The sequence below is a fragment of the Peromyscus californicus genome, unplaced genomic scaffold, assembly GCF_007827085.1.
Source record: "Peromyscus californicus insignis strain IS unplaced genomic scaffold, ASM782708v3 Scaffold_2__1_contigs__length_46816999, whole genome shotgun sequence".
In the NCBI taxonomy this organism is placed as follows: Eukaryota; Metazoa; Chordata; class Mammalia; order Rodentia; family Cricetidae; genus Peromyscus; species Peromyscus californicus.
In genome coordinates this window covers 39,281,148-39,353,236 of record NW_026294540.1, presented here as the reverse complement: position 1 = coordinate 39,353,236, position 72,089 = coordinate 39,281,148, and the positions used below count along the sequence as shown (strand labels likewise).

Genomic DNA, 72,089 nt, shown 5'->3' with positions numbered 1-72,089 from the left:
AACAACAAAAGCTATCAAAATAATGTCTTTAAAAACACATCTTCGGGGCTGGAGAGATGGCTCAGCAATTAAGGGCAGTTGCTGCTCTTGAAGAGGACCCAGGTTCAATTCTCTGCACTCACATGTCCCCACAACCATCTATAATTCCAGTTCTAGGGCATCTGATGCCATCTTTTGGCCTCTGTAGGCATCAGGCATGCAAGTACAACACTAACATTCACATTCATGCAGGCAAACACTCATATACATAAGATAAAAATAATAATTTCTTAAAATTAAAAAATGTATATCTTTAGTAGGGTGTGGTTGTGTATATAGTTTACATCTTTTTTTTGTTTGTTTTGTTTTTGGAGACAGGGTTTCTCTGTGTAGTTTTTGGTATCTGTCCTGGATCTTGCTTTGTAGACCAGACTGGCCTTGAACTCACAGAGATCCACCTGGCTCTGCCTCCTGAGTGCTGGGATTAAAGGTGTGTGCCATTGCCACCTGACTTACAGTCTACATCTTTAATCAGTACTCAGGAGGCACAGGAAGTGGATGTGTATGAGTTCAAGGCCAGCCTGGTTTACATAGTGAGTTTTAGACCAACCAGAGTTACAGAGTAAGACTTTGTCTCAAAAAGTGCATATATATTTGCATATAAAAAGTGCACATATATTTACATATTATATATATTTATAGCATGTTTCAAGAGAGATTTTGAATGTTCCAACATAGAAATTTAAAATATTTTAATAGATGAGTTTACCCTAGTCAAACATACTGAAAGATCATATGGAGCACTATAAATATACATAATTTTATGTTTCGTGTGTTAGAATACAATTTAAATATATTAAAATTTTGTGTGTATATCTATACACACCCATTGGTGGCGGTGTACATCTTTAATCCCAGCACTTGGGAGGCTGAGGCAGGCAGATCTTTTGCGTTTGAGGCCAGCCTGGTGTACATAGCAAGTTCTAGGACAGCCAGGGCTACATGTAACAGGCCTTCAGACCTTAGCACAGCTGACTCCATGATGGAAGTGCCATTCAGGCTGTAAAATTTAGCACATAGACAGTACTACCTGACAAAATGAAAATAAAGACCTGATCCACCAAAGTCCATATAGTTCTGGAAAAGTCTCAAAATGTGCTAACCTTGCTTTTAGCTTTTTTAGCTTCTATAGTTCTGCTTCTGGCTAACTGTTCTTATTAACTGAAGTATGCCAACCCAGTACATGGTTTTTGTGCTTAAAAGCTCATCCTGAGAAAGGCTTGGTCGTCACCAACTGGCTAATAAAGACTTTCTATTGGCTTAAATCCATGTCTGAGCCGTCTTCTGTGGTGAATACACGGTGAGATCCTGTCTCAATATATATCTATATATATCTATATCTATATATGTATGTATATATATTATTATATAATATGCATGTATCTTTAATTTTCTGTTCTTATTTATGTTCCTTTCCTTAAAAGTATGACAATAGCCCAGTGGGAGTTTGTATCTCAAGCCCACCTGCCTTACTTTTTTTTTTTTTTTTTTTTTTTTGGTTTTTCGAGACAGGGTTTCTCTGTGTAGCTTTGCGCCTTTCCTGGAACTCACTTGGTAGCCCAGGCTGGCCTCGAACTCACAGAGATCCGCCTGACTCTGCCTCCCGAGTGCTGGGATTAAAGGCGTGCGCCACCACCGCCCGGCTCCACCTGCCTTACTTATGAAAATGATCTAATTAATTGCAATCTAAACTGTCTTTGATTGAGTAGCACAAAGCACCCACTATCCTAAGTTCTGGGGATACGAGAGTGGACATGGTAGCATGTCAGCCTTCTTGAGAGCTCACCATCCAGAGCAGGCAACACATCCCCTCTGGGGCCTGATGTACTTCCAGCTGCTCCAGCTGTTGGCCACCAGTAACCCTACTTAAATCCCTGTCTGGGTGCCTTCTCCAGGGATGGGGTAGGAGAAGCACATCCAAAAGTTGGTGGGTAGGAAATGGGATGCCAAACCCTGGTCTTCTTGCCTCAGTTTAGAGCCTAAACAACCCCAGAACTTCCCAGGGAGTGGCAGGAGCTTTAAAACTACCAGCCCTCAGCTGGCCTCCTCCTCTGGCTGGTGGTGCCTCTCTAGGCCCTCACAGGTGTGGGTTCCACTTAGTACCCCCACACAAAGCCCTGTGTGGAGCTCACCCCAGACTGTGACTCTGCCTACAGCAACCTGCATAGCTTCCACTACTATACATACAGCCAGCAGGGAGGGCGTTTCCTGCTGGAATGTGAATTCTCTACGTTTTGTAACCAGAGAGTGTGGTGTTCTCAGCCAAAGGGCCTTAGCATCCTGCTCTAGCGGGCAGCCAGTGAATTTAGGTCATCTTGTTCGTGTGGCAAGCACTTCGCCAGCTGAACTATTGCCTCAGTCCTGCATCTGTTAATTTCATCTCCAATTGCATCTTGTGAAGCTGGTGCCGTCTACGCATCTGTTTCTCCGGTCACAGATGGAGGGTGAGAGCCTGGGGCCGTCACTTCCTCCATGCCTGTGGTCACTTTACAGTTGTGGATGAGAGCTTGGTGTTGAATGGGTCTTATCTAGTGAGACCAAGACGGGCCTCCCTCGGAGCTTCTCTGAGGACTGGGTAAATATATGAGGGAAGGCTGTGAATTCATTTGAGCTAATTCAAGTTTTATGCCACTTAATTTTAATCGGAGATGATTAGCTCATAAATAATACTTTTAACGAGTTGGAGTGCAGATGTGTGAGAGCCAACATTGAGCTGAAGACGTTATTTCAACACCATTTAATCTGATTCATCTCAGGGAGAATAGAGAAGGCATTTTTAGTGACCAAGGAGGCAGCTGATTGAAATTCTAATAAATCCGGGTGTCTTAATCAGTGTTCCCCTGCTGTGAAGAGACACCATGAACAAGGCAACTCTTCTTTTCTTTTATTTTTTATTTTATGTGCACTGGTGTTTTGTCTACATGTATCTGTGTGAGAATGCTGGATTTCCTGGAACTGGAGTTATAGACAGCTGTGAGCTGCCATATGGGTGCTGGGAATTGAATCTGGGTCCTCTGGAAGAGCAGCCAGCACTCCAAACCTCTGAGCCATCTCTTCAGCCCCAAGGCAACTCCCATAACAGAAAGCATTTAGCTAGGGCTTGCTTACAGTTTCAGAGGGTTAGTCCATTACTATGGAGGGAAGCATGGAGGCACACAGGCAGGCAGGCGCTGGAGCAGTGGTGGAGAGTGTTACATCCTGTTCCACAGAGGGTGGGGGGTGGGAGAGAGATAGACGGAGAAAGAGACCAAGACACACACACCACAGAGAGAGACAGAGACAGAGGGACAGAAACAGAATCAGAGAGAGAGAGAGAGAGAGAGAGAGAGAGACAGAGACAGAGACAGAGACAGAGACAGAGACTGGGCCTGGTGTGGGCTTTTAAAACCTCAAAGCCTACCACTAGTGACACACCTCCTCCAATGATATAGCCACTCCAACAAGGCCACACCTCCTAATCCTTTCAAATGGTCCATCAACTGGGGACCAAGCACTCAACTCCATGAGTTGAGTAACTGGCGGCCATAAGGTCAGCATCTCCGAGGCAGCCGAAGGTTCTTCCATCACAGGTGTTAATGCTGTTATCCATCATTAATGTCCCAGGAGACAGAAGCAGATAGTACGATGCGGGCCACACAAGGACTGCCCCTCTGTGATTCCTGCTACTTCACTTCATCCCTCATCAGCTCCTGGGCTCCGGAGGCAGGAGCTGTGCTCCCTGGGGCTTTTGTCACTCCATCTGGCTCAACGTGTTTGAATTACAAAGGAATTTAAGACATACACACTTCACGGCATGATGTTAGTGGCTCCCCCTTCGGCATCAGGACGCGGCACTTGAAGACGGAAGAACACGGAAGTGAGAAGGGGTTACTTCAAACCGGGTGCCACCAACCCTTTGTCTGACTCTGATGTGGAGTCCTCAGGCACCTGCTCAAGGTCAGCGGGGTCAGGCCCAGGCTCTCATGACTACCAGATACTGGGAGCACCAGGTTCCCTGAAAGCCTGGTTCTGTTAAGAAGCCTGCTTCACATAGCTCAGTTCTGTCTTCTACACGGCAGCCAGTGTCCTGGGGCTCTGGGGTGAAAGTTACCACGAAACAAGGGCTCCTGCTTTTGTTGGGCTCCACGCTGGTGGGCGGGAAGACAAAGTGAAGGAATGCTACGGAGAACTGTGGAGAAGGGCAGAGTGGAGACAAGGTTTGTGTGTGTTGGGGACACACTAGCAGCCATGATAAGACTCCCTAGGACAGTGATTCTCAACCTTCCTATTGCTGCGACCCTTATAATTCATATCCTCATGTTGTGGTGACTCCCAATCATAAAGTTATTACGTTGCTACTTCATAGCTGTAATTTAGCTACTGTTATGAATTGTAATGTAAATATCTGTGTTTTCCAATGGTCGTAGGTGACCCCGTGAAAGGGTCATTGCAACCCACAAGTGGAGAACTGCTGCCCTAGGAGAAAGCAGACTTTTGGAGAAAGACCAGAGGAAGGCAGGTACCAGTGGTGGGACAGGCATGTTTGGTCTTTCAGAAGAGACGACCAGGATAAGGGCTGACTCAAGGAAGAAGGCACACAGGGAGGAGAGAAGGAGAGCCAGGGGCCCAGATGGCTAAAGATGGCGTGAGGAGTTGGGCTTTCCTCTGTGGGGATTAGGACCCTATCAAGTGGCTTTAGCCAACTGAAATCATGTGGTTTACATGTATGAAGAATAAGCTGAAGGTAGCTAAACCAGTTGGAGAGAGCCAGCAGGAAAGACCATGGAGTGAGACAAGTGAGCAGTGTGTGTGTGTGTGTGTGTGTGTGTGTGTGTGTGTGTGTGTGAGTTGGACCAAGACGGCAGAGTGGACAGACTGAGAAGCAGGGGAATCCGGAAGCAGTGTTTTCCTTTTAAAGATTTTTCTTGTTAATGTTTGTATTTGAGCATTTAGTAGTTGATTGTTTGAAGTTATTTCCTATGCTGTTCCTCTGTTAGTCTTTATTTAATAGACTAATTTTAGAGCAATTTCAGATTCGCAGCAAAGTTGAGCAGAAGGGTACAAAGCGTTCCCATCAGCCCCCTGCACCAAGGCATGCACAGCCTCCCAGACTGTCACCATCCGCCACCAGAGTGGTGCATTTGTTATACTTGATGAAGTTGCCTTGACAGGTCCTTATCACTCTAAGTCCACAGCTCACACCTCAGTGGGTTTGGAGCAATGCATCCCGACCTGTGTCCACCTTTAGAATGCCATTGCACCAAAATCCTCTTTCTAGCCCCCGGAAGCCTTCAGTCATTTTACTACACGCCTGCTACAGTTTGGACTTTTCCAAAATGTCAAATAGTTGGAGTTCCATAATATATGGCCTTTTTAGATTGGTTTCATATAAGATTCCCATGTGCTTGTTTGTGTATTCATAGTTCATTTCTTTTTCAGCTAAGTAATATTCTACTGCCTGTACACGCTATGACTTATCTACCCATCCCTGTACTGACGGATATCTCAGGAGCTTTGATGTTTGGGCAAATTTGGCTTCTGGATAGTCTTTGAAGGTAAAAGTTGATAGTTTGCCCCCAATTTGAGTGTTTTCTTAGCAGTCCCTCCAAGGAGGATACCCAGGTATTTAGTCATTGCAACTGAAGAGTGGAATTCTCATTTCTTCTTGCACGGGTGCAGTGGAGAGGAAGCACAGGCTAGTGGCAATGGCCATCATCGTAAGAGCCTCAGCTGTGTGTCAGGCTGGGTACATGTGCGGTCGGTGCTGTGAACATTCTCATTTTACAATCAGAGAACAAGGTGAGCCTGCTTGTTCAAGGCCATGTGGATCTGTTCATACCTGGCTCCTGAGAGCGTAAATATTACACACGGATCAACTCCTCAAACGTGAGGCACCCACCATGCTGGCAGAACTGATGTTTGAAGGTATATATGGCCTGAAATCAGGCTCCAAACTAAGCCACAGTTAAGGATGAATTAATATCCCCCATGAGGCTACAGTCAGCTGGCCATCCAGGTGGTGCTGTCAACAGCGTATGTGTGCTCTTATTCCCACGAAGTGAGCCCAGCACACAGTAGGTGTTCCAACCACACAGCCACTAGTCTGGAAAGTGCCTAACACTCTTGAATTGTTTAGAGAAAAACTGCCTAGAACCTGAAATCTCCTGAACAGCTTCCCTACTGGTTCAACTGCAAGAAATTCTCCTGTGAGTCCTTTGAATATATATAAAGACCACATCACTACATCCATCAGTGACCCTCAGGAGACATGGCATTTTCTCTCTGATTGAGGGACATAAGAAAAATCAGCAATGTCACAAGTTTTCATGGAACCAGATGTGTTTAACTCAATGCGTCTTCTTGTCTGAGGTCTGTGTGTGTTTTTGTATGTATATGATAAAAAAAAAAAATTTACCTTACGAGGCTGGAAAGATAGCTTAGCAGTTAAGAGCACTTGCTGGACTTGCAGAAGACCTGGGTTTGGGTCCCAGAACCCACATGGTAGTTCACAACCATCTGTAAACCCCGCTCCAAAGGGGATCTGATGCCCTCCTCTGGGTGGCACCTCCTCTGCGGGCACCAGGTACGCACGTGGTGCACATATATACATACAGGCAAAACACTCACACATATAAAAAAAAATAAATATAGTAGTTTTTAAAATTAGCTTTTACTATGAGCTGATTATAAAAATCTCTAGATACAAGATGGTCTAAATGAGCATATTTGGCAAAATGATACATGGAGAATCCATTTTAGCGTCTCCTTTTCTTGACTGTTACTGACAGTAAAATGTAGCAGAGTATGAATCCCACATTTCTTGGTATCGTGAATGTCCCGTGACCAGTGTGAACTCAGATATCTGTAAGACTCACACGTGGGCAGGATGCACACATGTGAAATAGCCCAGTATTAAACTGGGCCATTCTTCTTACCAAGAAGGCATGCACCAATCGCCAAGCCATGGACTGCGCTGGTGGCATCTTCCAGACACAAAACCACGGCCCTCAGCAGCTTCCTTCACCGCTGGCAGGAACACAGCTGGAGTTCTTCCAGCTGCACTCTGCAGAAGTGGGGTGTAAATTTAACATGCCAGACTTCTTTGCATTGCTGAAGGAATTAAATAGAAGGAATGGTGCCTTCGCTGCCCCGTCTCTTCCTGCTCCGGCTTCACTGTCAACACTTCAAGTCTGGCAAGTGTCACAGGACCTGCTAACCCACGCTTTGGCTGACATACATGGAGTACGGCTGGCTTCTGAAGCCCCCGAATGAAAGCCAAACATCGCATGCACAGAACGCTCCATTTCCTCATGTCAAGCTGTCCCTGTGCTTTCCGTTTTTTGATTGCAAAATTAAAGAAAGACACAGCTAATGTGAAGGCACCAACACTTACCAACCTCAGGAGAAAGGGCGACTCTTGGCTCACAGCATCTGCTTCCCTCAAACCACGCAGAGGAGGCCACGGGTGCTATTTAACATGGGGCGCAAGGAAAGAGAGTGCTGGCAAACACCTTTGGGTGCCTTAAGGACGGGTCTCCTGGGAAGCCTGCTCCACTGCAGAAGCCATGTCAGGCCAGGCTGCAACGATTTTAACTCCTTGTTGCAGACACCAAGCCTCACAGGAGGGCTCCTGATTGATTCGTCATGTAAGAATCAATATCACCCTGATTAAAGTGGACACCGAACCTTCCTCATGTGAGATGGGAATTTGGGTGTGGGCTGTAACCAGAATGGAAGATTTCAAATTTCTTGCCACTGTTATAAGGTAAGTGGTCAAAAGCCAAATAATGAAGAGGCAATAAATGTCCCACACAGAAGGCATCACACAGTGTCCTATAATGCGTGGAGAATAAATCAATTCTCTATGACCCTCATTACTGAAGGCTGTGCAAAACTCCCCAATCTGCCCATCCACCCCAAGTTATAGAAAGCACTCACACCTCTCCACCTCCCCACTTCTCTGGGAAAGTGTCCATTTGGGGAAGTTTGGGTAGGACATTATATTAGTCAGCTTTTTGTCCTCATAACAAAATACCTGACACAATCAAGTTACAAAGAAAAAAGGTTTACTTGGGGCTGCAGTTTTGGAAGCTCAGACCCCACTGATTTGAGCCTGAGATGTGGTAACACATTAAGGTGGATGTGTGGGGCAAAAGCAAAGACAGAGGATGGACCCTAATCGCCTAAGCATCTCCCACAAGGCCCTCCCTCCTGCAGGCTATACTACCTCCCAATAGCCATCACCTCGGGAATTAAGCCTTTACAATCTCTCCCTCCCCCGCTTCCTCTCTCTTCTCTTTTTATTCTTGTTATTTTTTTCTCAGACAGTCTCATGTAGCCCAGCCAAGCTGGCTTTAAGCTTTTTACATAGCTAACTGTGGTGGTCTGAGTGAGGATGGGCCCCACAAAAGGCTCAAATGCTTGAATGCTTGGTTCCCACTACCCACCCCCAGTGGTGAACTGTCTGGGAAGGATCAGGAGGTGTGGCCTTGTTGGAAAAGTGTGTCACTAGGGGTGGGCTTTGAGGTTTCAAAAGCCTCTCACCATCCCCGGTGTCCTGCCTCCTGCTGGCTGATCTGTGAGATGTGTGAACTCTCAGCTGTTCCTGCCACCACGCCTTTGCTCCACCGTCATGGATTCTAACCCTCTGTAACTGCGATCCTAACTAAATGCTTTCTTTTATAAGTCACCTGGTCATGGTGCTTTGTTACAGCAATAGAAATCTTAACTGATAAACCAAAGATGACCTTGAGCCCCTGATGATTCCCCTGCATCCATTTCCTAGGTGCTGGGGGCATATCAGTACACCCTATCATTCACAGCTTAACACATCTATCCTTGGGGGATGTTCATAATCCAAAGTACAGCAGACATTTGCCTTAGACTCTATGCATGCTGGCCTGAGCAATGGATGCATTTTGTTCCTTAGCCACAGTTTCACACACACACACACACACACACACACACACACACACACACACACGCACACTTACAGACTCCCCATGGAATTCCCCTCTGCATGCTAAGAAGATGGCCTCAGGGTGCAAGCTGATGGGTGCCTAGGGCCACTGGCACCTACACGAGAAAGAAACCAGCCTGAGGTCGAAAAGCAAGATGCTGGTAAGCAGAGAAGCAAGACAAGCAGAAATAAATCAGCGAGGAGCCGACTGCCCATTGCCAGGCAAACGCCTCTTGTAGCTTCGACCTCTTCCCCATGAGTTACTCTAGAGTCTTCTCAGCCAGACAGTAAAAGGCATTAATCTAGTTTGAACTGGATTTCTGCCTTGTGGTAACAAAACTCTTAAGCACACCAACAAATAGGGAATCTGAAGTCAAGTTAAGTTACAACAATCATTTGAGGGATGAGGAGTCCTCTTTTCTTCAGCTTATACTGTATTACATAAAATATTTCGACTATATTAAATATATGTACCTTTAGAAAAGCTAAGCGTAAGGGGACAAGGAAGGACTGCGTGTAATGGACACAGTTACGAAAGAGGATGTACAGCTAATTGTTTTTCTACTTCTAATTCTTTGTGGACTCTGCTGGTGGATAAGTGCATAAAACACATTCAAGATTGAATGTGTAAAACTTAATTTGAAGCTCCACAGCTTCCATTTTGAATGCCAATTCTAACCATATAGATGTTCTCTTAATTGTATGACTTAGAGTCTGGTTAATTTTGGTATGTGATGCTTTTATCTGGAAGTTTTTTTTTAAATAATAAAATGTATTTTTAAAAGGGGGTGGGGATGGCTGGGAGTATGGCAGGTACCAGCCACCTGGAGTCACCGAGCAGACACAGCTGTTCGCTCTCAGCTCCTGGGTTCCTCCACATGACAGTACTCAGCTCCAGGTGTGTGTCTGCTCGGTTCCCTCCCACAACTCTTCTCGGGGTTCCGTGAGAGACCCTGCCTGCCTCTGCCTGCCTCTGCCATCACTCAGCACTTCACACTTGGTTTCTTGTCCATATTTCCTGTACATGCCACAGAGAGTGAATTCTAGGCCTGAGGAACAGCTCAGTGGCAGGGCACTCTCGCATCAGTGCGAGACTGTGGATTCAGATTCGATTCTTAGCTCTGGAGTAAATGTGAGCAAATTCCACTGCTGAGTAAATGGAGTGAGCATGGTAAAGTCCACATTGTTGCTATTGGCTTGAAGAACATCCAGCTAGTCTTCTGAATTCATTTTTCCTGAACTGCCCAAGCAATGGGAAGCTCCTAAAATTTGACCAGGTGGCTTGAATTGTCTTTTTTTTAAAACTGCTTTTCATGTATGAAACCATTGTTCATTTTTAAAATGAAAACGATTATTTTATGTGTATAAGTGTTTGTCTACATGTAGAATGTGTACCTTGTGTATGCAATGCTCGAGAAGGCCAGAAGAGGGAGTCATATCTCCTGGAACTGGAGTTTCAGATGGTTAAAAGCCATCTTATACATGCCTGGAACTGAATCCTGGACCTCTGGAAGAGCAGCCAGTGCACTTAACCCCTGAGCCATCTCTCCAGCCCTACATTGCTCTGTTTTAAAAATGCTTCTGCTCATGACACAGAGATTAAAGGGGAGATGAACATCCCTTTACTGCAGCACTTGCTCCCTGGGATAGTGTTGTTTTTATCTCACCACGGGACTGTGGTGTGCCCTTGAGTGCAACGACCACGTCTTACTGAATCCGTCCACGCAGGCTTTAACACAGACCTTGGGGCGACAGGCACCCGATGTGTCCTGATCATACAAATGACTATTTAAACTCCACAGCACCTCACTTCTCAAGGTGTGATGCCAGGGGCAGCAACATCGGGGACTGATGCGGGGACCCCTCCCCAGAACTGCTGCTCTTGAAGTTTCAAAAGTGTTGCTGTAGAGAATATAGGACCCAGAAAGAGTCCTGGAGCCTTCTGGAGGACATGCCAAGACACAGCACAACACAAAACAGCTCCATTGTGGCCCAAAGCAGAATCTGTCCAGGCCTGGAGAGAGTTCAGAAGCAGTGTGAGGTCTCAGACTGGACGGAACAGATCTGCTGAATCAAGGCAGTGCCGCACCTTGGCAGTGTGTTGCCTTCGTGAGAAAGAGGGAAGGGGGGTAGGTACCAGCAGTGCGGGTGAGAGATGAAGAGGGCTGAAACCATGGAGGTGAAGTGGAGGGTCTTGTTGGCAGGAGGGCTGGCAGGGCGCTACCTGGTAGAGCCAGCAGCTGATGGGGGGTAAGAAAGAGTTTAGAGGAAAAGAGGGCTAAGGCTAGGAGCTTGCTGGGCTGGAGCAGGAGTTGCGGTGAGAATCAGGGGAGGCAGAGGCACCAGATGATGCCCAAAGGATTCTCAGGATCCTTTGCCCTGCACAACATTTAGGTCACACGGAAATTCGACTTTTCTTCTCCCACCTTTAAGCTGGAGATCATGTTTAAATTTAAGATCTGATCCGGTTCCGGGATGAGAGACACAGGCTCATCCTTTTAAGGCAGACAATTTTCAGGATCTTAGTCCTAGACTCCACGGATGTGGTAATGGAAATAATAAATTAACAGTGTCACTTTGGTACTTAAATGAATTGGGTTTGGGCCAGTGCCTGCAGGAAGCTTTTGCAAGAATGCCCTAAATGATTTCCACTCGCAAACGACTCCAGGAGTCCTTAATAAGTAAACTGGGCGAAGATAACAGCGATCCAAGTAGCGAACGTCCCCAAGGGAACAATAATAGCGAGTTTGCAGAGTGGCCAGCTGCAGCTTGCTACTGTAAGGCTCCTCCGCCCCAGTTAGCTCACCCTGCATCCCTCCTGCACGTTCCGAAAACCCTATCGTCGCTTTGCAATTCTTTTGGTCCTGAACTTGGCAGTTTAGGGCAAAGCATGACGAAGCCGAGCCCCTGGGGGCTGAGACTCCTCAGGGAAGTCACAGGAACCAAGAAGGAGGCCAGGCTCTCCTCCAGGACAGGGTGCAGCGCGGGTCTCCGCACGACTGCGGCAGGCGGGCGTCCACGGTGTCGGGCTCCCGCCCCGCGCGCAGCTGCGACCTGTGGGGGCGCGCGCGGCCTCATGGGGTTCCCGCGGGCGCGCGCCGGGCGGGGAGCGCGCAGGGCGGAGAGCCGAGCGCGAGCGCCGCCGCTCACCTGCCGCGGGCGCCACCGCGGACGTGCCACGCGGGTGGCCCGCGCTCTTCAGCAGCACCGGAGGAGCCCCCCTCGGCCTGGGCGTGCCAAGGTGACCCCCGATGACCCCCCTGCCCCGCAGGCTGCGCGCCCCCGCCGCTAGGGGAGCGGCCAAATGCATGCACATCCTTCTCTCTGTCTGTCTGTCTGTCTGGGCACCTCGGTGGTACACACCTACCTTTTGTGGCCCTTGCTCTCTGATCCGTGCACACGGGGAGAGGCTGGGACACCCCACCTCTTTGTTTGGGTCCGGAGGTGTGTTTGGGGGTGTGCACGCGCGTGGGGGATGTTTGGGAAGGGTGGGAGTTCGAGGTCCTTAAAATATTCCACCCTCCTGCAGACTTGTAGCTGCTGGGCGGTGCTCTCAGCTGCCCAGATGTCAAACAGTTGTTGCTTTTTGGCACCCGAGATGCAATTAGCCAATGTCGGTTCCCAGCGCTTTGGCGAGCGCTCTCGTGCCGCCTCGGGAGTCCTGTCCTGTGCTTCCCTTGGTGACAAACGGCATTTCAGTTGTGGGGTTTAATCCATGCAGACTTCAGCTTTTGTTTCTAATTCCTGAAGCTCTTGGCGTTTTTGATACTGGTATTTGAGCCCAGGGCTGTCTGTCTGTCTCTGTGTGTCTTGCATGATCTTGGATTGGCACTCTACCGTACCCAAACATTAAAAAGCCTGTCTTTCCGTTGAAGAGGACAGGGGTTAAAATGAACGAAGACCTGAAGGTCAATTTAAGCGGGCTGCCTCGGGATTGTATAGATGCCAGTGCTCCGGAGAACATCTCAGCCGCTGTCCCCTCCCAGGGCCCTGTTGTGGAGTCAGAACCTGAGCTTGTTGTCAACCCCTGGGACATTGTCTTGTGCAGCTCAGGAACCCTCATCTGCTGTGAAAATGCCGTTGTCGTCCTTATCATCTTCCACAGCCCTAGCCTGCGAGCACCCATGTTCTTGCTGATAGGCAGCCTGGCTCTTGCGGACTTGCTGGCTGGCCTGGGACTCATCATCAATTTTGTTTTTGCTTACCTGCTTCAGTCAGAAGCCACCAAGCTGGTCACAATCGGACTCATTGTCGCCTCTTTCTCTGCCTCTGTCTGCAGTTTGCTGGCTATCACTGTGGACCGCTACCTCTCACTGTATTATGCCCTGACATACCACTCTGAGAGGACCGTCACATTTACCTATGTCATGCTGGTTATGCTCTGGGGGACCTCCATCTGCCTGGGGCTGCTGCCTGTCATGGGCTGGAACTGCCTGAGGGATGAGTCCACCTGCAGCGTGGTCCGACCTCTCACGAAGAACAACGCTGCCATCCTCTCCATCTCCTTCCTCTTCATGTTTGCACTGATGCTTCAGCTCTACATCCAGATCTGTAAGATTGTGATGAGGCATGCCCATCAGATAGCCCTGCAGCACCACTTCCTGGCCACATCACACTATGTGACTACCCGGAAAGGGGTCTCGACCCTAGCTCTCATCCTGGGGACCTTCGCTGCGTGTTGGATGCCTTTCACGCTCTATTCCTTGATCGCCGATTACACCTACCCCTCCATCTATACCTACGCCACCCTCCTGCCCGCCACCTACAATTCCATCATCAACCCTGTCATATACGCTTTTAGAAACCAAGAGATCCAGAAAGCCCTCTGCCTCATTTGCTGTGGGTGCGTCCCTTCCACGCTGTCCCAGAGAGCGCGGTCTCCCAGCGACGTGTAACAGCCTCGTGCCTGCAGGACACTGCCTCTACCAAGCACCCCCACTGCCCAGGATAGCCAGTGCTGTCCTCGCTGGAATTCTTTGCACTGGATTATCCCAAGCAGAAGCAATGACATCAGATAAGCGAGGACAGTGGAAAAAATCACGTCACCAGTGTTAAAAAAAAAACAAAACGACTTCTCTGCTCAGCATTATGTTGTTGGATTTGGAAGTTAGGTTTTATTATTATTTTAAAAAATATTTTATTTAAGAGGTTTTTGTTTGTTTGTTTGGAAGGTGTAGTGGGACCCCATGTGGCCATGAAATTCTGCACAAGTCCCAGGCTTTTAAACCTAGACTTGAAAATAAATCAGTTTTTAAGGAAACTGGAGAAGGAATTTTTCTGGATTTTTTTTTTTAAATCAAGGTAGATCTTCCATTCTGTATGTATCTAACAGGATATGAGTTTTTCCATATGACCAAAATAGTTCACATAATTATGTTTGGAAAGACTTGTTTTCAGTAACACGAACTCAGTAATAAGTTACCAATAACAAAACCACACACTCCTTTGTTCTTTCTCTACTTCAGCAGTCACTGTTCGTGAGAATTACTTTGCAGTTTCTCCGTGTTACAGTTTGGTATGCATGGTTACCTGTGGTAGTTAGACCACTAGTTGCAATATTGCCACGTTAAACCCAGAATTAAAAATCAAAAATCATTTTTCAATACAGTTTTAATATAGTCTTTCCAAAATGAGTCATGAAAAAAACGTTTTGAATTACATATGAAGCAGCACTGATTTGCCATAGATTTGCCATTGTGATTTTTAAAACTTCAGTCTGGTGGTCTTCAGAAAACAAAAGAGAAAATATTAATAGTATCTATTGAAAGTAGATTATATTTATTTTAATATATTCTGAAAAATAAATGAGTATGGCACTATTAAGAAATCTACAAACATCACTTCTTACATCTCTGTCTATGAATCTATTAATTGTTTTTCTTGCTTAAAATGAATAGAATTAAGTATTATAAACCAATTTTTTTTCTGGTTCATATTGTTGGTAGTGCAAAATGCATCTGAAGCAGGTGGTCTCCTATCTTAATGACCAGGTCTGTGAAATGCCCAGCTAACGACTGGCATGTGCTGTCTGTGTCCTGTGGGCTCACAGCTCACAGGAAGAGCGACCACGTGTTTGTTGGTGAAAAGTTTAATTTATTTTCATCAAAAGATACCCTACAAGGACTCTGTTACCTGCCTTCAGAGAGCAAAGGTTTAGCTGGGAAATGAGGACAAGAAGTGACTTGAAACACTCAGCAAGGTCCTTGTGCCTCAATGTCACTTTCTGTGAGAGCAGACAGATGTACAGACAGCATCCTTCTGTTTGTAGTGGGCTCATTGCTATGTCTCTACGGGAAGCAGAAAAATTCCTGGCTGGTGCATCAAGACCAGTATCCTTGGGGGGATCATTTGTAATAGGTCCCCCTCAAAGATTTGTCCCAATCAGTATGCCCAGGGTGGTTTTAGGACCAATCTCCAAAGCCTGCATGCCAAAGCCATTCCTCCAAAGCTGCTTCTCACGTAGTGCAAGTGAGAATAAATCCTCTACTTGAATCTGCATCTCCTCTCTGAGGTTATTTGTGGAAGCACGTGATTTTTAAGAAGTGGGAAAGGATTGTCAGCATTATATGATACCCCCAACCCAGTTGACAGTTTTAAAACATTTCTTTTGAATATCAGATGGGCTTGGTAGAATGAATAAGTTGAGTCTGTTTATTTATTTATTTAAATATTTTATTTTACTTACATATATGTACATGTGTGTGCATCTCTCTCTCTCTCTCTCTCTCTCTCTCTCTCTCTCTCTCTCTCTCTGAGTGTGTGTGTGTGTGTGTGTGTGTGTGTGTGTGTGTGTGTGTGTGTGTGTGTGTGCAGGTGCCCTGAGAGGCCAGACATACCCAACTGGCCTGGAGCTGGAGTTACAAATGGTTGTGAGCCACATGTGGATGGTGGGAATAGAACCAGGGTCCTCTGCAAGAGCAGCCAGTGCTCTTAACCACTGAGCTACCTCTCCAGCCCTAGTAAGTTAGTTTAGACATGGGCAGGGAAATATTCATAATGAGTTCTTAAAGCAACAGATGATGTTTTATGGAAATGGAAGTTCTCATATGCATATCTCTGGTAGCAATTACAGGAGAACAGTAAGTTTCGACTGGACCACATGTGTTCTCAGCTCCATACTTGGTGTTTTACCAACTTTTAAAAAACTGTAGCTGTGAAAACACACGTTTGTGGTGAGAAAACCGCAACTGCAGAGAGAGGCAAAGAAACAGACTGAGGCTGCAGTGCAGTGTAGGGCCTTCCACAGCCTAGAGCGAGTTCCTTCCTTGCATAATGCTGTCTTTGATCCCTCACTCCAAAGAAAACTGCCTTTTAACATATCGCTGTCACGGAATCTGGGTTCTATGATTAAAAGAAAGCTTCCAATTTAAAATTACGTGTGGACCAATAACCAGTGTTTGTGTACATGTTCAGCTGTGTGAAATGGTCTTATAAATATTTATTCAGTGGTTGTTGAAAAGTTTTTACGTTCATTTGTTTGTGTATGAGTGTATGTACATGTGTGTATGGTGTGTGTGTGTGTGTGTGTGTGTGTGTGTGTGTGTGTGTGTGTGTACCATGGTACAAGTACAGAGTTCTGAGAACAATCTGTGAGAGTCAGTTCTCAGTTTTCTCTTTCTACATGTGGGCTCTGGGTCCTTAGGCTTGGTGACAAGGGCCTTTTACCTGATGAGCCATCTCGCTGGCTCAGTGGTTGTTTTTGGCCCATGTTTTTAGAAAAACACCTAATTTTACTGGGAAGGTTTTTCTTCAGTCCTTACTGTTTAAATTTTAAGAGTTTTGAACATTTAAGTTATTTCCTACAAGGTTTCTCTGTTTTGAATAAGGATAACCACTAAGAAATGGGCACCCATCTCAATATATGTCTATGTGTACAAGGCTATGAGTATATATATTAGCCACATTTTCGGCTACTTTAGGACAGCAGAGACTCTTTTATTCCATATGATTACAATTACTACGCACCAAGGAATGTATTGTCTTGTCAGTAGAAACAGTTGTATCTGTTAGACAATTTAATTATTTTAGCAGACTCCTTAGTCCAGACTATTTACCCAGGTGGTGGCTATTTGAGTTTTATCTCATTTTAGTCCTGGATGTTCTTTATTTCAGTCAAGTCCCCTTGGTGCTCCCTGGCAAGCAGTGCTCAGTCACCCAGCTACACACCCAGTTCCAGTCAAGCTGCTAGTGGTGGAGCGGCCCTAATCTCTTCCTGGGAGCTGAGATGGGGCCAGGGCCTTCCTCATTTAAATGCTGAAATCCAAGAGTCAAGTTGTGGAGCAGAAACAGCCATAAATTTCCCCAGGATTTAGAACAGGATGGAAACACGATGAAGACAGGGAATCATACCCAAAAAAGGACAACAGAGATTCCTTAAACTTAAAAAAAAATATTCATCAGCTACTAAAGTATTGGTTGCCTTCAATTCACGGTCCCAGTAAGTATCACGTGAAGGTGAGCAGGGTGCCATTTCACACTGGAATCTTACGCCACATCAGTGACTCCTCTGGTGTGATTTCGAGCCAGGTTTATATTCATTCCCACCTTGCTGATTCTCGCACTGTAATACTGGAACACATTACTTTCTTGTCCCATCTGAAAGTGGTAATGCTTCTTGGGATGGTTTTGGTGTCCACTTAGGACCTTTAGATCTCGCTCGAACTTTTAAGAATCATTTGACTTGGGGCTGGAGAGATGGCTCAGTGGTTAAGAGCACTGGCTGTTCTTCCAGAGGACCCAGGTTCAATTTCCAGCACCCACAGGACAGTTCAAAACTGTCTGTAACTCCAGTTCCTGGGGATTTGACACCTCACACAGACATACATGCAGGCGAAACAGCAATGCACATAAAATAAATAAGTTATTAAAAAGAATCATTCAACTAAGGATTTTGTATAGTTTTATATATTGTGATTAAATTAGGAGACATATCTGCCTTCTAGAAAACAATGATTGAAAAGATTATGATCACTTTCATGAAGGCATCTAGAATGTTCTGTCTTTAAGAGGCATAGCATATGAATCCCCCAAGAATTTTGTTAAAAATTCAGATTCTGAGCTGGGCGGTGGTGGCGCACGCCTTTAATCCCAGCACTCGGGAGGCAGAGCCAGGCGGATTTCTGTGAGTTCAAGGCCAGCCTGGGCTACCAAGTGAGTTCCAGGAAAGGCGCAAAGCTACACAGAGAAACCCTGTCTCGAAAAACCAAAAAAAAAAAAAAAAAAAAAAAAAAAAAAATTCAGATTCTGGCCCCTGTATCCTGGGCGTGGCTGAGTGTTTTACTAACTCCCGAGGGATTCTGGTATTGAACGTCTATGAGTGACACTGTGAAGCCTCACAAAGAAAATGTCAAATTTTCAGCATTTGCAAAATATAACTATTACACAGAAATATCAATCAACAAATACATGTGTTTAAAGTGTTTATTCTCATGAGTGTTAGTGAATTAACAGAGTGTGTCTAAAGGACACGAACTTTAACCCTTTTCTGGAGTTTCCCAATATGTAGCTATGAAAAGTGGAACTGTGTGAGTTCCATGTCAGTATCTTGCTGTTTAAGCTCTAATTGGCATGGTCTGAAGGTAGTAATTTCTAGAAACTCCATGTAGTGTTCCCACCCGCAGATGCCCCTCCCTTCCATTTTTCCAGGGCAGTTCTCTTATGATGTGAGTGGTTTGTGTGTGTACGCATGGATTCATCTTGGGGGAACTCAGATGAAAACCTTTGCCCTCTGGGCTCAGCACTCTGACTGAATTCCCCACAAAGCAATCTTTCTCGATAGGGACATCAAAGGCATGTGGAACGATCTCACTTCCATTTGACATTTATCTGTAACCTTTTCTGTTGCAGCATTAGAAATTCTATTAACCTTAACCCAAAACATTTCATCTCCCGTGCTTTCTTCCTGTCCGAAGAGATGAGAATTTTACATTTTATTTTCTCAGACAGAAATAGGTTAGAGTAAGTCGTTGAGGTGAATGCCAGCACACAACTGAAATATCTCCTTTGTAGAAAATATTTTAAAAAGTGATTTAGGTTTGTTTTTGTTTCTGACACAGCATCTTGCTATGTAGCCCAGGCTGGAATCTGATCAATTTTTTCTAGATTCCAAGTCCAGTATGAAAGCACAGGCCTGGGACACTGAAGCAGGGTCTGGAGTCTAAAGCTAGCCTGGGCTATATAGCAAGACTCTTTTCTTCTTCTTCTCCTCCTCTCCCCCTCCCCCTTTCCCTTCCCCCTCCCCTCTCCTCCTCCCCTCCTCCTCCTCCTCCTCCTCCTCCTCCTCCTCCTCCTCCTCCTCCTCCTCCTCCTCCTCTCTCTCAATCAGATTCTAAAGTTGGTCACCAATGAAAGACTTTTCACTTGAAAATAAGTTTAGAGGAGAAATGAAAATATGTACTTGGGCACAGATTATTTTGGCATTTGACTCTTTGGACAGATAATTTTAAGTAGAATATTTTAAACACTAAACCAAAGAACAAAAAGAGTACAGAAATTTCAGTAAGGCTTGGAGTTGCATTTCTCAACCAAACATGTTTTGAGTCTAGGGAAGTCTTACGTGAGTGGCTGAAATGTAAACTTTTCCCACAGGGAGGGACTGTGGCCATTCTTCTATAGATGTCATGAAGTCATTGGGGTAGACCCTGAGACAGTTGCTTCTGACCAACCTGTGTCCTCCTTCTAGGGCCATTTGAACCACAATAAATTTATTCTTGAATTTCATATCATCTAGTACTTGGAAAGAAACCAATAAAGTCGACTTTTCTAAATCAAACATGAATCATCTCAGTCAAGGTATTTTTTTAAACAGAAGCTGTGAACTCTCCTATAATAATGAGTAGCAATATTTTAATAACCTCAAGCCCAGGTTTTTCTCATTGCATTAGAATTCTATTTCGTTTGAACCTAGCATCTGGAGGTACAGAGACACCTCTGAATCCCAGGAGTTATGATCACATTTTTGTGTTAGAAAAAGATGTGTTGAGGTTGGCTGGGGAGATGGCTCAGTGGTTAAGGTCATATACTGCTCTTCCAAAGGACCGGAGTTCATTCCCAGAGTCTGTCAGTTGGCTCACAATCACCTATAACTCCAGCTCCAGGGGTTGGGTGCCCTCTTCTGGTCTCTGTAGGCATTGCACTCATGTTCACATACCCACACAGAGACCTCACACATACACAAAATTAAAAATAAAACAAATCTTTGAAAAAAAATTGTTGGCTATGATTGCTTTCACCTTCAAGTAAAACAACCCCAATTACCTAAATCATTTATTTCGGATTTTATTTTATGTATTTCTGGTTATTTTCACCAATTCATTGTTCCTTGCCATTTTTTTTTCTTCATCTAAACATTTCCTGACACCAAGTCATCAAAATGGGAACCATCATTCACTAACAGAATACTTACTGGGTAGAGAGAACTGCTGGTTACTCTCTGTTCTGCAGAATAGTGGGTTTTAGAGAGTGGTCCATCACCATCACCACCAACAGCATATCATGGGAACAGACTCCAGTAGATTCTCCAGCCTGCTTTGGGACTACTGCTGAGAACTCGGAGTGGGGCCCCACGATCCAGGGCTAGCACTCCAGGTGTTTCTGATGGGCACTAATTTGCTGAATTCCAGCATCACATAAGGTTACTAGTGACGTTGATGTCTCTGCATCATTGGGACCCTTTGGAGTCATTATGCCACCTCAGTGCCAAGCAGCCCATAGAGATGACTGTCAAAATCAGCTTGTAGATTTCTGCCTCACACTGGTTACTGTTTTCAAGGCATTGCTATTTGTCAAGCTCAACTGAACTCCAGCTGCCATGAGTTCTGTGTCACTGTTACCCTCTATCTGATGTCCCTCAGATAGAAAGCAACTTGGCAATGAGAGCCTCAGACATTGCAGAGAGTAGTCTTCTTCTGTCCCTGCTCACGAGCAGTCTGTGAGTAGCTGAATATTCTAGTTGGGCACCATCTATCCAGCTATCCTCTGTCCATCCACACCTGGCTTCTCTAGTCCTGCAATGGTGTACACAGGAGTTCACATACATGCATGGGTATGCACACACACACACACACACACACACACACACACACACACACACACACACACACTTTGCCTTCAGTCTAGCTTGGTAGTGATTTTTGGGGGACACCTTGGTAAGCCTGTGTCAGAAGACCACCTCTGGTGTTTTACACTGAATCCTGGAGGGTCTGGGACTGTGCCATCTCACCCACCTTCACACCAGCCTCACGGCCCTGTGACTTAGAGTTCAGAAAGAGCAGTGAGTCGACCCCGGGGGAACTTTTCTGGGTTGTGCCTGCTGCCACTCAGCTTTGAAGCCTGGTGTTTTCAGGAGGCCTCTTTAGCCTTCAGATCCTGACACTGTTTCAGGCAGTGTCCTTTCGAAATGCTTGATGCCAGAGACCACGTTCCAAGTACTCAAAATGGCTCTTATTGGAGCTGCTCTCTTTTTGTGAGGTTCTGGTCCCAACCACAGTCGGTGGTGTGACTCTCCCTGCCCACCTAATGTGTGCAGATAAGACGTGCACCCCATCTCTCTGGGATGAGGTAGGATGGGAGCCCAGGACCTAAACACACTGCTGTCGTGTCGCCTCGTGCTCAACTGGCCTTTTCCTCTCTGAGCCTGCAAGTTCTGATTTGCTAAACTGAGCATGCTCCAAGAACCCATCTCAATAGCAGGTGAGACAAGGCATGATAAATATTTAAGATGCACGGCGCAGACAGGAACACCGGAACGGACACATATCTGCCTGGACGCCACATTCCGTGATTGATCTTACCATTGGATGCCACATTCCGTGGCTGGTCTTACCATTGGATGCCACATTCCGTGGCTGGTCTTACCATTGGATGCCACATTCTGTGGCTGGTCTTACCATTGGATGCCACATTCTGTGGCTGGTCTTACCGTTGGATGCCACATTCCGTGGCTGGTCTTACCATTGGATGCCACATTTCTGTGGTTGGTCTTACCATTGGATGCCACATTCCTTGGTTGGTCTTACCACTGCTGCATTGGCATTGTCCACGCTGCTGCTTCCCCAGGGCTTGTCAGTTGCCAATTCGTCCATGAGTGAAGTGCCCATATCTCAGGTAATCATTTCAGCAATGCCATGAGGGATGTACTGATATGCTCTCCCATCACAGATAAGGAAACGGATGCACAGAGAGGTGAAGCAACTTGCCCAAAGCTGCGCAGTCTTTTGTATTATACATTACTGTTAATACTTAGGTTTAAGTAGTACATACTAGGAAAGGCCAAGTGAGGCCACCCAAAGATGGATGTGGAAGGATGGGGAGCCTCTCCAAAGACAGTCCCAGCTCAGGGACAGAGGTGTGGTGCAGGAGCAGTGGGCTATAGAGTGCAGGCAGGCTCCATGAATACAGTGTGTGCACACACACGTGTGTATACGTGTATGCATGTATGTGTATATGTATGTATGCCTGTGTCTGCATATATGTATATATGTGTGTATGTGTAAATGTGTATCTGTGTGTGCATGTGTCTGTATATATTGTATATATTTGTATGTATATGTGTGTCTGTATGCGCATGCATGTGTGCATGTGTGTGCATTCTCATTAGGTTTCGGTAATGAAAAACTATTGAGGATGTGTAGAATAAAGATTGCTTTTTTTCTGCAAGAAAAATGAAATATGGCAAGGAGGGTATTGTCAGACTACAGCGTTCCGGCAGCACGCTCTTAGTTTTTCCAAGCTTGCATTTTAAATTCTATATTTTTCAAAATAGACCACTTAACAATTAGTGATTTTTTTCATGATACTGCGCCATGCTTATTTTGGATCTATAACTTTAGCTAGAAAATGTTTAGTCTAGAGTGGCCAGATGACTTGTTTGAAGAGCTGGACCAGGAGGCGGGGGAAAGACACCCACGGGGCAGCCTGGGTCCACATGGTCAGACCTGTCTAAAGCATCCAGAAGGCTCCTGATGGATGGGTGCCATTATGATGAGCAAGTGTATGGTGGAGGAATGGAGAGAAAGAGAGGCGGAATGGTTCATGTGCTGTGGTAAGAGGTGGTTCCGAAGAAGCGAGTGTGGTGAGGAATGGGCTGATGTTGGTGGCCTGCTTGCCACCTGGGACCAGAGTGGTGTCAGGACACGGGCTTCTGCCTAGGGCCGTGTCTGGGTCTGTGTTGATGTCCATGACCCATGTTGCCACCAAGGCCAAGGGGATGCCAGGCCGCCACCTGTGGCCATTTTGGGTGTCCAAAGGCCATGCTGACACTGGGGCCATGGTGACATCCAAGCCCAGGCTGCTACCAAGGACCATGTCTGGATCCATGATCCTACCACAGCCGGGTTCTATGTTGATGTCCATGCCCTGTGATACCACCAAAGGCCACATGGATGGCTGGAGTCTGGGCTGCAACCTGTGGCTATGTTGGTGTCTGATGGTTGTGCCGCCACCAGTACCATGACGATCTGGGTGGCCTGCACTGCCACACAGGGCCGTGGTGTCCTCCAGGCCCTGGCTGCTACCATGGGTCACATTTGGGTCCATGGCCCAGCAGCAGCCAGGGTCTGGGTTGATGTCCATGACTCCTGTTGCCGTGACAGGGGGTGGGAGGTTGGGGGTGGGTGAAGGGCTTGGCTCTGAGTGGATGCCCAGAGTCTGAACAGCCACCTGAGACCATGTTGGTGTCCGAGGGCCTTGCTGCCGCCAGGGCCATACTGATCTGAGTGGCCTGTGCTGCCACCGGAGCCATGGTAACCGAGCTGTTGCCAAGGGCATGTCTAGGTTCATGTTCCTGCTGCAGCTGGGGTCTGTGATAATGTCCATGGCCTGTGTTACCACAGGGGGTAACAGGAACCAATCAGTGTTGAAATCCGAGGGCCATGCTAAGCCAGTCCCACCCCTCACTGGCCCTGGGATAGCTGGCCCTGCCCCTCTCTGGACACTGAAGCTGGGGAGCTGGCCCCTACACTTGGGAGAGATGGCCCCAATAGAATGGGCATAGGGGATCTGGATCTGCCCCTCGTCTGAGGGGGCAAGCCCAGTGGTCCAGGCCAACCAACTCAGCTACCACCCAGACCCGCATCCTATCATCTACCCCATCTACGACCTGCTGGAGTGTGTGAAGGGACTGATCTTGCCAAACATAACCACAGGATCTCCACTACTCCTGGCCACAGCAGGACATCCGAGAGGAGTTTCAGTGAGGGTCCAGTGATGATGGTGTGCCAGAGGCCTTGAACCAGACCAATGACTCACTGCAGTGAGCATTTGCAGCCGGCACTGGTCGGACAACAGGGTGTACTGCGTGACACACTGTAGTTCCTGATGCCACTGGGGTGAATGAAGAGGGGCTGGAAAGGAGGAGGAGCAAGGTGGGTGTTTTTGTTGTTGTTGTTGGTTTTGTTTTTAATTAATTTGGGGGGACTGTAGGGGGAGATGAGTGGGATTGGGGTGCATGATGTGAATTTATTCCCAAAGAATAAAGAATTATGTAAAAAAAAAAAGAAGAAGAAAGAAAAGAAAAGCTTGATCAGCTTTAGTTTCTGCTTATTGATCACTGAGGAAACAGAAAACTTCCTGATGGAAGTTTCTGGTTTGAAACTTGCCCGTGTCCTTACACTTCAGCTTCTGTGACTGCTGAGCATTTGAAGGTTGAGTACAGTTGGGAAACTTAACCTTTAGCTGTACTTAATTTTAACCCACTTATATTTAAAAGCCACACCCAACTGCTGTGGGATGTTCTGTATGGCAAATGTGTTGCTGATTAGTCAATAAATAAATCACTGATTGGCCATTGGCTAGGCAGGAAGTGTAGGCGGGAAAAGGAGGAGAATAAAGCTGGGAAGTGGAAGGCTGAGTCAGAGAGACACTGCCAGCTGCCACGATGACAAACAGCATGTGAAGATGCCGGTAAGCCACGAGCCACGTGGCAAGGTATAGATTAATGGAAACAGATTAATTTAAGCTGTAAGAACAGTTAGCAAGAAGCCTGCCACGGTCATACAGTTTGTAAGCAATATAAGTCTCTGTGTTTACTTGGTCGGGTCTGAGCGGCTGTGGGACTGGCAGGTGAGAGAGATTTGTCCTGACTGTGGGCCAGGCAGGAAAACTCTAGCTACACCCAGCTGCTAGCTGCCATGCTGGGCAGAACATATCCAGGTATAAACTAAATGAGATTCAAGAGATTTTTCTTAAAACAATATGTTATATGTATGAGTGGTTTATCTGTATGTATGTCTGTGTACCATGTGTGTGCAGTACCCAAGGAGATCAGAAGAGGGTGTCAGAGCCTCTGGAACTCAAGTTACAAACGGTTGTGAGACACCTTGTGGGTGCTGGGAACTGAACCCAGGTCCTTGGGAAGAACAGCCAGTGCTGTTATCTTCTGAGCAATTTCTCAATTCCCAAAAGATTTTTTCCCCTTGTGTTTTCAAGACAGGGTTTCCCTGTGTCCTGGAACTCACTCTGTAGACCAGGCTGGCCTCAAACTCACAGAGATCCGCTGCCTCTGCCTCCCGAGTGCTGGGATTAAAGGTGTGCGCCACCACCACTGCTGGGATTATTTTTACGTAAACACAGTAATAATATTTTTGGAAGCATGGTTTCTGCCTCTTGGTCTCTCTCCCTTATCATTCTGCCAGCTTGAAATTAGACACTCTGCCTGGTTTAAGAAAATTTAACACACAGAGATATCAAATCAACAAAACAGTAAAGTCTGGAGCGATTGCCACTTGGGATGATAATTGTAACCCTGGAGATTCGCTGTGGCCCTTTAAAAATAATAGCCTTTCTCCTCCATTCTTCCTTTAAAGTGAATTGATCTTTCGAAAGCAAACTACAACCGTTCCTGGACACATTCCTGGTGACAATTCTGGGCTGAGGGCCAGGGCCACTTGTTCCTGCTTCAGGTTAGGCATCCATCTTTGTCAAGCTGTGTTTGGAGCTGCTTATTCAGGCATGTGGGATGTGGAACAGAACTAGGCACATCCTGGCTCCACAGAGAGACTCCGGGGTCCCTTCTCCTCTGTCAGTCAACCTCTGGACAAGTCCATTCCTGTGTTTAAGGTTTTCCTCAGCCCTCTTTAAATTCCAATAGGCTTCTGGCAGTGTTTACTGCAAACACACGCCCGTTATGAGCTTTGTAGAGATTCGTAAGTGGATTAAATCCTTTACCACCTGGGCCAGGTGTCCTAGGCAGCTTCTCATTTACCACCTGATTCCAGGAAAGAAGAGGCCAAGGACTCATGAGGGTTAGATGACAGGGAGCCTGTGGGACAGGGCAGGAGGGACACCTGGTAGGCTAGAATTTGAAGCGGTGCTGTTAGCCCCGAGCCACCTGCATCCTGGGATTGGTGGCTGAGGTGGCACCAGACCGGGAGGGCCTTAGGAAAAGTGAGGAGAGTTGGGGACATAACTCAGCAGTTAAGGGGTCTCCTATTGTGAACAGGACGCCGAGTTCAGACTCCGGTAACAAGGAAAAGTCAAAAAGTGAGATTTCTGCCTTAACAGCAGAGAGAAAGCATCATTGAAACTGGGAAGAGTTAGGTTCCTGCCTCCCGGGGCTCATTCCTGGGAAAGAGCAACAGTTTTCAGACAGTCACCTTCTCCTCACTCTTCTGATGGTCCGCAGAGGGCAACGCATCCTTTGGACTCTCACAAGTCTTATATTTGAAGTTGTGCAGGTGCGACATTCCTTGTGGCTCCTAGCAACTTCTGAGTAATGTGCTTGATAGTAGCCTCCTTTTCTGTGGTTTTTCAGAAAACACTTCGCTCAGGGAACTTACTGGCTTAATCTCTGTAACATGGTTGCAGTAGGACACACACATAGTAGGAGCCCTGGCCCTGCTGACGAAAACAGCCCTAATTGGTGATCTGACTGTGTGCACTCCAAGAGGGCACTTGTGCACAGTGGTGTCTGTCACCTGGTTGTCTAGTTCATTCTCACACTGCCTCCTAAAAAATATTTCTATGGCCAGGCATGGTGGTGCACGCCTTTAATCCCAGCTCCTCGGGAGGCAGAGGCAGGCTGATCTCTGTGAGTTCGAGGCCAGCCTGGTCTACAGAGCAAGTTCCAGGACAGCCAGGGCCACACAGAAAAACCCTGTCTTGAAAGACCAAAAGAAAAAAACAAGACAAAACTACTACCACCAACAAAAACAAAACCCAAAACCAACCAACCAAATAAACAAACAAAATTCCTGTGATTCTTTGAACCTTAATCTTTAAATGTTCAGTGTAAGAAATAAATTCTTTTGACAAAGTCCTCGGAGACTGTCTACTGTGGAAGAAAATCCACTCGTGGGACCTGAGTGATAGTGACCTGTGCTTTGTTTCAGTTTTAGAAATAGAGCTAGCCATTGTCTTGGAAATTATTCAAAGTCACAGTTGTACTATGCTGTAAGTCGCTGGAACTATTCCTCTCTCGAAACTTCAGAGCTTAACTCTGGAACTTTTGGTTTTTTAAAAACAAAAACAAAAACAAAAACAAAAACAAAGCTATAAAAAGGCAGTGTACTTTTTTGTTACATTGTTATAAGAACCTGGTTAGAATGATTTTGTATAAACAGTTGTATTTTAATTTATTGTTATACTTATGCTGTGTGTTATTACGTGTGTGTGCGTGCACGTGCGCTGTCTGTCTCTTTTCAGCATTTGAGCTCTGGGGATCACACTCATACCATCCGGCCACTCTCCAGCCACCTCACCAGCCTGAAACACATTTTATATGTTCGTTTTTAGGTTACTTAGTTTTCTTGCAACACATTTTATATGTTACTTAGTTTTCTTGCTTTCCTGTTCTGGGGACCCAGACTGGGACTTCGAGCCAAGCCCGATGGGCTCTGTACCACTAAGCCACATCCCCAGCCCCAGAAAGCAATGCCATCAATGTAAAAATAAGCAAAGATTTATGTGAGTCGTTCCACAAATGAAGCAGCAAATGAAAGCTATTTTTATGGACTCCAGGAGATGAATTCTGATTTTTCCCTCTGAGAATTTGTCTTGCTTCAAGAATGTTTCAGTCCGGTGGGATGCTTCAGCAGGTAAGAACACTTGTTGCCAAACACGGCAGCCAGTCTGAGTTTGATTCTGGGACCCACATGTTGACTCCCGTAAACTGTTCACTGACCCCGACATGTGCACCACAGCATGGATGTCTCCCCACCACAGCATGGATGTCTCCCCACCGCAGCATGGTTGTCTGTCTCCCCACCACAGCATGGTTGTCTCCCCACCACAGCATGGATGTCTCCCCACCACAGCATGGATGTCTCCCCACCGCAGCATGGATGTCTCCCCACCGCAGCATGGATGTCTCCCCACCGCAGCATGGATGTCTCCCCACCGCAGCATGGATGTCTCCCCACCGCAGCATGGATGTCTCCCCACCGCAGCATGGATGTCTCCCCACCGCAGCATGGATGTCTCCCCACCGCAGCATGGATGTCTCCCCACCGCAGCATGGATGTCTCCCCACCGCAGCATGGATGTCTCCCCACCACAGCATGGATGTCTCCCCACAAGTAATAAGCAAATGAATAGATGTAATATGAACATCTGGGGTCTGGAGAGAGGGCTCAGTCATTTAGAGCACTTGCTGCTCTTCCAGAGGATCCAAGTTCAGTCCCCGGCACCCACATCAGACAGCTCACAACCACCTGTCACCTTCTTCTAGAGTCCTTGGGCACCTGGATGCATGTGGCAGACATACACAAGTAAAGGAATAACAAAAGAAAAAATAATATTTCTGGAGTTAGTTGTATTTTTTTTGTTGTATTTTTTTAGTTGTATTTGTTGTTTTTATTCAGAACTGGGGTGAGCTGATGAGGTTTAATGCCCCGAAGCAAGCAGGTGCCTACCTATGGGCTCTGGGAAGGAAGTCACCATGCCCCTTTGCTTTCGCTCTGGTCCATTCCCACAGTTCATATTGACATCACTTGATTTGGATAGAAGCAGGGCCCAGGATACGGTGGAGGAGGGCTTATAAAAAGACCAAATCTCAACTCAAGCCACACCTCTCCCGTGGGTGGGGATTTGACGCCCAGCGCATCTGTATCTTCTGAGATTCCTTCCAGGAACTTCCACCATCATGGGCCTGCACTTCTGCCTCCAGGGCGGGGAATCCAGGAAGGATGACCCTGAACTCCCACAGTGGTCTGCAGGTTGTGAAGTCTACCAACCAAAGGCTGAGAATGGCACCTGATACCTTATGAAGCCTGTGGCAGCGCACCCCCACCCTGGGGCACCCCCACCTTGCTGCTGCCCAGCAAGTGGTGTTCCTACCAGTGTGTCATCCAAGTGTCTTGTTTAATTGCTTTCTTTGATGTTACTATAAGAACATCACCAAGTGTTACAACACTGTGACCTGGTATTTGTAGTAACCTATTGTGTGTTCCCGGGCCCTGGCTACTCATATTTGGCTCTCGAACAAGTGATCTTTGCGGCTGTCTTCACAGCTCATGGAGGTGGCGGGGGATTGGCCCCAGCAGCAGTTAGCAGCGTGTGTAGGCAGCATCTCCCGCTGGGTCAACAGGAGGAGAGAAAGGAACACAGAGGCCAGCTTCCCACAAAGCCACAAGCGTTGCTTCTGACTTGGCCTAAAATGACTTTGTTTATATTCACAATGGAACAGTGCTTCAAAATATATAAAGAAAATTCCCATGGAACAGAAAGGAGGAAGAGGCGAATTTGCTGTTACTGCGGGACAGTTCTGCCACGTTCTCCTCTCAGACATTAGGGAGACAAATGCCACCTGATGGACATAACTATAACGATCACTCTAAGGCCTGCTGATGTATTTGTAATCTGCTCATGTCTCAAAAGTTTCCAAGGATGAAACCATACAGATGGTTTGTCTCACTAAAGGACATCAGTGACAAAAAGCAGCCAGCACATTCTTGCTTGCTTAGAAGTGAAGCATTGGTTTCCTAGAGAGACGCTAGAAAAATAGAATCATCCTCATGGAAGTCAGAAAATAATTTAAATAAACTATAGTTAAATGTGATGTGTAAGAGATGGCTCAGTGGTTAAGAGCCAAATTCTTTCTATGAGCCCACAGTCAACCTTATACACAAACCACACAAGGACTCAACAAAGAAACTCATAAATATTGATGCAAAAAATACTCAAGAAAATACTAGCAAACCAAATCCAAGAATACATCAAAAAGAATGTCCACCATGACTAAGTAGGCTTCATCCCAGATGGTTCAACATATGAAAATTTGTCAATGTAATCCATCATATAAATATACTGAAAGAAAAAAAAACCACACGACAGTCTCCTTAGATGTTGAAAAGGCCTTTGACAAAATCCAATACCCCTTCATGATAAAGGTCTTGGAGAGATCAGGAATACAAGGAACATTCCTAAACATAATAAAGGCAATTTACAGCAAGCTGACAGTCACCATCAAATTAATGGAGAGAAACTCAAAGCAATATCACTAAAATCAGGAACAAGACAAGACTGTCCACTCTCCCCATATCTATTCAATATAGTACTTGAAGTTCTAGCTAGAGCAATAAGACAACAAAAGGAGATCAAGGGGATAGAAATTGGAAAAGAAGAAGTCAAAGTATCATTCTTCACAGACAATACGATACTATACATAAGTGACCCCCAAAACTCTACCAGGCGCTGGGCGGTGGTGGCACATGTCTTTAATTCCAGCATTTGGGAGGCAGAGGCAAGTGAATCTCTGTGAGTTCGAGGCCAGCCTGGTCTACAAAGTGAGTTCCAGGTCAGCCAGGACTGTTACACAGAGAAACCCTGTCTTGAAAAATCCAAAAACCAAAAACCAACCAACCAACCAACCAACCAACCAACCAACCAAACAAACAAACAAACAAAAACCCCCAAAACCAAAAAAACTCTACCAGGGAACTCCTACAGCTGATAAACACCTTTAGTCAAGTGGCTGGATACAAGATTAACTAAAAAAAATTCAGTAGCCCTCCTATATACAGGGAAAGGACTCCTCAGAAAACTTACAGAACCAACTAACCTGGGCCCATAGGAGCTCACAGAGACTGAACCGACAACCCGGAAGCCTGCCTGGAACTGACCAAGGTCCTCTGCATGTATGGTACAGTGGTGTGGCTTGGTCTTCTTGTGGGACTTCTAACAGCAGGAACCGGGGCTGTCTCTGACTCTTACCGGCTTTTGAGACCCTACTCCCCATGCTGGGTCACCTTGCCATACGTGGGGAGGTGCTTAGTCTCACTGCAACTTGATAAGCCTTGTTTGGTTGATACCCATGGAAGACCTACCCTTTCCTAAACAGAAATGGAGGAGGAATGGATTGAGGGGTGGGACTAGAGAGGAAGTAGGGCAGGGAGGGGGACTGGGAGGAGAGGAGGGAGGGAAAGCTGTGGCTGGGATGTTAAATAAATAAATAAATAAATAAATAAATAAATAAATAAATAAATGTATTAAAAAAAAAAGAAGAAGAATTCTGACCAAAGACAACTTTGGAAAAGCAGGCATTTATTTCATCTACAGGTTACAGTCCATCATGAAGGGAAGTCAGGGCAGGAGCTGAAGGCAGGAACCTGGAGGCAGGAACTGAAGCAGAGGCCATGGAGGAACACTGCTCACCGGCTTGCTCCTCATGGCTTGCCCAGCTTACTTTCTTATATCACCCAAAATGACCAGCACAAGGGTGGCACCACCCACAGAGGACTGTCCCTCCCAAATCAAGCATTAATCAAGAAAATGCCCCCACAGACTTGCCTACAGGCCAATCTGATGGAGGCATTTTCTCAACTAAGGTTCCCTCTTCCCGACTGACCCTACCTTGTATCGAGTTGAAAACAACAACCTTCCAGCATATAGGGTAAGAGATGCACACAAGCACGCCATTTTTTAAAAATATGAATGCTGGATTCCACATCAGGCCCCTATGCTTTCTCAACAGCCATCTATCTCCTTGTCACTGATCTGTATTGTTTTCGGGGTACATCAGACCTGCACAGGGACACCGACATATACGTCCCCACTGCTGCCCATAGTGTTTGCAGGGCATGTGCAGATTGCTTCCAACATCGCCAATTTAAAAAGGTATGGTTCTTGGACCCATGAAACTGCTGTGTCTGCATCTGTCGACTTAACTTGTCTTTTTAGCTACATGCTATAATTTCTTACCCATTGTTTACATTTCTTTCAGTATTTCTGGATAGAACATTAGGTTCACTGTGGAGAGCAGGGGACAAAGCAGTAACAGAGTCGATGGCTGTCTGAATGGCCACATCTGCTTATTTTCCTCCCTGCGTATGGCTGGTGTGAAGCTGGATGGCAAGTCCATTTCATGGGATGTGTGTTGGTGTTTCCTTAGTGTCTTTGTTGAATTCACTTACTAGCTCTAATAGTGTTCTGTGGATTCTTCAAGATTTGCTACACATACTGCTAATGGACTAGTTCCCTTTCCCCTTCTGTAGGGACGGCAGCCAGAGCACTGCTGCCATTACTTCTGGCTGCTGTCCCTCTCTGTTCTCTGTGCTGCTCAGACCTCCATTGTTCAACAAGGAAGCCTGTCCCCAGCCTGCAGCCTGGGGGGGGTGGGGGTGGTTCTCTCAGCCTAGCTAGTGGGTCTTCAGTCCCCAGAGACATTGAACACCCAGCTCTGGTAACCAGATGACATGTACAGCTAACTTCTTCTTGGTGAGGTGTGGACTAGCCTGAAATATATAACCTTTTCCCAAGCCTGGGTGGCCATTGATTTGTGTGTGTGTGTGTGTGTGTGTGTGTGTGTGTGTGTGTGTGTGTGTCCTCCCTCATCAGAGCCCAAATGAGCTGCCCTACACCCTGAAAGGCCCCTGACTCCACTCAGTGTCTCTAAATGGTAGAAAGGTCTCATATGCCCAGGATGAGGACTACACGGAGCCATTTTTGATGGTGATCTCTGGCTTTATCCTGTGGGTGGTGGGCTGTACACAGTGAACAGTAAGACTGCATCCAATCCATTCCCCAAAGACAAATGTGTAAATTTTTCATAAGCTCAACCTTGTCATTTGTCAGTCACCCCCAGAATTTGGGGAAAGCCTGGCAATTCTTTGTGAAAATGACCTATTTATGGGCTGTGGAGATGGCTCAGAGGTTAAGAGCACTGGCTGCTCTTCCAGAGGTCCTGAGTTCAGTTCTCAGCAACCACATGGTGGCTCACAACCATCTGTAATGAGATCTGGTGCCCTCTTCTGGCATAAAGGCATACATGCAGACAGAACACTGTAGACACAATAAATAAATAAATCTTACAAAGAAAATGATCTGTTTAAACAATTTCAGTGGGGTGGGACAAAGTGTCACAAGGTGCAGTGAGTGTGTCCACACGGCTCTGGGCTAAGGGCTGGTGAGAAAGGGGAGCACCATTACAGTTAAGCTGACTTCATCCTTCTCTGCACGGCCCAGCTGTCCAGTTGGACAGAGCAGAAGCCCGGGGAGAAAGTGGAGACCTCTGAGTTTGAGCCCTGCTCTATCTGAGCTCAGAATCGATGTCCCTAAGTGTTAGGGGAACCACTGAGCACAAGACTGACAGTTCATGGTCACATATTCCTGGCCACTGTTGGCATTTGCCCATTTTCTGCCGCATTGGTGGATTGACTTCCCTGCTTCCTAGATGGTCTGCAAGGGTCCTCCTTCCATGATCCACATGTTTGTCTCTGAGCTGCCATCCACATGCTGACATGAGTAGATTGTATCACATAGGGAATAGACACGATGTCCCTGAACCATATATTTAAAAATGAGTAAACAATAAATTTTATTAATATCAAAACCTAAATAATAACCCAACAAAGAAAACAACAAAAAAGAATCAAAACAAAAGGAAATGTTTTCTCAAAGATATAAAACACAACTTAGGCATTGAGCTGGTGCTGGGTGGAACTCAGCAGGTAATTCCACTACCTAACTATATGTCAACCTTGGGCAGAGGGGAAATGGGCTCTGGTGCACCTCACTGCCTGGCAGCTGGAACATCTGCAGCCACACCTAGAGGTGACTGCACACCAGCTGCTGTGGGCAGAGGCTGATCTAAAGTCAGAAGCTGCACTGGTCCAGCTTCTGGCACAGTTGGTTCCCTAACTGCTAGGTCCATGAGCTCAGTGTCCTCTCGGGGTTTGAGATCTCCCCGTGGCCCTGCCACAGAAGTTGGTCCCAGATGCAGTCTCTGCCATCCCTGAGGCATCCTGCATGGGTGCCTCTGGATCTATTTCCCTGAGGAGTCCATTGTCTAAGGCAGAAAGAGATGGACCATTAGTGGAAATGCCCTAGAAATTTCCATGATGGGGTGAGCTTCCCAGAGATGGCCTTGCTGGTCACCCAAAGTCTATTCATGCCAGAGAACCCCTACTCCCCTCTCCCCACAACAGGACATCTCACCTGACTGGTGTCCTGTAGTTGGTTTTTTTTACTCTTTGGGGGCCCGCCACGCAGCTCTCAAATAAATACATGGAGTCTTATTTTTACTTATGAATGCCTGGCCTTAGTGTGGCTTGTTTCTAGCCAGATTTTCTGACTTAAATTATCCCATTTCTCTTTAACTACATTTTGCTTCTGGGCTTTTTACCTTTCTTTATGCTGTATATCTTTCTTTCCTTCTTACTCTGTGGCTGACTGTGTGGCTGTGTGGCTGTGTGGCTGTGTGGCTGGCCCCTGGGATCCTCCTCTCCTTTTCCTTTTCTTGCTCCTTGCTCTCTTCCCTAGATCTCTTATTTATTCTCTCTGCCCACCAGTCCCACCTATTTCTCTCTCCTGCCTACCCATTGGCTGTTCAGTTCTTTAGGAGACCAATCAGGTGTTTTAGACAGCAAAGTAACACACCTTCACAGAGTTAAATGCAACATAAAAGAATGCAACACATCATTGCATCATTAAAAATTATTCCACAGCAAAAACGAATGTAACACACCTTAAACTAATATTCCACAACAGTGCCCAACTCTGGTTCCAGGTCAAAGATTCTGGAGAGTTCCCTGGTGGAACCCATCACTGAAGCCACCTCCTCCCTTCCCAGGCACCTACCCCAGGCCTCCTCATCTGCTTCAGGCATTGTGTTCTTGGACTCCTGCTCTTCCAGCTCTGATACAAGTTTCTGGATGTAGATGGCTAGGTTTGTCAAAGGTATGTTGAGTCTCAGGTAGTCCAACAGCTGGTTCAGGCTGACCTAGTCTGGAGACTCATAAAAATCCTGGGGCACTTTTTCCATCTACAGCTCCAGAAAAAAGTGTATGGTGCTGAGGGCGGAGCAGGTTGGCGGGAAGTAGAGTCAGAAGCCTGGCCTCACTTCACCAGCACAGCAGTGTCCCTTAGATGAGGAAAAGGCTGCCCAGCCCACGTGCTGCTGGCTATGGTGGTCAGGACTGTAGAGCTGTATGGACAGGGCTCGAGACACTTTCTGTCCCTTGGAGGAGGGACTGGGCAGACTGGGCTGGGCTGTAGTGGGGATGGATTCCCCTAGGGCCCTTCAGCTTCCATCAATCCCTGTGCTCCTCAGGACCAAGGAGACCAATGGAGATTTCTGTTTTTCTCTACCTGCACGTGAAGTCTCTGGTACCATCCCTCTAGCAGGTATCCCAAGAGCAGGGTGACTGGTAACAGCTCAGTCCTCAACCCTAGCCACCCCAGACATCCCACTGTGTAGAGGGGCTCTTACCTCCCTCGTCACCCAAGCCAACTCACCTCTTTTTTTCCTGATCCCCCACACAGTCTGGCTGCTACACAGGTTCGCAAAGGTACATACTTGTGGCATTCCATGAGGGTGTCACTGCTAGGGCTATGTGTCCCCAACCCACCAAGAGATCTAGAGAGAGCTGCTTGAATCTGGTTCAAGAATAGAAGCCAGGGAGGAGGTGTGGGTGCTGAGGGCTCTTTGCACTGTTCTAACGTCCATGCTGAGGGCCTGGGAATGAGCCCCTGTTCCAGCTCTGCAAGGATCTTCGTGCAATGGATCGAACCTAAGCTGCTCCTTGATAGGTTTCTTCGATGTACAGCACTTGCTGGGGCTCTGCAGGGATCCTTGTGTGACTCTATTGAATCCATACAACCCAGATAGGATCTAGAACCTTCTTTACAAATGGGAACAAGGCTTTGCTCAAGGCATAAGAAAGAGTAGTGTTTGACACTTCATGGGCAAAGCAAATGTCACAAATTCATCTCCTTGCCCTTAATCTCTGGCCATGTCACTTGGAAGGGGCAGGCCCCAGAACAACGCTGCCAGGGTGCAACCATACTTGTGCCATGAGAGCACACAGCCCCGGGGAAGAGCAGAGTCCTCCTCAAACCAAACCAGGAGGTTCGAGGGCCTGAATTCAGGTATAGCCTGCTCCCTGAGGATCATTCCAGCATCAATTTCCTACTCTGTCACGTGTATATGATCCCAGATTCCCTATACCTGGGAAACCCCATACCTCTGTCACCAGAGGTGAAGGCACAAATAGGGACATGTGCCCATGTCCTCACACCCACACAAGGGCACACAGAGGACCCACTTACAAGTGCCTAGGAACATGTCAGTATAGAAAGGGCCATGCTTAGGTGGCCTTACCTTAGGGATATTTAGATTGAGGTTAGTGTCAGGGTAACAGACAGTGGCAAACTGTATGTGTTTGTGTTTAATTGTGCCTTTCACTTGGAGGACAAGGCTGGGCTCCTCTCCTTCTATGCATGCTAGTGTTTATTCCCTTTGGGCTTCCACAGGAAATGGTGTGCCTCTTCTGCATCTCCAGAGATTGCAGGCTGGGTTCTGGTTTGGGGTGTGAACATCTCTCACAACATTCCTTACCCCAAGGGAAAAGAACGCACTAACTTTAAGACTTTGGTAAAAGTTTGCATATCTTCATTTAAAATTCATTCATAATTAAGTTTCAGGCTTGTTGAAGAAAAAATGAGAATCTTAAAAATTCAATTCAAAACCAGAAGGAGGGAGAAGAATGGAGTAAGTTTGTGGCTCTGAGGTTTTATAGAAATACAAAAATTCCTATTGATATATATGGTGTAAACTGTCTAGGGAGTTAAAAGTGACCATTGAGTTAAAAGGGACTTATGGGGATAGAAGGATGTATGGGAGGGGGTGTGCTTAATGTAAATATGTATTTATATAGCAATAAATTCTTGTTACACATCACATAGTTAAGAACTGTGATCATTTACATAATTAAAAATGTTTTAGTTCTTAAAAAATTTATCTTATTTTTCATGCATGAATGCATGTGTTTCTATGCAGTGCGTATGTGCAGTGCCCATGGAAGCCAGAAGAGGGTGTTGGATCCCTGGAACTGGGGTTATGGATGGTTGTGAACTGCTGTGTCAGTGCTGGGAATTGAACCTGGTCCTCTACAAGAGCAGCCAGTGCTCTTAACCACTGAGACATCTCTCCAGCCCATTTTTGTTCTCTTTGTGGTCACAGAGTGGCCCCTTGTAGAAACCACGATCAGCGTCCAGTGTGACCAGCTGGGTTATTCTGTACAACTTGGTGGTGAGTATCATTACATCTGTCCTGTTAATTAAACTATTGTGCCAAGAACGTTAGCAACCTCAGGTGATGGCCACGCTTATTTTGGCTACAGCTGTGCAATTATGGAGACAGGTCAGGGGGGATGGGCAGATGGGTGGAGCTGTATTCCAGGATGCAGATGGGCTGCCCACCAGATGGGTTCTCCAGGGTCTGAACCTTGCTGACTCAGGTCTGCCAAGGGATGCTCTGCTGGCTGCCGGCTGGGACAGCTGGGGTCTGGTTCCCACAGTATGGTGGTGGTGACCCAGCAGAAGGCCTCTCAGAGCCTGGCCTTTGAAGTCAGCCATGCAGCAGGGCAGTGCCAAAAGCCCAATAGCTTCAGGAGAGGGCAGCACAGTCCACCTGTCCGTAGACTAGAGGATTCTAGAAGAAACACTCCTGTCCCCAGATTTGGAAAACTCCAGCCTCTTTGAATATACTTCTAGAATATGAGTTGCTTTGCATGGGGCTCACATGTTTTTATTTTTTAATTGAGATTTGATAATTCCTGAGAAATTGCACAAATTCTCTCCCAGCATCATATGGAGGAATATATATATGTATATATATATATGTTATACACACACATATACACATAAAGATTAATTGACATAAAGTTGAGTGATTGTCTTTCCCCATGGATAGTATTCTTCATCATGTGGCCACTAGAGGACAGTGGTTCTCCATGGAAACACAAGGAGGCCCTCCCTGACCTGTTTGATGGAATCTCAGTGACATTTCAAATAGGGATGGGAATGGGGTAGCTCCTGAGGTGAACTCAATACAACAGGATTGGACAGAGCTTCACTCCTCACATGGATGTCCTTGATAGGCTGTTGAGATAAAATCAGAGGTTGTAGCTTTCCATTGATTTCATTCTCTGCAGAGCAGGTGCCCATGTCTGTGTGAAAGGAGCCCCCCTCCTGCAGAAGCATGGGCCACATCAGGACTGACAGTTGCTTTTCTGGGGCTCAGAGGGTGGTGGGGTAATTGATGGAAGTTCTTCAAAGGCAGATTTCCAGATAGCTTTACCTTTACCTCGGAATGCTGAGATTTGTCCCATGTTCAAGGAGAACCAAGCCTCTTGTGTAGTCTGGGTGGCCCTGCATGTCAGCCCCATCCAAATCTGTGTTCACATGGAGATGATGTTCACTTAAAAAAGGGTGGGTCTGAGACTTCAGCCCAGATCATGATCTGATCGCTCCTCTTTTGTCCAGGTATCCAGGGGAGCCTGGTGTGCATCTCAGGGGTAATGTTGGGAGCTTCTTGGCCCAGGAATCCACCAGTCAGACCCAGTTGTGTCCTGAAACCTCATGTAGCTGGAGAATTTTTCTCCAGCTCCCACCACCAAGTCCTGCCAGTCCCAGAGTCCACTTATAAAATAAACACACAGACTCTTACATTATTTAAACTGCTTGGCCATTAGCTCAGGCCTATCATTGTCTAGCTCTCACTCTTATATTCAGCCCATTTCTATTAATCTTTACTTTGCCACGCAGCTCGTGGCTTACCGGTACTTTACATCTTCCTTGTCTTGGTGGCGGCTCCAGCCAGTCTCCCTTTCCTTCCTCCTTCCTCCATTCTCCTCTCTCCTTGTCCTGCCTATACTTCCTGCCTGGTCACTGGCCAATCAGTGCTTTATTTATATCAAGTGATATCCACAGCAACCTCAACTCCTCAAAATTCTGCTCCTGTTTCCCAGACATGCACCTGATGGCTATTCATAGCATAACATACAGGCAGAGATGCTCAGGTGTGTGTGGGGGATTGTTAGGGTCAGAGCCTGGGTCCTGGGACCTCTAAAATCTTAGACTTTGGCCATCATCCTCTATAAAGTTGTCTGGTAGACAACGTTAAGAGCAGAGAAATACTAGGTATGGTGGTGCATGCCTTTTCCCCCAGCATTCTTAGGCAGTGGCAGGTTGATGTCTGTGAGTTTAAAGGCCAGCCTGGCCTATCTACATAGTGAGTTCCCAGACTACATGAAAGAGACACCCTGTTTCAAAACCAAACCCAAACAAGTAAACAAACAACAAAATTGCAGAGAAAGGAGATTTAGTTCAAATAGCCACATTGGGAATAGAAACAAATAAATAATGGGGTCCAGGGACACCCCACTCCTTATTCAGGGTCCTGACATGAGAGTTAGTTTTAAATGTGAAGCAAGAAGGATGCAAAACTAAGCAGTCCTGATGAAGGTGTGGTCGTGCCCACCGCTGAGCCATGGCTCCCTGTGTCCCAGTGTCTCCTGCAGAGTGATCTGATACGAGACCAGAACTCTCTGAATCTTTTGGGGAGCCACATTTTTCCTCAGACACCATAGACAGAGCAAACAAAATATTCTATGATAAAACCAGATTTAAACAATACCTATCCACAAATCCAGCCCTACAGAAAACACTAGAAGGAAAAATCCAACCTAAGGAAGTTAGATGAACCCATAAAAACACAGGCAATAGATAATCCCACACCAACGAATACCAGAGAAGGGAAACACACAACACCACCACCAAAAAATAACAGGAATTAACAATCACTGGTCATTAATATCCCTTAATATCAATGGAATCATTTTGCCTATAAAAAGACGCAGGCTAACAGAATGGATACAAAAACAGGATCCATCCTTCTGCTGTATACAAGAAACAAACCTTAACTTCAAAGACAGGCACTACCTCAGAATAAAAGGCTGGGAAAAGGCTTTTCAATCAAATGGACTCAAGAAGCAAGCTGGTGTAGCTATCCTAATATCTAACAAAACAGACTTCAAGCTAAAAATCAAAAGAGATCAAGAAGGACATTGCATATTCATCACAGGAAAAATCCATCAAGATAAAGTCTCAATTGTGAACATTTATGCCCCCCAAACAAAGGCACCTACATTTGTAAAAGAAACATTACTAAAGCTTAAATCACACATCAAATACCACACACTAGTAGTGGGAAACTTCAACACCCCACTCTTACGAATGGACAGGTCTGCCAGACAAAATTTAACAGAGAAATCAGGAATCTAACAGATGTTATGACTCAAATGGACTTAATAGATATTTACAGAATATTCCACCGTAACACAAAAGAATATACCTTCTTCTCAGCACCCCATGGAACCTTCTCCAAAATCGACCACATACTCAGTCACAAAGCAAATCTCAACAGACATGAAAAAATTGGAATAATCTCCTATATCCTATCGGACCATCATGGTTTAAAGTTAGATTTCAACAACAACAAAAATTACAGAAAGCCTACAATCTCATGGAAACTGAATAATGCTCATCTAAATCACCACTGGATCAAGGAAGAAATAAAGAAAGAAATTAAAGACTTCCTAGAATTCAATGAAAATGAATGTGCAACATACCCAAACTTGTGGGACACTATGAAAGCAGTGCTAAGAGGAAAATTCATAGCACTAAATGCACACATGAAGTTGGAGAAATCTCACACTAGTGACTTAACAGCACACCTGAAAGCTCTAGAACAAAAAGAAGCAAACTCACACAGGAGGAATAGACGTTAGGAAATTATCAAAGTGAGAGCTGAAATCAACAATATAGAAACAAAGAGAACAATACAAAGAATCAATGAAACAAAGAGTTGGTACTTTGAGAAAATCAACAAGAGAGACAAGCCCTAATCCAAATTAACCAAAAAGCAGAGAGCGAACATCCAAATTTAAAAATCAAAAACAAGCCGGGCGGTGGTGGCGCACGCCTTTAATCCAAGCACTCGGGAGGCAGAGCCAGGCGGATCTCTGTGAGTTCGAGGCCAGCCTGGGCTACCAAGTGAGTTCCAGGAAAGGCGCAAAGCTACACAGAGAAACCCTGTCTCAAAAAACAAACAAACAAAAAAATCAAAAACAAAAAGGGAGAACAAACAACAGACAATAAGGAAATCCAGAGAATCATCAGGTCATACGTCAAAAACTTGTACTCCACAAAATTGGAATATACAAAAGAAATGGACAATTTTCTGAATCAGTATCATATATCAAAGTTAAATCAAGACCAGACAAACAACTTAAATAGACCAATAACTCCTAAGGAAATAGAAACAGTCATCAAAAGTCTCCCAACCAAAACAGGCCCAGAACCAGATGGCTTCAGGGCAGAACTCTGCCAGATTTTCAAAAAGAACTAATACCAATATTGTTCAAGTTGTTCTATACAATAGAAACAAAAGGAACATTATCAAACTCTTTTTAGGAGGCTACAGTTACCCTGATAATCAAACCACACGCAGATGCAACAAAAAAAGAGAATTACAGACCAATCTCCCTCATGAACATTGATGCAAATATACTCAATAAAATACTGGCAAACTGAATCCAGGAACACATCAAAAAAATTATCCACCAAGACCAAGTATGCTTCATCCCAGAGATGCATGGATGGTTCAACATATAAAAATCTGTCAATATAATACACCATATAAACAAACTAAAAGAAAAAAAAACACATGATCATCTCATTGGATGCTGAAAAGGCCTTTGACAGAATCCAACACCCCTTCATGATAAATGTCCTGGAGAGTACAAGGATACAAGGAACATACCTAAATATAATAAAGGCAATTTACAGCAAACCAACAGCCAGCTTCAAATTAAATGGAGAGAAACCCAAAGCAATTCCATTAAAATCAAGAACAAGACAAGGCTGTCAACTCTCTTCATGTCTATTCAACATAGTACTTGAAGTTCTAGCTACAGCAGTAAGGCAACAAAAGGAGATCAAGGGGATACAAATTGGAAAGGAAGAAGTCAAACTTTCACTATTTGCAGATGATATGATAGTATACATAAGTGACCCCAAAAACTCTACCAGGGAACTCCTACAGCTGATCAACAACTTTAGTAAAGTGGCAGGATATAAGGTTAACTAAAAAAAATCAGTAGCCCTCCTATATATAAATAATAAACAAGCTGAGAAAATTCAGAGAAACGTCACCCTTTACAATAGCCACAAATAATATAAAATACCTCGGGTAACACTAACTAAGCAAGTAAAAGACCTGTATGATAAGAACTTTAAGTCTATGAAGAAAGAAATTGAAGAAGATATCAGAAAATAGAAAGATCTCCCATGCTCATGGATAGGTAGGATCAACATACTATAAGTGGCAATCTTACCAAAAGCAATCTACAGATTCAATGCAATCCCCATCAAAATCCCAACACAATTCTTTACAGACCTGGAAAAATCAATACTCAACTTCATATGGAAAAACAAAAAACCTAGGAGAGCTAAAACAATCCTGTACAATAAAGCAACCTCTGAAGGCATCACCATCCCTGACCTCAAGCTCTACTATAGAGCTATAGTAATAAAAACAGTTTGATACTGGCAAAAAAACTGACATGTGGACCAATGGAATCGAATTGAAGATTCTGACATTAATCTAAACACCTATGAACAACTGATTTTTTACAAAGAAGCCAAAACTGCACAATGGAAAAAAGAAAGATTCTTCAACAAATGGTGCTGGCATAACTGGATGCCAACATGTAGAAGATTGCAAATAGATCCATCTCTATCACCACGCACAAAACTCAAATCTTCGTGGATCAAAGACCTCAGTATAAATCCAGATACACTGAACTTGATAGAAGAGAAAGCAGGAAGTAGTCTTGAACACATTGGCAGAGGAGACTACTTCCTAAAATAACACCAGTAGCGGTCTCATACAGAACTGAAAATGGGTAGTGTTCACCCTTTGTCTTCCCCAGAGAACCATGTGATCCCTGAGAAGTCATCAATACAAGGTGGAGTCAGAACCTTCAGTTGTGTCTACATGTGAGTCAGGGTACCAGAGAGGTGTCCAGGACTGGCTCAGTGATGGCTGCAGAAAGGACAGGGTACCTGAGGGTGAAGACAGATCCCCAGTTGCTCCTTAGTGATTGGGGAACACTTGCCTGGTATAAAGTACAAGGTGTGTTAGTGTGGGAAATAAAGTCCCAAGGCCTCTTACCCACTCAGTTGCTCCTGGCATCGGCTGCTATGAAACCTTTACCTTCATCCAATCTCCCCACTCCGCTGAGCTTTCATCCCCATGGAGTTCTCATGGTAAGGATTCCATCTGTCTCTTTCTGGTGGGCAATGAACCAGCAATGAACAGACCCCATAGTCATGAGTGCCATGCCACTTGCCCTTTGGCCTTGGTCTTTAACTTCATTCTTACAATCCCTGGAGGATCAACATCATTTGGGTGTTACTGTCTATATGAGATCTTGGTCATTAACGTGTGACACTGAGTGACTACAGTATGATTTAAAACCAAGGTGGGAAGGGAGGTATGCTGTGGCCAAGACACAGCTGAAGGTCAATGGTCATGGCATTCCACATTGCTTTACTGGGGTTTGCATCACTGTGGAGCTGTCCTCCTTAAGTCTCACCAGGTGGTTTCCATAACCCATTGCTCTCAGTGTGGTTTAACTTTCCTGGGGACCCAGAAATAGGCAAGCTGGGGAGTAAGGTGCTGGGTGAGATCAGGAAAGACATGCATAATACATGCATGTTATTACAAACCTTAAACATTGAGGGCATTACTCATGGGCAGTTTCCTTCCACCAATGAAGCATCAGTCCTTCCTTGACATGGTCCCTGCCATGTGGGTTATCCTAATCACCACCCAGGACTGGATCTGCCAGATCTTCAAAAGTGCTCACACCCCACACCCCGCAAAAGTATCTGCTCAACGACACCAATATATTCCTAGAGTTATAGCCATGTTTTCTTGTCCATCTACAGACCTCATCTCATTTCAGTGTCCTCTACATTTCTGTGAGTCAAGACTTGTCCAATTAGGATTGTACTTAGCAGTATGTGTTGAGAAGCAGAGTGGTGCACAGCAGGGACTCACAAATAGGTTCCCAAGAGCCTGAGAGACAGCCCCACTACCATTGTTAGGAATCCCACAAGTAGACCAAGCTACACAAATGTCAGAGTATGTAGAGGGCCTAAGTCAGTCCTGTGCAGGCTCTCTGGTTGGTGGTTCATATTCTGTGAGTTTCTATGAGCCAGGTTGGTTGTTTCTGTTATCTTGTGATGTTCTTGACCCCTCTGACTCCCACAATCCTTCCTCCCTCTCTTCAGCAGGATTATCTGAACCCAAAGAGGCTTAATGTTTTGCTGTGGGTCTCTGCATCTATTTCCATTAGTTATTGAATGAAGACTCTCTGATGACAATTAGGGTAGCCAACAATCTGATCACAGGAGATGGCCAGTTCAGGCTGTGTATCCTTTATTACCAGATGTCTTCGCCGGGTTTATCTTTGTAGATTTTGGGGAGTTCCCGTTGCATTATGTTCTACATGACCCCATTATGCTCCTCTCTTCCAGTCACCTCTTTCAGTAGAGTACCCCTTCATACACCTCCCAACCCAAATCCTCATGCTCCCATCCTCACCTGCCCCCAGGACATATTCTTTTATTTCCCCCTCCCAGGGAGATCCATGCATCTGCCATTGGGCTTCCCTTGTTACCAAACCTTGAAGTTGGTTAAGTCTCTCTGCTTTGGGATTGGTCATTTTGGGAGGAGTTATGTTGTCCTGGGTTTTTCAAGTTATTTCAGTTTTTGTCACTGGCCTTGCTCATCTGGATTTAGTTTGTTACTTGAGTGTTTCTGTTTCCTTTGTGTCGGGGAGTGTTTGGATCGATCCTTGGTGTTTCGAGTTTGGCAGTGCTAGGCTCCTCTGTGTTCTGCTTGAGCTCAGGGTTGGAGACACACAGTGCTGGTTTTTAGGCGGGAGAACTTCCTGATACTGGATGATCTAGGAGTGGTATCCCTTCTGACCTCACCAACCAGAATGCAGGAACTGAGATGAGATGTGTGCTGGGGCAGGATTCAGAATGTCCCACATTCTCTGATCTCATGAGCCAGGTTAGGTGTCTTACAATGGTTGTGTGTGCTGGTCACGATGTGCTAACATGTATTCTGACCTCATGAGCCATGTTCCACATAGTGCAGTGATTCTATGATTAACTTCATTAAAATAACCTCACCCCATGGATTTGTATTGTCCTGGACCTTGATTTGTTTTCTCCCTCATATCTAGTCAACCTTAAACTTCTATTTGTTCATATAGGTTTATATTACATTTTTAAAGTCAGTAGATGAAGTCTGGAGGATTATGAATTGAGGCCAGTCCTGGGATACTGTGCTAGTATACTTCGTATTGTTGATAGACAGGTCCTGACATAACCCAATGTGGTAGAAAGAGTTTATTTGTCTCCCATGTCCTGGTCAATGTCCATCATTAGGGAAGGTTTCGTAGGAACTCTAGCAGACTCAGAGGACAGCCCTTTCCTGACTTTCTCTTCACAGCTTCTTCAGTTTGCTTTCATACACGATTCAGGAACAATATACAGGCAGAGTAGCACCCACAGTCAACCTGGATCTCCCACATTAGGCATTAATAATGAAGTGGTCCTGTAAACTGCATGCAGCTGCAAAATCACAGGCCTAGTTTCAGACACTCAACACAGTAATCCTCTTTGTTTTTAAGCCATCTGTGTATTGGATGGTTGTGGACAAGATGATATTGATTGAGAGAACCCAGATCCAGAAAGACAAATGCCAGAGATCATCTCCATCAGCTGTTTCTGAATCACAAACTTCTGAAGTGAGTATAAAATATGGAAGTACAGAGAGAGGAAGGGATACCAAAAGTATCTGACACTAGCTTTCTGTGTCTAGCTTTGGCTGTATGTATGTTTCTCTTACAGAGCTTGATACCATGCCCTTCTAGAGATCTTCCTGAGATCCTCCTAGGAAGATTGTACCCAGCAGGAGTAGAAATCTAGCCCCATGTGTGTATGTGGGGCTTTTGCTGTGTAGAGGAAATGTCTAGAAGTAACAGACACATAGTTGTATATGTGTATAAGAGATGGGCTAGATGTAAGGTTTTACCTTGCAGGGCCTGCACATACATTTTGTGTGTGCATGTGTTTGTGTGTGTTTTTTGTGTGTGTATTTGTGTGTGTATGAGAGAGAGAGAGAGAGACAGAAACAGAGAGAGGAGTAGGGAGAGAGAAAGTAAGGAGAGGAGAGGAGAGCAGAGGAGAGGAGAGCAGAGGTGACAGAGAGATTGGCAGTAGGTAATGGACACCTAGCAGCAGAAGCACCTTGTTGGCTGTGTGTAAATAGGGCTTTGGCTCTATGTGGGACACCTCACAGGACCTAACACCTAGAGATGTGTGTTTGTTTGTTGTATGGGTGATACCTCTACCTCACAGGACTTAACACCTAGAAGTGTATGTGGGGCTTTCCTTGTATGGTGGTTGTGTTCTAGGACCTGAGAGCTAGCTGAGATTGCATTGAATTCGTGAAGGCATTTGTAGGAGCATGTGTGCCTAAGTGTGTTTCTGAGGGTGTGACTATGTACCTAGCATTTGATTATAGGGGAGGGGGTGCACACTGGTAAACTAGCTGTGTAAGAGTATTGCACTGTGAATATAGGAAAAGAGGTATGTATCAGGACCAGACACCTAGCCCTGAGTAGACAGCTTTATCTGTTGTGGAGTGGGAACAGCAGGACCTGACCTCAGACTCTGTATCTCTCTGTCTGTCTGTCTCTGTCTCTCCCTGTCTTTGTCTCTGTCTCTCTGTCTCTCTCTGTGTATGTGTTTGGCTGCAGGGGATGGACACCCAGAAGGGCAGCACTTTGATGGTTGTGTATAAATAGGGCTTTGTCTGAATGGGGGAGACTTTGTTGAAGTGATGGCTAGATGAGAGTGCATGAGTGCATGTGTGCTGAGTGTGTGACTGTGTACCTGGTGTTTGACTATAGGGGAGGGATACCAGTACTAGAAAAGTAGCTGTGCAACTGTATGGTCCCAGGATGTGACACCTAGCTCTGGGTGTGTGGTACTGCTGTAGCTGAGGTGATTCCTATCAGGAATGTGACCTAACCATGTATGTCTATGTGGTGTAAGGGAAGAGATAAACACTAGACCCTGACACTTGTGTTATACTATGTGGTAAGCTGTTTGTGGCTTCTGCGGCTGTAGGTGAGGGCATCCTTAGAAAGACCAGACACCCAGCCCTGTTCATGGGGCTTTAGCCATTGCGTTGTTGATCTCTTGGAGGACAGACTTCCCAACTGTATGAGAGGAGCATTTTCTTTAGTGGACAGTTGACCTAGCAGGACCTCACGCCTAGGCATGTGTGTTTGGCACCTGCTGTAGAAGACATTTTTCACAGTAGCACCTGACACCTAGCAATGTGCAGGTGGTTTCAATTTAAGTGTGGGGACACCTTACAGACGATGATACCTAGTGTTGTTGGCAAAGAGAAAACTTGGCTTCTTGGTACAGTAAAAATAAAGTCAAATTCCTCCCCCAGACCTGAATTCATCAGCTCCCACATTTCTTGTTTTCTACCCTATTCTCCAAAATCTCTCAAGTCTATAACTTGAAGACACTTTCTCTGATCAACTTCACTAATAATATACTGACTCTGGAGTTCTATTTTCCTAGTCACTGACTCATTTTCTCTAAGACAGCTATCTCCATGACAATGCAGCATTGTCACATTGACCATTACCACAAGTTCAGCACAAGTGCTCACACACATACACATATATATTATACACACACACACACACACACACACACACACACACACACACACACACACTTTTCCTTATAACATCTCTATCTTTAGCACTGCTCCACATATATTACTATTGAACAGGCATGGCTGGAATCTCCCCTGGTATCCTACAAAGACTGCTAAGTGTCATGTCCTAATGGATCTAGACAGCTCCCAACTGCTGCCACTCAATATACACTGTTGTGTTCATAAGACACACAGCAGAGCATCCTCCTCCCACAGAGACTCATCCCACTATCAGGAACTGCCCCCACAACAGGCCTTACTAGTTACTGCCCCCCAGGCCTGCTTCCAAACCCACCGATGTACCACTGCCCTGGTGGACACTCCTACCCCTGCCATATAGCCTGAAACACACTGTACACTTTCCTGTACACCTGCCTGAGGCCTGGATGCACTACTGGGTATTACATCCTCAGAACTCCCCAGTCCTGAACCGGATATTATGATAACAGGCCACATCTAGTAAGTTTCTCTTCCTGCATCCATCCAATGCCGCAAAAGCCCTGCTAATTTTAAAACAGCCATGCTTAAACCCATGCCCCTGTCTGGGAGTGTATGTTGTTAACAGAATGGTGCTATTTTGGGTAAGGCTTGAAGTCAATTATTGTACAAGCATACAATATACTTCAATAGACATGGCTGAAATCTGCACAGAATGGTAGCAAGAGCATGACAGCAAGAAACTTGATATGTCAGTGATGGAGGTGTTAGCAGAGCCTTTAAAATTGCAGTGTTCACTGGGCCAGTAGTAAATATCAGGGGTAAGGGTGTGTGTTAACCTTCTCTGATACCTAGCATGTCATGTGTGATGGAGCCTGTGTTCAAGTGAACCTGACACACAGCACTTTATATGCACTGTGGTTTGGACAGGGGTTAATGTCCAGCATGACCCAGTAAGCAGCAGTAGAACCTGAGACCCAGCACATGGTATAGCGTAGGAAGGAGTCCAGTAGAAGCTGATGCCTAGCAGTGTAGGTGTGTCTTAAGCAGAAGGAGGGTGTCCAGATGTGCAAATTTCTAAGTATTGTGGAAGACCTGACATGGGGAGAAGTTCCCAGAATGGTCTGATGGCTGTCGATTAATGTGGGGAATGAAGTCAAACTGGACCTGGTACCTAGAGTGGATGTGTGGTCACAGGGGTGGTGATGTGTCCAGTGTGTTTGATGATAACTGTATGTCAGAGGGGAGCAGTTGAAGAGCGGGGTGTCAAGCTCTGCACAATCCCTACTGAGTGTGTGTCAGCTTATGGCTGAGCTGATGTCCTTCAGGGTCTGATCACCCATTTTGAAGTAGGTTGGCAGTGCACGATGTGATGTCCAAATGTGCTTGACACTTCAGAGTGTGTGTGTGGCACTGAGGGAGCCAGCAGAGCCTGACACCTAGCAGTGCACATGAGGCAGCTGCAGGGCGATGTGTGCATTCCAGGGCCGTTAGCTAGCCTTGTAGGAGTTGCCATAGAGTTTCAAATGCCCAGCAGGTCTGAAATCCAACAGGGATATATGGGTTGATGGAATGTGGTATCCTGGGGGCCCTGATACTAACACTGTAGATTGTGGTGGTGGGGTGTGCTATTCAAGAGGGCCTGAACCCTAGCAATGTATGTGGAATTTCAGTGATGTTAGGGTGTCAAGTGGGGTCCAATAGTAGCAGAGTGTTTGGGTACAGTGGCAAGAGAGTATCCAGTATGGCCTGATAAGGAGTTGTTAATAAGGGATACATGAGTGACATTCTCCATCCCAATTTAAGAATACATGGGAGTTGTTTGTGAGCATTTGTTCAGTAAGGGCTGACACACAGCAGTCAATGTGTGATTTTGTGGGAAGTATTGATTGACTGATACTTTGAAGTAAGTGTATTAGAGGGTTTTTTTTTTGTGTGTGTGTGTGTGTGTGTGTGTGATGTAGAAGTTGGTTATCATTGTCTGACAGCTGGTAGTGCAAGTGAGGATGCATGGCTGTAGTGGCTCATGCTGCATTATACCTAGTGTTGTACGTCAGTGCAGGAAGATTCCTGGAGTCTTTGAACCAAGCAGTAACTGTGTGTCCTTGTCAGGAGGACAAGTGTCCAACAGGGCCTGATACCTTTCCCCAGGTCTTAGTACATTGTGGTTGGAGGCATGTCTAGCATGGTCTAGAATCTAGCATTGTGTGTGGGACAGCAGAAGGGGAGTTGAATATCTAGTCCTAATACCTAGAGAACTCTGTGGTGAGTGTGGGTGAGGGGCGTCCTTCATGTCCTTACACTGTATGTCCGTTGTTAACAAGGGGAGGGGCATGGATAACACATGTGAGTATCTAGGGGTCAGCCCTGCTGCTTTCCCCAGCTGACTGGACCATCCACACAGTGCTGTTAACAGATCAGCTGGAGAGCTCATCTCCATCCCAACAATGGGATAGGTTTCAGCTCTCCTCACACCACACAGCACACACTACACCTCCACCTCCTCACAGCCACACAACATTCACTGTCAGAGATTTCTTGTCTGCCGGGGTGTGTCAGGGGCCAGGCTCTCTCTAGACGTCCTGGGGAGTGTCTGTTCCAGCCATGCTCCAGCCTCTGTATTTCATGTCTGGTGGCAGCAGGCATCCTGAGTCCACAGTTCATCTTCTCCGGGTTATTTCTGATTCTCCTTTTTATAAGGCAGGAAATCATGTAGTCCTCTTCTATAAGTTTATGTGAACATTACAGTGTTTGGATTTGGTGTCAGCTGAAATGGTGGCTGTGTTCAGTTTTTCAAAGGGTTCCCTATTGTTTGATTTTAAATCTTCCTCTGCAGTCATTTGTGGACAAGCCATTCTCTCTGCCTTGATTTTCATGGGTGACTATGAGAAAATCAGCCTGCAGGATCTCACTGGGTGTGTTTCTGAGCTTTCTGTTCTGTTCCATGTATCCAGTCTCCATTACTTCCCTTTGGATCTCTGAGGCTTGGTGTATAGTCCTGGAAGAAGAAGATCGGGGTCTGGAGGGATCTCTCCTGTTCTCTGCCATGTCTTCTAGGTTTCAGTCCCTTTGCTTTTTACATCTTGTGACTGAGCATCAGATTGGGTTTTGCTGAGTCTATAGATGAAGTGCAAACATCTGTCCCCTTTAGAATAACAACTGGTAGAACCTGAGAGCTCATATAGCTTTGGATTTCTCTCATCCAGGAAGGAGTCAAAGCATTCTGAATTTCAAGTTATCGAAGTTATGTTGGAATTCTAATTAAATACTTCAGTAATTTGTTTAAAAACTGTCTCTGCCTAATACCAGTGAGAAATGGGCCAAATATATGACCTCAAGTTCTGCCTCTCTTTGTTAATGGAGGCCTGGGACAGATGATCCATGGATACTGCCCTTCTCTGGAGATCCATTCTTGAATTCAGAAAGAGAAGCACATTTAATTTCCAAGGCTCTTCTGAGATATTTCTTTACCTGCTCAGGCAGGTTTCCTGGGTTATCTGTGAGGACAGAGAGGCATAGGTGACTTTCTGAACTGTTAAAATGCCAAGGGGTCTAAGTTGGACAGGATTCAACAGTAAGTACCCACTGGGAGGCTTCCACAGGGGGACGCACCTGTAGATTGCCCAGATCTTGTTGGTAATTTGGGGGTGGTTGTCTGTAGTTGGATGGTGGAAGAGAAACCATGTCATTGTCCTCCACAGCATGTCCTCCTGTTGCTGTGTGCAGCTTCTGAGTTCCTCTGGAGCTCAGACAGTGCATGCTAGTCTGCTAGGAAGGGGAGGGGAGAGGCGCTCTTTTCCCTCCATGTCACTAATGTTTAGTGTGCACATACTCAGGTCAGGAATTTTCAGCGTCCATGATTCAAGATATGGCCAGGCACCTAGAAGAAAAAGCTTATGTTAGATAATGGATGAGGCTGGCAGAAAGATTCCTTCACCACCCTAGACCTGTTTTATTCAGATAATAGCTGGTTTATTTCTGGTGGAATTCAGGAACTAATGAGGCAGGAATAATGACCCTTTTCTTCCCATGTGCCTTCCTGAGGGAGAATTCAATGGGGTCTCCTTGGGAAGCCCTGATTGGAGGGATTGTTTGTCTTAGCTGCTCTGCTACTGTCCCATAAACAGGCTCTAGGATCAAGAAGGAAAAGCAGTTTCCACCAACATGTCTGTTTCTAGACGCTGTGCTTCCTGCACCCAGTTCACTGAACACTTGCCTAGATGAGACAGGATGCACATATGGTGAAGATGAGGTTTGTCTCAACATGTCCAAAAGAAGCTGCAGATCTGAGGAGAAAAGGATGGTCAAAGGAGTTGACCTCTGAGACTACAAGAGACCCACGCTGCTACCACACGAGTCATCCTATCTGTGTCAATGACCTGGGAGGAATTTAAAGAGTCCCAACCAGTCAGGCTCTGTCCAAAAGAGCAAGCTATCCAGCATCACTGGGACTCACATTTCTCCACTGTGAGGAGAGTATTACTGAGCAAATTTAGAGTAGTATATATAAATATCTTGGTACAATGGCATGTATTGTCTGTGCCTTTTCCTGCTGCCCCACAGGCAGGCAGTGGGGGAAGGATGGTGTTCAGTGTTTGAAACTCATCATAAGCTGACGTCTCTCATGTCACAGTCTAAAGGCCACCACATGCTCCCAATAGTGGCCAGAGATATAAAAAGTTCACATTATACTTACCTGGCCACTTGGACATTAACTCTGGTTCTTAATAGTCACAATCTTAGATACCACTCCCAGGGCTTGGAGTCCTTGTCCAGAAGTGCTGTATCCTGAGAGTTTCCATGCCTAGCTACAGTACCCAAGACTCCTTTCTACAGACCCTGGTTTCAGTTAAGTGCATCAGGGTGAAGCCTGCCTCAGTGGTCACTCACTGACCAGCAGACAAGCCATGATCTTGAGGAGCAAGCAGGTCATTGTCTTGGATAGTTTCTCTTGCTTGGTTGTATGAATTCCCATGCCCCAATCTCTGGAACCCAACACAGACTAAGTCACTGGCCAGTGACAAAATGGATGTCACAACCTACAGGTATGAGAAGATGTTCCCATCTTTGATTCAAAGTGTTCCTTCTCAATGGTGTTAGGATCAGAAGGGAGAGATATGTCACCTACACCAAGTCATCTCAATATCCCTCTGTAGCCATGCCTCAGCTTACTCTCTCTGTCTCTCTCTCTCTATTTCTCTCTCTCTCTCTCTCTCTGTCTCTCTCTCTCTCTCTGTCTCTCTCTCTGTCTCTCTCTCTCTCTTTCTCTCCTCCTCTGTAATACAACCTATGTGACCACCTACCATTGGGATTGAGGCAGACCTGCCTGAGCAGACTCATGCTTCCTAACTTCTAAGCCAGAGTCAAGTTTAGACCTGAAACCAAAAACGAATCATCTGCTACAGATGGTTATATAGTGGTCTCAGTGATGCTTTCAGCCATGTAATGCCCACAGGTGAGCCTTGGCATTCATCCACATCAGAATGGCCATCCTTCACTACGTGGAGAGGCTGGCTGCCTGTCACGTGCACCTGACAACACTTTAGACAATTATCCCAGCAGGACAAGCAAGCAGTCAGCCTAGCTGAAAACCCTAGCTCTATGGTCAACAAGACTGTCTAGGCCTGACCACTGTACCCAGTGGGACCTGGGTACAAAGTAGTTTTAAGAGTGCTGACCCCACCTCTGACCACTGTGCCCTAGGCTAGGTAAGGCCTACTCACTTCCAAAGTGGAGCAATGTCCCAGCATTCCATCTGAAGTGGTACCCATTTTCCTCTAGCTTGCTGTCATTTTCCTGTTAGGAGACAAATATGGTTCTGATGAAACTCCCTACAGTGAGGCCCCTTCACAAGCACGTAAACTAGGCCAGCATGCAGTGGGACTGTGTCTTTTCTGATGGGCAGGACACAGGGATAAATGAAGGCTGCAAATACAACAGCAGGGAAGGAGGGAGAGGAAGAAGAGGGAGGAGAGGAAGGAGAGGAAGGAGGGAACGGAGAGGGAGGAGAGGAAGGAGAGGGAGGAGGTAAAGGAGAGGGAAGAGAGGAAGGAGAGGAAGGAGAGGGAGGAGCTGGCTTTCCCTCATGTGGGGAAACATTTCACTAGGACCAGACACCTGAAGTGTGGACAGATTAATGAGTACTGCTAGACATTCCCCTGCAGACTGGTCCATGGGTTCTTGTCATGGGTAACTTGTACCTGCTATTGGCTCATGGCCCCCTCAGACAAGGATGCTGTGAAACACCAGCCCTGGATCCTTGATAACTAAGGTTTCCTGGAGAGAATCCTGTAGTAGCTGGCTTACCTCCTCCTGTGCTGGAAAGAGACCCTTCATGCTGGGGAAGTGGGCACATTGCCATCTGGACTTCCTGCAGAGCTCCAACTTCTGCTTTCTCAGGCCACACCTCAAATTGCCCCCGTGTGTCTCCTGATGTAGAGAGCTCATCCCTTTAAAGAGGAAGGACATGTGAAAGGGACTCTAGGGGAACTTGAAATATGCAGCACTTAAGCTAGACCTACTGTGCATCCCTCTCCCCATGGCTCCTCCCCTCTCTCTCCTCCATCCTCTCCAAATTTCTCCCTTAGCCAATTCTTTCCTGCTGCCTCTGCAATGTCTGGTTCTCATCATCTCCTCTCCATCTCCGGATCAACCATGTCACTTTATTTAGAAGCGAGTTTGGACTGTGGCACTGGTGATTTTGAAGTCAGAGTTTTAAATTTGCATGCCCATGCAGTGAAAGAAGTTAATGTGCCAACTGCAAAGGACAGACGACAGTATCAAATACAAAATTAGTGTAGTAGGAACCCGAGGCCTGGAACTGACCAGTGACTCTGCAATGAGCACTGACAAGTGAAGATATGTGGACACAGGGGTTCACAGTGTCACTGCAGCTTCCACAAGGAGATCTTTAAGTCTCCACTATTATTTTATCTTATTTTCCTTTTTATTCTCTTAAATTTTGTTTGATTGGGGCAGTTGTAGGAGTGGAGGGCAGGTGTGAAGTGATGGGTATATGAATGTGATCAAGATACTGACATAAAAAACATAGAATGAGCCGGGCGGTGGTGGCGCACGCCTTTAATCCCAGCACTCGGGAGGCAGAGCCAGGCGGATCTCTGTGAGTTTGAGGCCAGCCTGGACTACCAAGTGAGTTCCGGGAAAGGCGCAAAGCTACACAGAGAAACCCTGTCTCGAAAAACCAAAAAAAAAAAAAAAAAAAACATAGAATGAATATATAAATGAATAAATAACTCAGTAGAGAGATAAATAAATAGATGGAATAAATACATGAAGAGCATACTGGGCAAAGAGCACATACCTGAGTGAATGAAATTTAGACATTTTTCAGAAAATAGATACTATTGCTGATGATTGTGTTATGTGTGACAATCATGTCCCAAAAGACAAGGATCCCTGTTTTCTTTCATATGCAAAATATTCAGGTCATAGGAGCCAGAACATGAAAAACAGAACACTAAATACATGGAATAGTACAGTGCTCTTCCTGGGATGGTCCACAATGTTCTTGGGAGGGGCTGATCACCTCTAACTGTCTAGAGTGGACTGTACAGAGTCCCAGTTGGTTTAGAATCCAGAATCCTGTGGCCCTGGCTCCCCATTAGCCAGAAAGTATGAACAAAGTTCAGTGGCATAAAGCAAGGAACCCAAAGTGGTTTTTACAAGTAACAAAAGCACTGTGGGATCCATGAGCAAGAGTAGCCATGGAAGTCAGCAGACAAGCAGACAGTATCTGGGTGTCAGATGAGTAGAACTGGAAACTGCTATCTAGAACATATGGCTTCATGCAATGCCTCTGCCACTGGTGTCCTTTAGTGAGAGCCCGGCCATCCACATCCCAAGACAGGCACCAGCTGTCTCAGTGACCCACCTTGAGTCCTCAGCTGTGATCTCAAGGCTCAAATGGAAAGAACTCAATCAATCAGACCAGGTAGCCAATCTGGACTCTCCTGATTGGTCAGGTTGAAGTCATGGGATGTGTGCCTGGTGGGGATCCTGGGAAAGGGTTAGAGAGCAGCCTTTGCATGCTCTGTGCCTTGTTCCCAAGGATGTGTCAGCTAGTGCATACCTCCTCCAGCCCACTGACCAGGGTCCCCAGGAGAATTCATGACAGCAGTTCTCACCTCCAGGTATCTGTTCACTGGTGGACATTGACTTCTATTCTGAAGGGCAGATTCGTTCTTTGCTGCTGTTTGTAGTCCATCCTGGATGACAGAACCTTCAGTTCAATTCCTGACCCTGTTGAGATGAAAGAAGCACAGAACTTGTCTCCTTTCCCTCAAATGTTTGAGGAATTTACCATTGATGCTATACATACAGTACATAAAGCTAGACATGGGAGAACACATCTGTAATCACAGCACTCAGGAGACAGAGAGGGGGTCAATCTCTGTGAGGCTGAGAGCTGCATGTTCTACACAGAGTGTCTCAGGATAGACAGGGCTATATTGAGATCCAGTCTCAAAAAAAGTAAACTATCAAATGAGGATTCAGGAAATTTCCCTATCTCATATCTAGAATTCAACAGACTCCTCAACCATTTCTCAGCCCTGCCTTCACTGATATGCAGCAGAAACCCAGCCTGACACCAGGTGATACCCACAAGCTGAAAATTTCTCTCTCTTCCTGAACAAACTGACTGATCTTCTGTGCACATGGGACTCACCAGATGGTCAGGGTTCTAGAAGTAAGAGACAGCACAAGCTGGCTGTCAGTCACTGGGAAGAAATCTGGCAAGAGCATTTAGTTTGCCTCAGTGTTTGCTAACAGGCCAGGGTCAGATGGTCAGAATGAAGATGTACAGGCCAACTGTAACAGAGAAGATAGTTCCTCCCTTGTCACACCTCTGCAGTCTCTCAGTCTCCCATTGCTGTTAGGTTGAGCAAGTCAGTGATAACTTTCCCTCTGTGACAGGGAGGCTGGCACATGCTACTTCATGGGATCCTTTTCTTCATGAAATCAAGACCAGGCTTCAGAGACTCATCTTCTACCACACACAGATACTTACTGTACTCAACCTTACCTTCAGGTGCCTGATTCACACAGATTAGGGCCCTGGATTCCCTGTCGAGTTCATTTCCCCTTGTAAATCAGTGAGCTGCTCCCTACCTGGAAGGTGACCTGGAAACCAGTTCAGACACTACACTCACCAGTGCTTCACACAGCACCAGGGGCTGTCATCAAGAGATCCATGATGATCAAGGTTTCCTTGTCAGACTGACCCCAGTGGTGGGCATTGGTCATAGGGAATTCCCATGGCTGCTGTTCTTGTAGAGGCCATACTCAGTCAGGATCGGCCTGGCAATGCCTACTTACCTTCCCACACTGGGACAGAACAATGTTAATGTAAGGTCAATGTCAGTTATAAATCCCTCCATGAGATGGAAAAATGATGCAAGTTTCTTGGATCAGCAGGTGGGGGGGGGGGGGAACATCGGAAGCCTGAATGGAGAAGGCTATGGAGACAAAGACATAGATGTCATCAGATCTGCCAAAGGACATGTCAGACAGGAGCAGGAGAGGACTCCACTGCAGGATCGAGCCACCCTTCTCTTCTGCCAGACCCTTCTTCAGTAGCCCAGAATGGAAGTCCCTTTCCAAAGCAGCCTCATACTTCACTACATTGACGTATGCCAGGAACCATCAGAACAGGGTCCATTCCTCCTCAAGGCTGGCAATACACCCAAGGTCACACTCTGCTCTGTTTGAGACATTTGTTCCTGGACTCACTTTTTCAGACCCTTAACCCAGCAAAACCTCCTTTTCTCCACTCATTGCAGGTAAGCTCTTCTGGACAGACTCTACCCTCTCTCCAGGTCCTCTCATTTCCTCTTCATCCTCTCCACCTCCTTTCCCCTGTTTCACCCCTTATCTCCATCCCTCTGTCTCCCACTGGATTTACAGTTCCTGCATCTTCTAAAAGACTGTCAGAAAGCAGTTTGGAGGTGATGAAGTGATCAAAGATGAGGGAAGCCTGAGACCCGTGTCCCAGTCTTTCCTGTTGACAGAGGCAGCCCTTGTAGATGCCGGGGAACCCTGGTTCTACAGGAACCATGAGGGATGTAGACATTCATTGGGTCGATGCTACACGTGACTACTTAGTGATGTTCAACAACAGTGCAGGGGCAGCAGTGAGGTGAAGGATGGGGAAGATGGCAGCTGAGACCCTACACCTGGAGGATGGATACTGGAACCTGTAGCCCTAACGTGTCATCACACAGGACACAGAGTTCCAGCCTGGATCCTTCCTGCTGCACCACACCACACCAAGACTGTAGTTCAAGTAGACCATTTCACTTTCCCCAATAAAACCCAAAAGAATAAGGAAAGTGCCTCTCTTAGTGACTTTAACAGACAGGACTTACTCAGCACTGAGGAGGACGGGAATCTACTGACCAATAGTGCTGCACTTTTCTCCTGCTACACCCCAGATCTGTAGGAAAGAACAGGATGTTATTTACAAGAAAACATCCTACCTGTGTGCCTTGACACATGATAGGAACCATCGGAGCAGGCCCTCTCCTCCTCATTGCTGGCTGTCCCTAGCTCCCTCCCACTCTGCACTTCAGGGCAGGTTCGTTCCTGCTGTAGACTGTGCACGGCCCCTGTGGCAGCTCAGCACACACATCTCTTTCATGCTACTTTGTTGACAGGAAGTTCCTCAGAACAGACTCTACTCCTTAGTTTACACCAACTCTCATGTCCCATGTTCCTGTCTCGAAACTGTTTTTCAATTCGTCCCCATTATTTCCTTCACCCACCTCCATTCTCCAGAGGACTTACACAGGTCTTGCTGTTCTTTCCAAAAGGCAGTCACAGAGTAAGTTGAGGGTTAAAGTGACCAAGATGATGAGCAGCTGAGATTGGTATAATCATCATTCCCGATGGTAGAGGCTGCTGTTTTCCATGCAGTGTGAGTGGTCCTACAAGCACAACCAAAGCTAGGAAGGGAGAGGGTCTTGGGGTCCATGTGCCTTACGACCCCGCATTGTTCCACAACAGTTCTGAAGCTGGATTAAGCTCAAAAAGATGCAGAATGGCAGCTCAGACCCAATCGCTGGAGGCAGGAGCCTGTTGCCCTGGATTGGAAGGAGCTGGCAATCTGGAGATCAGTTCTGACTCACTTCTGTGGCACTCACTCCTCACCAGGTCTGGAATTCTATTGGTTCATTTCAGTTTCCACACTTCAAAGAAGAAAGAAACATGAAAGCACCTCTATTAGTGACTTTGGCAGATGAAAGTTCTGTGCCATATTTCTCTTCCCGATTCCTCCATTCTGACCCTTTGCCCCATTTAGCCAAACTCTCCTCCCTTCCTTCCCACCCTGTGGACCCCATGCTATGCTATCTGCTTTTCCCTCAACCTTTCAGGACTTTACATGAACAGGAAGCTGTGAATTTGCCATCTAATGTCCCACATATCTGAAATTCTGGGCCCTCTGAGTGGGTACAACTTTTCATTTCAAAAGGATATTGAAATAGTATATTGAATAGACAATGTAGGAATTGATCTGTGTGGCCAAACCTACTGTTCTCCATGTAGTTCTCCACTGACCTCTCTTTTCCTTGAACCTCTGACGCAAGGGTTCAGGGCTCACCTTGGGGTGGGCAGGCAGCAGCAGCAGCTGCAGCAGCAGCAGCAGCACAGTGCTCTCAGGGCCTGGGAAATTTGCTTCCTCACCAGTTTCCAGACCCTGAATGGCCTGGATCCAGATGTTGTGGGTGCCACCTGGGGCTGGTCACTGGGAATGTCTGACTCTTGGGATGAATCTTCTTCAGAGAAGTCCAGGTTCAGAAATCCTGTGGGTGTTTCATCCAAGACAACAGAATTCCTGTTGACTGCAATGTCCTCTGTAGCAGTGTTGATGACTTCAGCCATAAGAGCATCTCTTTCTGGGACTGTGTTGTCTGAACAGGGCAGATCGTCCGGGAGGGAGTATGTGTGGGGCATGGTGTAGCTTCTACATCTTTTGTGTCTTTCTTCCACACCCTCCTCCTTAAAGTGAATCTTGCCAGCTTGTGTACTGGTTGTAAACGCTGGTTCACTGGCTCTCCTGGTCAAGGGGAGAGGGAGGCAAACAGGACCTGCAGGGCTGCTAGTTAGCCAGGGCATCTGATCTTGAAGATGGCTGTCCCCACAACTCAGCTGATATTTGAGAATGTTGCACGTAGCCATTACATGATTATCTTCTCGCCTGTGAGTTAGGGATGACACAATCTCCTCACAGGTATAGCCGATGGTGCACATAATCTCCACGACCCTGGGCAGGATTTCTTTGGTGGCAGGCAGTACATTTTCTTGAATGGGGCCCAGCCATGATCGTTCCACAAGCTGAGAGATTGTATATTGGTACCAGGTGGGGACCGTGAGTAGTTGGGCAATGATGATGTGACAGGGTTTTGACAGATGGTAGGGAATGGGACACATTGTGGTGGTGATGACCCTGTGCATACCATCAAGGGTTTCTTCCATGTATGGAAAGTGCTCTGTGACCAGGACATATAGAACGATACCCAAGCTCCACATATCACCTGCCAGTCCATCATAGGGTTTTCTTGCCAAGATCTCTGGGGCCCAATAGAGCAAGGAGCCACAGATCTCCTGCAACATCTGCCCCTCTGTGATTTCAATCGCCATCCCAAAGTCACAAAGCTTTGCATTTCCTGCTGCATCGACTAGGATGTTTTCCAATTTAATATCACGGTGTGCGATGTGTCTCTGGTGGAGGAAGTGAACCGCTGACACCACCTGCCGGAAAATCCCTCTAGCCTCCTCCTCCTTTAGACAGCCCAGTGCCCTGAGGCAGCTCTCCAGATCTTCTCCTGCCACATACTCCATAATCACGTAAGTGGTTGACAGTGTGTCGATCATGTCAAAAAGTCGAACGATGTTCCTGTGTTCCAGAGACTGAAGGATGTTCACTTGAGTGCTGATGTCAGCCACACTGTTGGTGTTTTTCTCAAGAACCTTGACAGCCACTTGTGTATGTGTGGGAAGGTGGCAGGCCAGATTCGCCCCCCTGAATGAACCACACCATAGAGATGTTAACATCCTGAAATCCTTTTCAAGAATTTCCTCTTCTATTTGGCTGTCCATGGTGTTCTGCTCAATTTCAACCACTTTATCTTGTGGGAAATTTCAGACCCACACAATGCTAAAAGAAAAAGTTTAATGCAGTTTTAGAAGGGGAGGACATATCTTGGGATTCTCTGTTATGAAATCTGATATATCCCAAACAATCTAATGATGCTCTTCAAGGATATAAAAGTACTAGAAGAACCAAAACCCAAGACAGCGGATGAGGAATCATAGGAAAGATCAGATTTGGTAGAAGTAAAGTTGGCATGCAAAGAAAAATCCTGAGATTCCTGAAAGAATGAGCTGCTTCTGTGCAAGGATGTGCCACAATGCAAACCCCTTCACAAAGCTGATCAAGAGAGCTCAGATAAAATTACACTATAGAAAAGTTGATGTTGTAACTGATACAACTACAGTCCAGAAGCTCTTTCAGGGATGTTACAGCTTTTAAACTCCAGAAAATTTTAAAATATGAAAGGAATTCCTAGACATGTATGAATATTGAGTTAAGACAAAATAAAAAACATTTAAACACATAAGTCATAAGCAACCAGTTTGGACTGGCGACAAAAACAGCTCCAAACAAGGCAGAGCCCAGATTTCATGGATTCCTTGAATCATTCGAAGCTTTGCAGAAGAATGAAGACCAGGGTTATAGAAAATAATTCAAGAAAGAGAAAGCTAAGAACACATCCAAACTCATCCCTGTGCCAGTGTTAGCCTGATCCCACAACCAAGCAAGCTCAATAAAAGGAGCGAGTGTGAGCTCCTTTCCTTGATGAACATAGATGTGAAGATCATTCATCAGAGTCCCTGATACTTCACCTCCATCTCAGCAACACACTAAAGAGCCCTTTGTTCACAGTCCCAATGACAGAAGTAACATTTGTAACAAATGGAACAACAGCATAGCACATAAGGAGACTGTGGGAAGAATCCACACTCAGCACAGTGGCTAGAGAACTGTTGTGTTCTAAGGAAAGTAGCTCAACTAGATAGAGTTTTACAGGAGACAAGGCAGGTCCACAAACAGAAACAGGATCTACTTTGTCTCTCCTGCTCATGAGGAAGGAGAGGGCTAGGCTTGTGTAAAAGTCACAGGATCAGTCACAAAGATATGGTGGGGGACGGACATAGTGCAGGGGAATATGATCAAGTACAGTGTAGGCCTGTATGGAAATGTATCATGCAATTGCTTATGGGAATGTGTATAAAAATATAAAAAATATCCTGAGATAACCCAGACTCAGAAGCATAAACATGGTATGTATTCACTCACAAGTGGATACTAGATGTAAAGCAAAGGATAACCAGATTACAACCCACAGCTCCAGAGAAGCTAGCTAACAATGAAGACGCCAAGAGAGACACATAGATAGCCAAGCGAAGGAGAAATAGATGAGATCTACATGAGCAAACTGGGGTGAGATGGGGTAATGGAGGGCAAGGAATGGAGGATGAGAACATAAGGGAATGGGGAGGTTTGAGCTGGAAAAAGGACAGAGTGGGAGAGCAAGGAAAGAGATACCATGATGAATGAAGACATCATTGGACTAGAGAGAAACAGGTTGCTAGGGAAGTTCTCAGGAATCCACAAGGATGACCGCATCTTAGACTATTAGCAATAGTCCAGAGGGTGCCTGAACTGGCCTACTCCAGTAATCAGAACAGTGAATACCCTAACTGTCATCATAGAGCCTCCATCCCGTAACTGATGGAAGCAGATGCAGAGATCCATGTCTGATTGGGCCAAGCTCTATAAGCAAGGGGCATTGAGATCATGATGGGATAAAGTACAGAGACAACTAGCCAAACTAGTGGAAACACATGAACTGTGGACTGATAGCTGAAGAGCCCCCATGGGACTGGACTAAGCCCTCTGGATAGGCGAGACAGTTGCTTAACTTGAACTGGCTAGGGGCCCCCAAGGCAGTAGGATCGGGATCCATGCCTGGTGCATAAGCAGGCTTTTTGGAACTCAGTGCCTATGGTGGGACACTTTGTGCAGACTTAGTGCAAGGGGGAGGGGCTTGGACCTGCCTCAATGAATGTACCAGGCTCTGCTGACTCCCCATGGGAATCCTTGCCTTGGAGGAGGTGGGAATGTGGGGTGGGTTGGGAGGAAGGCTCAGGGGTGGGAGGAGGGAGGACGGGGGAGTCTGTGGTTGGTATGTAAAAAGAAAACATTTTAATAATAAAAATAAAATGAAATTCTCAAAGAACAAAAAATTAAATGTTTCTTCTAAAGTATTTACACATAAAAAAAAGAAAAAACCAAAGTTTCAATATAATCTAACTGCATCTCGTTCTTCCATGTTCAGGTGCTCTCCCTTGGAGTCTGCTCTTTTCTCAAGGAAACAGAGGAGCAGTGGATCTGGTGGAGAGAAGAGCTGAGGGCCAACTGGGAGGAGTGGAGGGAGGGGAGGATGCAGTCAGGATGGACTGTATGAAAGAAGAATACATACAAAGAAAAAGTGAAAAGCATAAATATAAATATGAAACAGCAAATCTAAATCCCAGGAGCCAAAACCAACAAAGTGGAAATCAACTTGTCCAATCTCAACAACTAGCAGCAATGATCTGCAGTATTTCAGTAGTCCATAAAACTGAGGAAAGGCATACTTTCAAGCACATTTCATAAAAGAAGTATTACCCTAATTTTCAAACCATGTAAGACATTTCAAAAAGATTCTAGTATCTAGCAATATCCGTGACTGACAGATTGGAAAAACCTGAATGAGAATAATTGATAGCTCACCTCAAATTCAACACCACATTAATAAGACCAGACTTCATGAGCAAGACGTCTTTAACAAGGAACACTCAAGATTCATCCACAGAAACAAATTGCCAAAGGGCACAGCATACACACCACACTGAGGTAAGTCCTAAATCAGACATCAGTGGAATAGAATGCTTAATTCATGAAGAAACTTGGAATTAGTGAAAGTGTTACTACAAACATGCCAGTTCCACAAACACAGGTGTCACATTTTGTTCACTGCAGGTCATGAACAGGCAGGGGGATTGCCTTTGTATAATGGGTCCAATTCAATGGGACTTGTCCCATTGACCAATTACTTGTCCAATTCAATGGGTCGGGAAGTAAAATATAGCAGATAAATATGATCAAAGTAGAGTACAGCCAGATATCAGTCATGATCAAATTCCTCATCCTATGTATTTACTACATAACATTAAATTTGTAAAATACACAAGAACACAGCAAAAATGACCAAAGAAAAGAAGTTGATAGAAGGAAAATCAGTTGAAATGAAGAAAAAGGAATTACAGGGAAAAAATACTACCCAAACCAATAATGTAAATAAAGAAATAATTAAATACAATTGACAAAATCCCAAACTGAGAACTTGGGAAACAAACTCACTATGTCCACATCCAATAGGTCAGGGAAAAGGTCAAGTGTATGGAAACAAAAGAGTCCAACTGCTCTCCCACCAACCAACGGATTTTTCCAAAGTACAGACAAAACCCAGTCTCAGGCAGTGCTTTTTTTATTGGCTAGTATCTAGCATACCTCACAAAGATTCCATGTGATGTCACATGCTATGGACCAATCAAGGCTCAGAAAAAAACACAGTGATTTTTTAAAATTATTTTCAGTTAAATTATTAATTTTTTTTCCGTTCATGTTCTTGTCCCCAAGGACAAATGCCCTTAGCAGAGAGGGCTGCTATGCATCGCAACCCCACTCCTGTTACTTCCCCAGAAGCCAAGATAGATTCATTGCTGTCACACAGACAGTCACACATTGAACATATCTCTCCCTTCCACCCTGTGAATATAATCAATGAGCTCTTCAAGTAGCCTAAATTCCAGATCCCATCCTCTGTCATGTAACACAAGTCTCATATTAACCAAGCCTGCTTCTTGATGTTGAAGCAACTCCTTTCCCCTCAGATACCATGAAGTTAATGGAGACACACTTTGTCTGGTGGGAATAAAACTCCTCCAGACACCCACAGAGTGTCCAGACCATCTTTACTAATGCCCTTTTGTCTTCAAGGAAGATCTGTCCATGCATTACTGTCCTTCTGTAAGCTCTGTCCATTCCCTCCTTCCCCTGATAAAAAATAAAAATACGCCCATCTTGCTCCGGACTTCCCTTTTGCAACACTGGTGAGTGCCCTTCCTTGCCCCAGACCCCATCCCTGGGCACCAGCCACTCCAGGGAAGACCTGCCCAACTTGGCCCCAGGTTCTGGCCACCTGGCAGGTTCCCTGCTAGCCCCACTGGGAAGGATCCCCTTCTCCAAGACCCCTGGCAGACCCTGCAGTCTCCACGCCCTGCCCCCACGCCCATCCTCCTGAGCCCCAAGCCTCTTCCTGAGACTTAGAGGCCGGCCCCCAGCTCCCATCTTGCTCCAGACTTCCCTTTTGGAACACTGGTCTGTCTGAACCAAGTGTGCGGATAAGGCCAAGAACGAACCACAAGGAGATGGGCAGACGTCAAGGCAGAAACATAGACAACAAAATGAATAGCAATACAGCATCACCAGGCCCTAGCCCTCCTCCAACACCTAGACCTGAACATCAGAAATTGGAAGAAGCAGAAGAAAACAGCCTTATGAATGACATCATGAAGAAGCTAGAGGCTTGTGTAGAGGAAAAGACAAAAAAATGTGAAGAACGCTGTAAACAACTAGAGGAAAGGGCAAACAAATTAGAAGAAATCAATAAAGTCCTGGAAGAAAACAATAAAATACTGAGAGAAAATCAAGAAAAGTCAATGAAACAAATGAAGGAAACAGTCCAAGACCTGAAAAGGGAAATAGAAAAAATGAAGAAGACACAAACAGAGGGAATGCTGGAAATAGAAAATCTGAGAAAACAATTGGGAACTTCAGATGCAAGTATAATCAACAGAATGCAAGAGATGGAAGAGAGGATCTCTAGCGTTGAAGATACAGTAGAAGAAACACATTCATCAGTCAAAGAAAACACTAAAGCCAACAAAGTCATGAACCAAAATGTCCAAGAAATTTGGGACACCATGAAAAGACCAAACCTAAGAATAATAGGGGTCGAAGAAGGAGAAGAATACCAACTCAAGGGCACAGAAAATATATTCAACAAGATCATAGAAGAAAACTTTCCCAACTTAAAGAAGGAAATGCCTATGAAGATACAAGAAGCTTATAGAACACCAAACAGACTAGACCCCCCAAAAAAGTCCCCTCGCCACATAATAGTTAAACAACTAAATGTACAGAATAAAGAAAGAATATTAAGAGCAGCAAAGGAAAAAGGCCAAGTGACATATAAAGGCAAACCCATCAGAATAACACCCGATTTCTCAATGGAGACTTTGAAAGCCAGAAGAACCTGGACAGATGTAATGCAGACACTAAGAGACCATGGATGTCAGCCTAGACTAATATACCCAGCAAAACTTTCAATCACCATAGATGGAGTGAACAAGACATTCCATGACAAAGCCAGATTTAAACAATATTTATCCACAAACCCAGCCCTACAGAAAGCACTAGAAGGAAAATTCCAACCTAAGGAAGTCAGATACACCCTCGAAAACACAGGCAACAGATAAAGCCATAGCAGTAAACCCCAATGTATAGAAGTACCCACACATCACCACCAAAAAATAACAGGAATGAACAATCACTGGTCATTAATTTCCCTCAATATCAATGGACTTAATTCACCTATAAAAAGACATAGGCTTACAGAATGGATACGAAAGCAGGACCCATCTTTCTGCTGCATACAAGAAACACATCTCAAATTCAAAGATAGACACTACCTAAAAATAAAAGGCTGGGAAAAGACTTTCCAATCAAACGGTCTTAAGAAACAAGCGGGTGTAGCCATCCTGATATCCAGCAAAATAGACTTCAAACTAAAATCAATCAAAAGAGATCAAGAAGGGCATTACATACTCATCACAGGAAAGATCCACCAAGATGAAGTCTCAATTCTGAATATTTATGCCCCAAACACAAGGGCACCCACATATGTAAAAGAAACATTACTAAAGCTTAAATCACATATAAAACCCCACACATTAATAGTGGGAGACCTCAACACCCCACTTTCACCACTGGACAGATCTCCCAAATTGAAACTTAACAGAGAAATAAAGGACTTAACTGATGTCATGACTCAAATGGACTTAATTGATATCTACAGAACATTCCATCCTAACAAAAAAGAATATACCTTCTTCTCAGCACCCCATGGAACCTTCTCTAAAATTGACCACATACTTGGCCACAAAACAAATCTAAACAGATACAAAACAATTGGAATAACCTCCTGTGTTCTATCAGACCACCATGGTCTAAAGTTGGATTTCAACAACAACAAAAACTACAGAAAACCTGCAATCTCATGGAAACTGAATAATACCCAACTGAATCACCAATGGGTTAAGGAAGAAATAAAGAAAGAAATTAAAGACTTCCTAGAGATCAATGAAAATGAAGACACCACATATCCAAATTTATGGGACACTATGAAAGCAGCACTAAGAGGGAAATTCATAGCACTAAATGCCCACATAAATAAGTTGGAGAAATCTCACACTAGAGACTTAACAGCATACCTGAAAGCTCTAGAACAAGAAGAAGCGCAGTCTCCCAGGAAAAATAGACGCCAGGAAATTATCAAAGTGAGAGCTGAAATCAATAAAATAGAAACAAAGAGAACAATACAAAAAATTAATGAAACAAAGAGTTGGTTCTTTGAGAAAATCAACAAGATAGACAAGCCCTTATCCAAACTAACCAAAAGACAGAGAGAGAGCATCCAAATCAACAAAATCAGAAATGAAAAGGGGGACATAACAACAGACATTGAGGAAATCCAGAGAATCATCAGGTCATACTTCAAAAACCTCTATTCGACAAAACTGGAAAACCTAAAAGAAATGGATAACTTTCTGGATAGGTACCACATACCTAAGTTAAATCAAGACCAGATAAACTATTTAAATAGTCCAATAACCCCTAACGAAATAGAAACAGTCATTAAAAGTCTCCCAACCAAAAAAAGCCCAGGACCAGATGGTTTCAGCGCAGAATTCTACCAGATCTTCAAAGAAGAGTTAATACCAATACTCTCTAAATTGTTCCACACAATAGAAACAGAAGGAACATTACCAAACTCCTTCTACGAGGCTATAATTACCCTAATTCCTAAACCAAACAAGGATACAACAAAGAAAGAGAACTACAGACCGATCTCCCTCATGAACATTGATGCAAAAATACTCAATAAAATACTGGCAAACAGACTCCAAGAACACATCAAAACAATTATCCACCATGATCAAGTAGGATTCATTCCAGGGATGCAAGGGTGGTTCAACATACGAAAGTCCGTCAATGTAATACACCATATAAACAAACTCAAAGAAAAAAACCATATGATCATCTCACTGGATGCAGAAAAGGCATTTGACAAAATCCAACACCCCTTCATGATAAAGGTATTGGAGCGATCAGGAATACAGGGAACATACCTAAACATAATAAAGGCAATTTACAGCAAGCCAACAGCCAACATCAAATTAAATGGAGAGAAACTCAAAGCAATTCCACTAAAATCAGGAACGAGGCAAGGCTGTCCACTCTCTCCATACTTATTCAATATAGTACTTGAAGTTCTAGCCAGAGCAATAAGACAACATAAGGAGATTAAGGGGATACAAATTGGAAAGGAAGAAGTCAAGCTTTCCCTATTTGCAGATGACATGATAGTATACTTGAGCGACCCCAAAGATTCCACCAAGGAACTGATACAGCTTATAAACACCTTCAGCAACTTAGCAGGATATAAGATCAACTCAAAAAAATCAGTAGCCCTCCTATATACAATGGACAAAGAAGCGGAGAAGGAAATCAGAGATACATCACCCTTTACTATAGCCACAAATGACATAAAATACCTTGGGGTAACACTAACCAAGCAAGTGAAGGACCTATATGACAAGAACTTTAAGTCCCTGAAAAAAGAAATTGAAGAAGATGTCAGAAAATGGAAAGATCTCCCATGCTCATGGATAGGCAGGACTAACATAGTAAAAATGGCAATCTTACCAAAAGCCATCTACAGATTCAATGCAATCCCCATCAAAATACCAACACAATTCTTCACAGACCTGGAAAGAATAATACTCAACTTCATATGGAAAAACAAAAAACCCAGGATAGCCAAAGGAATCCTGTACAATAACACAACTTCTGGAGGCATCACGATCCCTGACTTCAAGCTCTACTATAGAGCTACAGTAATAAAAACAGCTTGGTACTGGCATAAAAACCGACATGTGGACCAATGGAATCGAATTGAAGACCCTGACATTAATCCGCACACCTATGAACATATAATTTTTGACAAAGAAGCCAAAAGTGCACAATGGAAAAAAGAAAGCATCTTCAACAAATGGTGCTGGCAAAACTGGATATCAACATGTAGAAGGCTGCAAATAGATCCATATCTATCACCGTGCACAAAACTTAAGTCCAAGTGGATCAAGGACCTCAACATAAATCCAGCTACTCTGAACCTGCTAGAAGAGAAAGTAGGAAGTAGTCTTGAACGCATTGGCATAGGAGACTACTTCCTAAATAGAACACCAGTAGCACAGACTCTGAGAGAAACAATCAATCAATGGGACCTCTTGAAACTGAGAAGCTTTTGTAGAGCAAAGGATACGGTCAACAAGGCAAAGCGACAGCCTACAGAATGGGAAAAGATCTTCACCAACCCCACATCTGACAGAGGACTGATATCCAGAATATATAAGGAATTCAAGAAATTAGACATCAAAATGCCCAACAGTCCAATTAAGAAATGGGCTATAGAACTAAACAGAGAATTCTCAACAGAGGAAACTCAAATGGCCGAAAGACATTTAAGGAATTGCTCAACATCCCTAATCATCAGGGAAATGCAAATCAAAACAACTCTGAGATACCACCTTACGCCTGTCAGAATGGCTAAGATCAAAAACACTGAAGACACCTTATGCTGGAGAGGATGTGGAGCTAGGGGAACTCTCCTCCACTGCTGGTGGGAATGCAAGCTTGTACAACCACTTTGGAAATCAATATGGCGCTTTCTTAGAAAATTGGGAATCCATCTCCCCCAAGATCCAGCTATACCACTCTTGGGCATATACCCAAGGAATGCTCAACCACACCATAAGAGCACTTGTTCAGCTATGTTCATATCAGCATTGTTTGTAATAGCCAGAACATGGAAACAACCCAGATGCCCTTCAACTGAAGAATGGATAAACAAAATGTGGTACATATACACAATGGAATACTACTCAGCAGAGAAAAACAATGGCACCATGAGGTTTGCAGACAAATGGATGGATCTAGAAAAAATCATTCTGAGTGAGGTAACCCAGACTCAGAAAGACAAACATGGTATGTATTCACTCATAGCAGGATACTAGACATGAAACAAGGATGACTTGTCTGCTACTCACATCACCAGGGAGGCTACCTGGAAAACAGGACCCCAAGAAAGACACAGGGATCGCCCAATGACAGAGAAATGGAATGAGATCTACATGAACAGCCTGGATATGAGTGGGGGTAATGAAAGGCGAGGGTTGAGGGAAAGAGAGCTTGGGGGAGCAGGAGATCCCAGCTGGATCAACAACAGAGAGGGAGAACAAGGAATAGGAGACCATGGTAAATGAAGACCACATGAGAATAGGAAGAAGCAAAGTGCTAGAGAGGCCCACAGAAATCCACAAAGATACCCACACAACAGACTGCTGGCAATGGTCGAGAGACAGCCCGATCTGACCTACTCTGGTGATGGGATGGCCAAACACCCTAATTGTTGTGCTAGAAACCTCATCCAACTACTGAGGGATCTGGATGCAGAGATCCATGACTAGGCCCCGGGTGGATCTCTGGGAGCCCAATTAGCGAGAATGAGGAGGGTTTATATGAGCGAGAATTGTTGAGACCAAGGTTGGATAAAGCACAGGGACAAATAGCCAAATGAATGGAAACACATGAACTATGAACCAATGGCTGAGGGGTCCCCACTGGATCAGGCCCTCTGAATGGGTGAGACAGTTGATTGGCTTGATCTGTTTGGGAGGCATCCAGGCAGTGGGACCAGATCTTGTGCTCATTGCATGAGTTGGCTGTTTGAAACCTGGGGCCTATGCAGGATTGTTTGGCTCGGCCTGGGAGGAGGGGACTAGACCTACCTGGACTGAGTCTACCAGGTTGACCTCAGTCTGTGGGGAAGGCTTTGCCCTGGAGGAGATGGGAATGGGGGGGGGGGGTTGGGGGGAAGGTGAGGGGGACGGGAGGGGGGAGAACAAGGGAATCCGTGGCTGATATGTAGAACTGAATTGTATTGCAAAATAAATTAAAAAAAAATACATCCAAGAAGGAGGGAAATAATAAGTCAAAGGGAAAATTAAAGTCTAAGAAATAAAACTAGACAAAACACTCTGAAAGTATTGAGTATCAAGAAAGACTCCTACAGTGGCCAGGACAATTCACTGATGAATTCTATCATCTCAACATCTAACAGCAATGTTCTCCAGATATTTCAGTATCCTATAAGTCTGAGGAAAGGAACATTTTCAAATTTTTCTCATAAAAGATGCATTACCTTTATTCTCACACCAAGTAAATAAAACTTAAAAAGAGGCCAGTATCAGGCAATATCCTTGACTAACAGATTATAAAAATCCTTAATGAGAGATAGCTCACACTAAATTCAACAACACATTAAGACCATACTTCACAATCACCCGGGAACATTGGGATTCGTCCACACATACCAATTGACACAAAGCAGAGCACACACACAACATTGAGGTAAGTCCTATAATTGGACATCAAAGGAATGAAATGCCTTTTTCAGGAAAACATTTGAAACTAGAGAAAGTGTTACTTCAAATATTTCAGTTCCACAAACACAACTGTCACATTTTGTTTCCCAGGGTTCCTGA

General features: G+C 45.3%; 2 protein-coding genes across 5 annotated transcripts; one reads left to right on the top strand and one right to left on the bottom strand.

Annotated features, from left to right (window-relative positions):
- Positions 1-12,085: 12,085 nt before the first annotated feature.
- On the top strand, positions 12,086-15,475 carry Gpr12 (G protein-coupled receptor 12). 3 transcript variants are annotated; one of them, XM_052754501.1, is made up of 2 exons: positions 12,086-12,218; positions 12,853-15,475. In XM_052754501.1, exon 2 carries the CDS (start codon positions 12,868-12,870, stop codon positions 13,870-13,872), a length of 1,005 nt encoding a protein of 334 aa, XP_052610461.1. In that variant the 5' UTR covers positions 12,086-12,218; positions 12,853-12,867; the 3' UTR covers positions 13,873-15,475. The 3 variants fall into 3 exon arrangements, with proteins under 3 accessions (XP_052610461.1, XP_052610464.1, XP_052610462.1); XM_052754504.1 differs by having other exon boundaries at positions 12,110-12,218; positions 13,257-15,475; XM_052754502.1 differs by having other exon boundaries at positions 12,111-12,218; positions 12,860-15,475.
- A 27,100-nt stretch (positions 15,476-42,575) lies between these two features.
- On the bottom strand, positions 42,576-63,142 carry LOC128120462 (putative sperm motility kinase W). Of its 2 annotated transcripts, XM_052754506.1 has the most exons (7): positions 59,632-63,142; positions 58,818-59,218; positions 56,159-58,467; positions 54,321-54,463; positions 53,738-53,810; positions 51,627-51,894; positions 42,576-51,511 (listed from the first exon to the last, which is right to left on the bottom strand). In XM_052754506.1, the coding sequence occupies exons 1-2, from the start codon at positions 61,128-61,130 to the stop codon at positions 59,194-59,196; spliced, it is 1,524 nt and encodes a 507-aa protein (XP_052610466.1). In that variant the 5' UTR covers positions 61,131-63,142; the 3' UTR covers positions 42,576-51,511; positions 51,627-51,894; positions 53,738-53,810; positions 54,321-54,463; positions 56,159-58,467; positions 58,818-59,193. The 2 variants fall into 2 exon arrangements, with proteins under 2 accessions (XP_052610466.1, XP_052610465.1); XM_052754505.1 differs by having other exon boundaries at positions 56,159-59,218.
- Between the last annotated feature and the right edge of the window lie 8,947 nt (positions 63,143-72,089).

Coding starts and splice junctions, on each gene's coding strand:
- Gpr12 (XM_052754501.1), top strand. CDS start 12,868: ATGAACGAAGACCTGAAGGTCAATTTAAGCGGGCTGCCTCGGGATTGT.
- LOC128120462 (XM_052754505.1), bottom strand. CDS start 61,130: ATGGACAGCCAAATAGAAGAGGAAATTCTTGAAAAGGATTTCAGGATG. Junction 59,219..59,631: donor TGCTGCCTGCCCACCCCAAG/GTGAGCCCTGAA, acceptor TCTTCTTTGAAG/TGTGGAAACTGAAATGAACC.